The sequence below is a fragment of the Lactuca saligna genome, chromosome 1 (assembly GCF_052625555.1).
Source record: "Lactuca saligna cultivar CGN05327 chromosome 1, ASM5262555v1, whole genome shotgun sequence".
NCBI lineage: Eukaryota > Viridiplantae > Streptophyta > Magnoliopsida > Asterales > Asteraceae > Lactuca > Lactuca saligna.
Genome location: NC_136417.1, coordinates 39,882,384 through 39,954,472, shown reverse-complemented (window position 1 = coordinate 39,954,472; position 72,089 = coordinate 39,882,384). Strand labels below are relative to the sequence as shown.

Here is a 72,089-nt window from a genome sequence, read left to right as displayed (position 1 = left end):
GCTTAAGGTTCCGTTTCTGATTCATGGGATGAATATTTTCAAATGTCTTAGCGGGTAGCTAGGGACAGATTGGATGAGTTTTGTAGATGCGTTGTATCTATTTACGGTCTAATGTATTTGCATAAGCCCACTTTTACTGACATTCAATCATTATATGTTCATCATATTAGTGTTCATGGATTTCTTGGGATGTTTGGAAGTTTGTATTGTCTTCATTGGGCATAGGGTAGTTGCTCTAATGCATGGCAAGGACAATTTACACGAGGTGATAAGGGTCACCCCACAGTCATACTTGAAGCTGTTGCGTCACAAGATCTATGGATTTGACATGCATTTTTTGGTGCTCCCAACTCAAACAATTATATTAATGTTTTAGACATTTCACCCATATTCAATGAGCTTTGTGATGGGTCTGCACTTAACTATCCATTTAAGGAAAATAGAACAACGTACGATTATAGGTATTATCTTGTGATGGTATATACCTTAAATTTGTTGTGTTTGCGAAAACGCTAAAATGTCCTGGTTATCCAAAATGCATAAAGTAAAAACATTTCAAAAAAAATGCTAGAGAGGATGTTGAACGAGCATTTGGAGTCCTCAAGAAGCGTTGACGCATACTACAACATCCGATACGTCCTCGAATATTAGAAAAGCTCGAGCATATTATGTATGCGTGTATCATTTACATAATATTATTTTAGAAGACAGGTGCAGAATAATTTATCAGTATCAAGAAAATGCATCATCAAGTGCGATAATATTGGCTAGTTCCCACCTATGGCGTGCAAGAAGAAGGGTGATACGTGACAATCAAAAACATCACGAGCTTCGCAACGATTTGGCATAGAATATATATCGAGTTAATGAAATTGATTTAAATGAACCAATTGACAACGATATCGGCGAATATTCGGAGTGGAAGATTTTATGTTATTTGGATTAGTAGTTCTACGTAATTAAGTTGGTTAATTTAAATTCCGTTTTATGTTTATTAAATCAAATGTAATGTTTTTAAATTTTAATGATAATTATATTGTTTTAATTAATATTCATTTTTTAGGTGATTTTTATATTTTTGATTTTTTTTAAAGGAAAAAATTGATAGGTAATAATAGGGGTGTAAACGAGCCGATCCTGAGCTTGGACATGCTCGACTCGGGCTCGTTTAAGTTATGAGGGGATTCGAGCTTTATTGTATGAAGCTCAACATGATCTCATGAAGAATTATACATGCTAGACTCGGGCTTGAGATCAGCTTGTTTTTTTTTCTGCTGAGCCTAAATAAGTTTAATCTCGGTTCAAACTCGTCAAGAAGCTCATTTACTAATACCCTAAATCCTTAATCCCACAAAAATGTTTTTGTTTTAATATATACAAGTAATAATAATGTATATTGTACATACGCTCATTTAGGCTCGTTTAGGCTTGCGAGCTCACTAATTGAAGCTCGGCTCAAGCTTGTTTAATAAACGAGCGTCATGTTTAGGCTTTAGCTCGGCTCAGGTTCGTTTAATTCGATCTCGAGTCGAGCTGTTAACTAGTCAATCGCGAGTAGTTTGGGTCACTTACACCCTTAGGTAAAAACAACACCACACCCAACTCATAGGTAAATTGTTGCAAAATTTGTAACAACTTATGTGGTGCCTATGTTAAGTAAAAACTTTACTACACCTTTTATCCTTACACTAAAATAATACGGAAAATGACTCAGGAGGGTAACAAACTATAGTTTTTGTTCATGTTTGGTCACTTTTTTTGTATACTATTTACTATTGAACTTGCTTTAGGTCTTCAAAAAAATACCATTATGACCGACTATTATAGGTTTAGCCGGTAAAGTTGAATTTTCTGATGACTATATGAATTTTCAGTGACTATATGAATATTCTGGTGAATGTATGAATTTTCTGGTGAATCTGAAAAAGCAAGGTATGTGTCAAAAATCTTCCAAATCGTTATAGGTTGTTCATTGGTTTTAGCTTTCGATTTCTATGGTTTCGGAAATCATGTCAAGAAAACGAATAGGAATTTAGAACACATGCTTCAAACAAAAAATCTGGATCCAAACCCAAGGGTTGAAGATAAAAGGAACTCAAAACCAGAAAATAAAAACCCCTAAAATCTAGGGTTTGTTCATCCGTTCTTGAAGTTTCTACCCGGAAGATAATTTCAAATGTAATTTCTTGACTCAAGAACATAAAAAATAAAAAATAAAATAAAATAAAATAAAAACTCAAACCCTTCGATTTCAAGGGCTTCGTTTTTGGGTTTTCAAGAACAAGAAGAAATGCTCGATCTTTGTATAGGTTAAAGGGTTTTCGTTTATGGAACTTTGAGTTTTAGGTTCGTTCTTGAAAAACACGAAGTAGATGTCAAATTTTGCTTTGATTTCTGATGAAGACGATTGCAGTGTATGTGTGTGTTCTTGAACAAGAACCCAAAAACTGAGCACAAGTCAAGAACACAAACATTAAAATTGTTTTCAGTGACAAACGAGCAAGAAGAAGACGAACACAAAAATCGTTTTAGATCTAAAAAATGTTCATAAAATCGTTTATGTAATCGTTTTGGACAGATGAACACAAAAACCTAGTTCTTCATCTACATTTGGCCGAAGACTAGCTGGAAAAAACCATATTAGCCGGTGTACAAAAAAATGGCATTTTTTGAACACCTAAAACAAGTTCATTGGGAAATGGTGTACAAAAAAATGAACAAATATGAGTGTGTGTGAGAGAGAGAGAGAGAGAGAGAGAACAATAGTTCCTTACCCTCTAAGTCATTTTCCCAAAATAATATGATGAAAAGTGCCATCAATTTGTTTTAGTTGTACGGTATTAAAATTATTGCCTTATGGGGATCTCAACAAATAATAGATTGATATTCAAATTTTATGGGCCAAACCATAGTTGAACGAATTAATCTCAAAACTCAATTTAAATACTTCGAATTAGGATTTCTCAGGAAAATGCTACCGTAATACAAATAACTTTTGGGTTTGGTCCGATTTGACCAACTATGTTATTTTTTGCACAGTAAACCATTAATATTTTATTGTAGATGTCAATTACACCATTATGATTGATTTTAGAAGGTTTCCCAGTTTCACATCCTATCTATCATTTATTTTAAGTTGAAATTGTTAATAATGTGTATACTTGGTCCGTGTCATTGTAATGAAATATATTAACGCAGATCCTCACTTCACCCATCTCCTTCCCCTCGAGCTCATTTTACTCTACATGAAGGAAACAACAAGTCAACAGTTAGGGTTTTTATAGTTACGTAAGATCGAGGTATCGTTGCTGCTGATTGAGTTCTAAACAAAGCTATTGGTGTGTTGTGTGTTAGGTTCTGATGGAGGAAGAGCACAAGTCGAGGTTCTTTATCCATTTTGGAGCGAAAAAGATGTATAGAGATCTCCGTATTGATTATTGGTGGCCCTATATGAAGCGCGATGTAGCTTGGTATGTGGAAAGGTGTTTGTCTTGCAGAAAGGTCAAGTCCAAACATCAGCGGCCTCATGACAAGATGGAGCCGTTAGACATTCTCGTTTGGAAATGGGAAGAGATTACCATGGATTTCATTACAAAGTTGCCTCAGAAAATGCACATAGTGGATTCAATTTGGGTCATCGTGGATTGACTAACCAAGAGCGCTCATTTTATTCCGATTTAGGAGAATATCTCTGTGGAGAAGTTAGCCGATATATACATCAGGGAGGTTGTGGCATTGTAACGCCCGGGTTTTCAGGGCTAAGCATTTTTGTCAATGTAATAGTCTAGGTCAACTATTGTAACTCTTTTTGAAGTAATAAATATGAAATATTTGAGTATTATGTGAATTATGTGTGTTTATGTGTTTATTATTTAATTATAAATGTATAATTAATAAAGAATAAAAATGAGCGTCAAAATTAAAGTGTGAGATAATCCCGATATCTCTACACAAAGTTGTAGAATATGTCTCAAGGTTTCCGTGCATATAAAGAATGCCGAAATCCGAGCTATAAAGAAGAAGTTATGGCCCGCCGAAGTTTTACGACAAAACCGGCACGACACCGGGAAACGTAAATAGTGAATTTACGATAGAAGACTTTTTAGCCTTAGCAATCTAAACAAAAGTCGTAGAATATGTTAAACTAAGAACATCGATAAAAAGAACGCCCAAATCTGACTTCGTATGAAGAAGTTATGATTTTTCTAAGATTCGGCTTAGCAGTACACGGCCTGAAACTCGAATTTTAGTTCGAGCGGTTTTTGGCTTACGCAACATAAATGAGAGTTGAAGATCTCATTAATAGGAAATCAACGGTAAAAAGACAGACAAAAACAGAGTCCGTATGTAGAAGTTATTAATTTTACGCAGACGTTTAACAGTATAATCTCCTTGTACTGTTAAATTTAAGATCGGTCGAGAATTAGCTGACGGTGTCAAAATGAAAGTTGTAGATCTTATTATTACCTACGCGTGGATATAAAGAACGTCAAAAACGGAGGTCGTATGTGAAAGTTACGGATTTTAGAAGTCGGAAGTGTGCTGTGCGAAAATGGGTGATGTGGCACAATCTTGGCCATTGCTTTCTCCCCAAGGCTTGCCACCAGATGGTGACATGTGGCACCAAGTTCAGCCACATTTCACCCTATAAATACCACCTCTCCCACCCTCATTTTCTTCACACCTTTCCCATTCTTTCTTCTCTTTACTCTCTCTCTCTCTCTAGAACCTCTCTCTAGCCCCGAAATCCCCCGAAAAGCCTAGGGAACCTCCCTAGCACGAGGCGGAAGCCCCGGAGTGCTCGAAGGCTCCGAGAAGAAGAGCTTTTCGGCTCGGGAACGCTGCTCCAAGCAAAGCCCGGTTTTCTATAAAACCCGCTGTAAGTGAGCTACGCCTACGCTATTTTTAATATAACTTTTATTTAATTATAGTAACGTTATTAGGAGCTTATAATAAATACTTGGGCTATTATTATGGGTTATATAAGTATTTTTTTTGACGCTTATATAATAATAATAATAGCTAGACTATTAATTAGTCTCGACGAATAATAAACTAAACTCTAGTGGTAATAATACTAGGTTTCGTCGAAGAAAAATTCTTTTTAAGAAGCGAAGCGCTGTCTGAGTTCGGAATCACCACCTTTTCCGGTGAGTGCATAGTTACCTTCAACTTACACATAGATATGAAGTATTTTATATAAATTACGTGCTATGTGTGCATATTATCTGAATACTTGCTATCTATGCTAGATGAACGTTGTTATACATGTTTTCAATGATTTAAACTGTATATGTATTTTATATCTACGAAAATGTTGGGGTAAAACATGGGTAGATGTAATAGGTGATGTGTGATAAAATGATGAGAGGCCTCGATGTTGTTGTTGTTGATCCAGTCATCTAGCGGAGTATAGATGACGACCACGGACTCTTCTAGACAGTCCAGTGGAACACTAGCAGGTTCGCAACCTGTAGGTGTTGTGAACGATGTGTTCACCGGTGTACTCCATCCCCCACATGGTTGCCTATTAGGACATTTATTGCTGAGGAATCCCCTTAGCAGTAGTGTCCGTCCCGATGATAATCCTTAGGCTAGGTCCCTTATGATAGGTGTTTAGGGACGTAAAGTGAGGATAACGGGAACGGGTAATCGGGTTATTGTTGATTGATGAAATTAATAAACTTATTTATTGTGGGTTGAAAACCCTATGTGCTCACCAGGCTCCCAAGCCTGACCCACTCAGTTTTATGTATTACAGGTAGTGGCGCATGAGCATAGGTGTGATGTTTTGGACGAGGGATTACGGATATAGGCCTGTAGATATGAAATAATGTAGTAAGGCTTATATTGTACTGTTTATACTTTTGATCTGTACGAACATGACATCCCGAGTCTTTTAATGAATACATTTCTATGGAAATGCTTTTGATAAATCTTTATCATATTATTGTTTTGGGACAAATTCCGCAAACCATTTATTAAAAGATAACTCTGATTTTGAAATAAAGTATAAACAAAACCGGTCTTTTCTGGCCGTGATTTTGGGGATGTCACAGTTGGTATCAGAGCATTAGTTTAAGCGAACTAGGAATTTGTAGGATTTCTAGACTTAAACTTAGAATGCTAAGCGATGATTGTGAGGTGTGAGCACTAGCTTATTTTAGGAATTGTGCCTAAAATGCTTTTATGTGCTAAATGTTTTATGCATGATATGCTGTTATTTTGTTCGGGATCTATGGTCTGTTGCCGACCGGATCTGGAACCTTATGTGTTTAGGATTCTAAACGTACGACTACGATATTAGAACTAGCATGTAAACGTTTCGGAGTGATAAGGATGATTTAAAACGTCTCTCCTAAATAAAGATCTAAATCCACCTTATTCGGTATATAGATCAAGATGGTAAGGACCCGTAGCGGAAACGTAAACGCAAATGGGAACGGACACCAACCCCCCGTGATCGAGCAAATACCAGTTGTGGAAGCCGCCGCCGGACCAATAACGATGGCCGGAGTGCAAGCGATGATCCAGGCAATGTTGGATCGTCAAATGGAGGAAACCAGGCGTTTGCTCCAGCAAAATCGAGAGGAAGCGACTATTCAGCTCGAACAGCCCGAGTTGAACGAAGGGCAGACTGAAGAAGGAAACTACAGTGGGACTATTGGTCAAGCCAACCCACCGATAGTTAGGCAAAACCACCAGGATGGAGGAAATGATGGACGTGGATGCAAATACAAGGATTTCATGGCATCCAAGCCACCGAGTCTATCCGGAAGCCCGACGCCGGTGGAAGTCATGAACTGGATCTCTGAGATGGAGACAATGTTTGAGAGTTGCGAGTGTAGCAATAGGCAGAAGACTGCTCTTGCAGTTCCTCTATTGAAATCTGGAGTACTAAGCTGGTGGAAGCTACTAGCTGATTCAATGCCCAAAGGTGAAGCAAGCAAGATGTCGTGGGAGGATTTTCTGGTACAGTTAAAGATGCAATACTGCTCTGAGCAGGATCTTCTGGAGATCAACAACGAATTCCAGAGTCTGAAGAAGGGGAGGATGAGCGTTACTGAATACGCTGCAAGCTTTACTGAGAAAATGAAGCTTGTTCCTCACCTCGTCCCAACTGAACTCTCCAAGGTTAACAAATTTGCCCTCGGATTACCAGCGGACTTCGGTCCAATGGTCAAGCAAACTAGCACTCTGAAAGCTGCCATCTGGGCTGCTAAGAATGTGGAGACCCAGATACGAGAAAAGGGTCTGGAGAGAGCGGAAGTGGGAGAGAAACGGAAATTTGACGGATCCTCGAGGTCCGGTAAGAAAGGTAGATTCTCGAAGTCTAGTTCGAGAGGAGGAGGATCAGAAGCAAAGTGGTGTGACAAGTGCAAGAAGAAGCACTCTGGGAAGTGTGATGGAGGGGTCACTTGTTACAAATGCGGAAAGCCTGGGCACTATGCCAACGAATGCACTCTTAACCAGAAGGCCTGTTATGGGTGTAATGAAGAAGGGCACATTTTGAAGGACTGCCCGAAGAAGAAGGAGGCAGGAAGACCCAACATACCACCAAAGCCGAAGGCGAGAGCCTTCCAGATGACGCTCGAGGCTGCAAAGGAGGCAGCAGACGTCGCTTCAGGTACCTTTCTTGTAAATGGTTTACCTGCAAATATACTGTTTGATTCCGGAGCCAACTACTCCTTTGTGTCGCATAAATTTAGTGCGAAATTAGCATTACCTGTAGAAAAACTTGATAACGCCCTAATTGTAGAAGTTGCCAGTGGCAAATTCGTACCTGTTAGTAATCGTATTAGGAACATCGTCATTGACCTAAACGGAAACGAATTCCAGGAGGAACTATTACCCATAGAGTTAAACGGTTTCGACATCGTTTTGGGTATGGATTGGCTTAGCGCCAACGATGCCGAGATATTATGCCGAAAGAAGATAGTTAGGATAAACCCACCCGGAAAGGAATCATTTATGGTGTACGGGGACAAACGCAGAGTGAGTTCTGGAATCATATCCTTGATGAAAGCTAGGAAATGTTTGTCCAAGGGATGTGCATCGTACTTGGCATTCGTAATCGATGCTAAGAAAGAAAAGAAAGAGGTGCAGAATATACCGGTTGTGTGCGATTATCCGGAAGTCTTTCCCAAAGATCTTCCTGGATTACCACCTGATAGGCAAGTAGAATTTCGTATAGACTTATTACCAGGAACAACACCGATAGCAAAGGCACCTTACCGATTAGCACCGACGGAGATGAAGGAGCTCATGATGCAACTTCAGGAGCTGTTGGATAGCGGTTTCATTCGACCTAGTTCATCACCCTGGGGAGCTCCGGTGTTATTCGTGAAGAAGAAGGACGGAAGCATGAGGATGTGCATAGACTACCGAGAGTTGAATAAGGCAACGGTGAAGAACAAGTATCCATTACCGAGGATTGATGATCTATTTGATCAGCTGCAAGGTTCGAGCTACTTCTCAAAGATCGATCTTAGGTCAGGATATCATCAGCTGAAGGTGAGAGAGCAGGATATTGAGAAGACTGCATTCAGAACAAGATATGGACACTACGAGTTCTTGGTTATGTCGTTCGGACTAACCAATGCTCCCGCAGCATTCATGGATTTGATGAATAGGGTTTGTAAACCATTCCTCGATAAATCTGTGATAGTGTTCATCGACGACATTCTCATTTACTCGAAAAGCCAGGAGGAGCATGGCAAGCATCTACGAGAAGTGTTGGAGGTGTTAAAGAAGGAGAAGCTTTTTGCAAAGTTCTCCAAATGCGACTTTTGGATACGGGAAGTCCAATTCTTGGGTCATGTTGTTAACCAAGAAGGAATAATGGTTGACCCTGCCAAGATCGAAGCTGTAATGAAGTGGGAACGTCCGAAGAATCCCACGGAGATTCGAAGCTTTCTAGGATTAGCCGGATATTACCGACGATTTATCCAAGGCTTTTCTTTGATAGCTGCTCCATTAACAGCTTTGACCCATAAAGGAGCTACGTATACATGGAGTGAGAAACATGATGAGGCATTCGAGAAGCTAAAGAAGAAGTTATGTGAAGCGCCGATACTTTCTCTACCCGATGGAGTCGAAGATTTCGCAGTTTATAGTGATGCATCTGGAGTCGGGTTAGGTTGTGTTCTGACCCAAAGAGAAAAGGTGATAGCATACGCATCTCGACAATTGAAAGAGCACGAAAAGAACTACCCCACTCATGATCTGGAGTTGGCAGCGGTAGTATTCGCCTTAAAGATATGGAGGCATTACCTCTACGGCACGAAGTGCAAGCTCTTCACTGATCATAAGAGTCTCCAGTATCTCTTTAATCAGAAGGAGTTGAACATGAGGCAACGACGCTGGCTAGAACTTCTCAAGGACTACGACTGTGAGATACTTTACCACCCAGGTAAAGCAAATATTGTTGCTGATACTCTCAGTCGGAAAGTCAATCTTGAAAGAAAAAGGCCAAGAGCGTTAAGAATTGAAGTCGTCTCGACGATTGTGGAAAGTATCAGGAAAGCTCAAGAAGAAGCCTTAGAGAAGGATGACCGAAAGGAAGAACGTTTGGGAAAAACGTTAGTGTTCGGTACGAACAGTCGAGGACTGAAGGTATTCTAAGATCGAATTTGGGTACCTAAGACGGGAGGAATAAGAGATCTTCTAATGGAAGAAGCACACAAGACCATGTACTCGATTCATCCCGGTAGCACTAAAATGTATAGGGACCTAAAACCCTACTACTGGTGGCCGACGATGAAGCTCGATGTTGCGAAGTATGTGGCTGAGTGCGTAACATGTGCGAGGGTTAAGGCACAACATCAAAAACCGTATGGGAGTTTAGAACCCTTACCTGTACCCATGGGAAAATGGGAAGACATCACCATGGATTTTGTGACTAAACTGCCCAGAACGAAGAATGGTCACGACATGATTTGGGTAGTCGTGGATCGTTTCACCAAGAGTGCACACTTCATAGCAGCCAACGAGAAGTGGTCTATGGATAAGCTTGCAAATGCTTACGTGAAGGAAATTGTAAGACTTCACGGCGTCCCTCTTACTATTGTGTCAGATCGTGATAGTCGTTTCACATCGAGGTTTTGGAGGAGTCTACAAGAGGAGTTGGGTACAAAGTTGTGTTTGAGTACTGCTTACCATCCGCAAACTAATGGTCAGAGTGAAAGAACGATTCAGACAGTGGAAGATATGCTGAGAGCATGTACCCTCGAATTCCAAGGGAATTGGGACGAGCACTTACCTCTGGTAGAATTTTCCTACAACAATAGTTTTCACTCGAGCATCAAGATGGCTCCTTATCAAGCCTTGTATGGGCAGAAGTGTCGTACGCCGTCTTGTTGTCTTGAAGCCAGAGAGAAGCAGTTTATGGGCCCCGAGATAGTCCATGAGACTGCTGAGAAATTGAAGGTGATTAGGGAAAGAATGTTAGCAGCTCAGGATCGTCAGAAGAGCTATGCCGACAAGAAAAGACGACCGATAACCTTCGAAGTTGGGGATTCCGTTTTACTTAAAGTCTCACCGTGGAAGGGACTTATACGATTTGGGAAACGAGGAAAGTTGAGTCCAAGGTTTATTGGACCATTCAAAGTTCTTCAGAGGATTGGGAACCAAGCTTACAAGCTGGAATTGCCCGAAGAACTCAATGGTATTCATAACACCTTCCATGTGTGTTATTTGAGGAAATTCATGGGAGATGTTCCCGACATAATTCCAATCTCGGAATTAAGGATGGATGAGAATAAAAGGCTGATCGAAGAGCCTGAGGCAATTATTGACCGTAAGACTAAGAAGTTACGACGCAAGATGGTCGACTTGGTGCTAGTCCGATGGAAACATTCGAATGGGCCGAATCTCACTTGGGAAACAGAGGATGACATGATGAGTCGCTATCCACATCTGTTTGCTGATGCATGATTCCGGGACGGAATCATCCTAAGGGGGTGAGAATTGTAACGCCCGGGTTTTCAGGGCTAAGCATTTTTGTCAATGTAATAGTCTAGGTCAACTATTGTAACTCTTTTTGAAGTAATAAATATGAAATATTTGAGTATTATGTGAATTATGTGTGTTTATGTGTTTATTATTTAATTATAATGTATAATTAATAAAGAATAAAAATGAGCGTCAAAATTAAAGTGTGAGATAATCCCGATATCTCTACATAAAGTTGTAGAATATGTCTCAAGGTTTCCGTGCATATAAAGAATGCCGAAATCCGAGCTATAAAGAAGAAGTTATGGCCCGCCGAAGTTTTACGACAAAACCGGCACGACACCGGGAAACGTAAATAGTGAATTTACGATAGAAGACTTTTTAGCCTTAGCAATCTAAACAAAAGTCGTAGAATATGTTAAACTAAGAACATCGATAAAAAGAACGCCCAAATCTGACTTCGTATGAAGAAGTTATGATTTTTCTAAGATTCGGCTTAGCAGTGCACGGCCTGAAACTCGAATTTTAGTTCGAGCGGTTTTTGGCTTACGCAACATAAATGAGAGTTGAAGATCTCATTAATAGGAAATCAACGGTAAAAAGACAGACAAAAACAGAGTCCGTATGTAGAAGTTATTAATTTTACGCAGACGTTTAACAGTATAATCTCCTTGTACTGTTAAATTTAAGATCGGTCGAGAATTAGCTGACGGTGTCAAAATGAAAGTTGTAGATCTTATTATTACCTACGCGTGGATATAAAGAACGTCAAAAACGGAGGTCGTATGTGAAAGTTACGGATTTTAGAAGTCGGAAGTGTGCTGTGCGAAAATGGGTGATGTGGCACAATCTTGGCCATTGCTTTCTCCCCAAGGCTTGCCACCAGATGGTGACATGTGGCACCAAGTTCAGCCACATTTCACCCTATAAATACCACCTCTCCCACCCTCATTTTCTTCACACCTTTCCCATTCTTTCTTCTCTTTACTCTCTCTCTCTCTCTAGAACCTCTCTCTAGCCCCGAAATCCCCCGAAAAGCCTAGGGAACCTCCCTAGCACGAGGCGGAAGCCCCGGAGTGCTCGAAGGCTCCGAGAAGAAGAGCTTTTCGGCTCGGGAACGCTGCTCCAAGCAAAGCCCGGTTTTCTATAAAACCCGCTGTAAGTGAGCTACGCCTACGCTATTTTTAATATAACTTTTATTTAATTATAGTAACGTTATTAGGAGCTTATAATAAATACTTGGGCTATTATTATGGGTTATATAAGTATTTTTTTTGACGCTTATATAATAATAATAATAGCTAGACTATTAATTAGTCTCGACGAATAATAAACTAAACTCTAGTGGTAATAATACTAGGTTTCGTCGAAGAAAAATTCTTTTTAAGAAGCGAAGCGCTGTCTGAGTTCGGAATCACCACCTTTTCCGGTGAGTGCATAGTTACCTTCAACTTACACATAGATATGAAGTATTTTATATAAATTACGTGCTATGTGTGCATATTATCTGAATACTTGCTATCTATGCTAGATGAACGTTGTTATACATGTTTTCAATGATTTAAACTGTATATGTATTTTATATCTACGAAAATGTTAGGGTAAAACATGGGTAGATGTAATAGGTGATGTGTGATAAAATGATGAGAGGCCTCGATGTTGTTGTTGTTGATCCAGTCATCTAGCAGAGTATAGATGACGACCACGGACTCTTCTAGACAGTCCAGTGGAACACTAGCAGGTTCGCAACCTGTAGGTGTTGTGAACGATGTGTTCACCGGTGTACTCCATCCCCCACATGGTTGCCTATTAGGACATTTATTGCTGAGGAATCCCCTTAGCAGTAGTGTCCGTCCCGATGATAATCCTTAGGCTAGGTCCCTTATGATAGGTGTTTAGGGACGTAAAGTGAGGATAACGGGAACGGGTAATCGGGTTATTGTTGATTGATGAAATTAATAAACTTATTTATTGTGGGTTGAAAACCCTATGTGCTCACCAGGCTCCCAAGCCTGACCCACTCAGTTTTATGTATTACAGGTAGTGGCGCATGATCATAGGTGTGATGTTTTGGACGAGGGATTACGGATATAGGCCTGTAGATATGAAATAATGTAGTAAGGCTTATATTGTACTGTTTATACTTTTGATCTGTACGAACATGACATCCCGAGTCTTTTAATGAATACATTTCTATGGAAATGCTTTTGATAAATCTTTATCATATTATTGTTTTGGGACAAATTCCGCAAACCATTTATTAAAAGATAACTCTGATTTTGAAATAAAGTATAAACAAAACCGGTCTTTTCTGGCCGTGATTTTGGGGATGTCACAGGCATGTCATGGTGTATCAGTTTCAGTGGTTTCAGATAGGTATATCTAGTTTACTTCCGGGTTTTGGAAGAGGTTTAATGAGGATTTAGGTACCAGGGGTCGATGATCATCTAGTTGAGTGTTCTAAGGGTTATATGTAGTTATGTAGGATAACCTGGGAACTCTTGATGTAGGCTTTCTAGCATGTTCCTTGTTTGGTTATGGCTATATAGTGGGATCACCTATTCGACTGTATATATCACCTCTAATTACATATAGTTATGCATTCATTATTGATCTGCCAATAGTGACGTAAAGTATTTTATTAGGCTCGGTATGCTGTAGTGAGCTGTTAAATAGGTAGACTAGTGTAGAAAGTTGTTTGTGTTTATGTTCTTGCTTGATTGTTTTTTTGGTTTATATGTTGACATATATGGTTAGTTGGGTTGAGGTGGTCCTGCTTTGTGTTGTAAGCCAAGATACACAGGGTTGTGTGTTGTTGACCTGTTGCAAACCAACTATATGATATAGGCACAAAAGGGTGACCAGTCATCGACTGGAGGCCCAAGGGAGCAGTCCAACTATTATAGGCCTTGCGAGGTGGTCTAATAGACTGTATGCTTTGTAGAGCAATCGAGGTACCTTGTAGGCCTTACAAGGCGGTCCAGGCAGACTGAAGACTCATGTGTGCATCCATTGTATTTATATTGTGGTGTGTGGTATTTTGGAGGAACTCACTAAGCTTTGACTTACAGTTGTGGAATAAATGTTTTCGAGGTACTAATGATGATCATGGAAAGGCAAAAGCATGATTGTACATACTCATCAGCAACATTGGGGATTTCGTATTTTCTATATTACTCCGACTTTTAAACAAATGTATTTTGAAACATATGGGTTTTCGTAACTTGGGTTTTATGTAATGATGATTTTACCTTATTTAAAAATGAAAATTTTACTTGTGAAAATGGGACGTTACATTTAGCATTATATCTTATGTGGAAAAATTCATACCTAAACATATATTTAATAGGTGCAAAATATATTTATTTATCTCAAAGCTACATTTAAAATATACAAAAATTGAAAAGAAACGATATTTGCTTTCCATAGCATTAACTATATGTACAAACATTCTTCTTCGCAAACAAAACATTCTTTTTAAATCGCTTGGCTAGTAGACGTAATTTTCTGCAAAATAATCATGAACTAGACGTTTGTGTTATTCTTCGCGCTTTCTGTTTAACATCACATGTCTTATTAGTAGATGAGTTGGATATGAGTCTATTAGTACGTGCTTGCAATACGTGCACATCGTACTGATGCATCATCATCATTATTAAAGAATGTATCCAATTTTTGCGAACTATTTAAATTTTATAAAATATAAAGAAAGAAAAGAATTATGTGAATAAATTTGATATCGATGGTATATGTTTATAGGTAAATAAAATTTAATTAATTATTTTTTATTTTGAAAAAATGACCGTTAATACGGTCAAAGTGGGCAAAATCAATTTTCCATATGCGTTGCAAGTCGTTCTCATTAACAAGAGGATCACATAATGCCACCGGGGACGGTGTTCAAGCCGTGGTAACGATGTTAAGGCATGACCATGTCGGTCATAACGTCTGATAACAGGATTGTACAGTGACTAGTTTAGAATAAAAAACTATATCGTTCATTAACTAGTCTAGAATAAAAAATAAAATAAAATTAAAAAAAAAAAAAAAAAACACATTGTTTATTAAGTTTTCTATAGAAAGTTTTCTATACAAATTCAAATATTTTATGTGTAAGATAGGTTCTAAATTATTTTTAAGGTAGGTAAAAAAAAATATAGAAAATTTAAATATTAAAAAAATAATAAATAGGCTCTAGGACCCATCTTGCTTGTACCTTGCATCCTCCCACTGCGTAACCTATAATTTTAACGAGAATCGAAGGTAGTGTTTGTTGTGGAGTAGCCTCCTCCACTTAGTTTTCGACCCACATGGTTCCGTCTTAAATATACAAATATGAAGATTCCAAGTTCATGCTTTAAGTCAACACTTTGCATGTTAATTTAGAGTTTTGGTCGATCGTGAATTTGATGATTGGTGATGCTAATTATTTGTGATAGGTTCTCATGTGCTGCATGATAATGTTTGGTTGGTGAGGCAGGCTAGTTACTTTATTGGCTTCCTTAACTTTATCATGTGCATTGACGGAGCTCAAAGTTTTGACTTCATTGATATCATCAAAGTTGACCTAGTTATTTTTTATAAACTTATTGTATATTTAACTTTTAATTAAAAAATATATAATTATACGATTTTTCCAGTTTTTCAAAACAAACATAATAAGGTGGTGGGGTGTGGTTGTGATTCTTCAATGGAAGATTTTAATGCGTTCATTAGGGAGGCCAATCTTTTCGAGTACAAACTATAGGAGGTCGCAAATTCACATGGATGAGTGATGATGAAAGAAGCTTGAGTAAATTAGATAAATTTTTGGCTTGTGGGACATTTATGAACAAATAGGGTTTGGTGTCGGCTATTATCTTACCAAGGAATTTTTCTAGTCATTGTCCAATCATATTGCTAGACAGTCGATTTAATTTTTGGGCCGGTTCCATTTAGATATTTCAACTCTTGGTTCTTATTGGAGGGTCTTGAATCTTGATGACGTGGTGAAAAAAGCTTGGAACGAGTGTTGTCCATTGGGTACGTCTCATAGGAAATTGGCGAAAAAACTTGTGGATGTGAAAAATGGAATTAAAAGGTGGAGGTGTGATTTGAAAAAGAAAGATTCGGAAGAATATCAAAAGTTAATGATACAAATCGATGATTTGGAGGTCGATGCTGAAGATAGAGCTCTACCTTTCTGCGGAGAGAGCTTGTCGTTAAAATTGAAAGAAAAAAAAAATGGGATCGGAAGATGTTTGTAGAGTAGACTTGAAACAAAAATCATATATTAGATGGGATATTGAAGGGGACGAAAGTTTTAAATTCTTTCTTGGGGTGGTTAATAATAAGAGGAGGAAGAACCGGATTAATGGGCTCAATGTCAGGGCTGCTCTCAAGGATGCGTTTTCTGAAGTTGAAATTAAAGTTGTGTGGGGATAAGGCGTCGGATCCAGATGGATTTACTTTGAATTTTTTTGAAGCATTATTCGGATTTGATTAAATATGATGTGGTCAGGTATATAAAAAAGACTTTGAAGACTACGGTAGATTGGCGAATGGATATAACTCTTCCTTTATTTCCTTGATCCCAAAAGTGAAAGATCCTCTTATGTTGAAAAACTTTAGACTGGTTAATCTTGTGGGTTATCTTTACAAAATGTCATCTATAGTGCTCATCAATCGTTTAAAAAAAAGTTCTAGATAAAGTTATGAGCTCGGAGCAAACAACCTATGTGGGGGTAGAACCATAGAAGTATCTTAGATAGTCCACTATTGCTCAATGAAATATTTGCTTGAGTGAAGAAAACAAAGAAAAGAACATTGATTTTTAAGGTGGATTTTGATAAGGCATTTGACTATTTGAGTTGGAAATTTTTAGACTCAATTATGGATCGAATAGATTTTGGATGGAAGTGGAGGAGATTGACTAAGGGTTGTCTTTTATCTAGTAGAGCCTCTGTTTTTGTCGATGGCTCGCCAACTAAAGAATTTGACATCAGAAGAGGTGTAAGGCAAGGTGATCCTCTGTCCCTGTTTGTATTCGTAATTGTCATGGAAGGTATTCATGTTTCTATGGAGACGGCATGCGATCATCATTATTACAGGGATCTCTCTTTACCTCATAACGGTATTTCTATTTCTCATCTTATGTATACCGATGATGGGACTTTTATTGGTAGTGGTCGAAAATTAACATTATTAATCTCAACAGACGTCTTAGATGTTTTTTCTTTGCTTCGAGTTTGAAAGTAAATTTAGATAAGAGTAAGGTTTATGGTGTGGGAGTGGATAATTTTGTGGTTGAGAGACTTACAAGTATTCTCAAATGTGAACTACCCTTGTTTCCGTTTTCTTATCTCGGCTTCTTGTGGGTGCTAATATGAAACTTGTTAAAAATTGGAACCCGGTGGTGGAGAAATTCAAGAAAAAATTATCGATGTGGAAGGTGAGATCTTTGTCGTTTGGAGGTCGTCTTACCCTTCTGAACTCGATTCTTAATAACCTTAAGCTTTATTATTTTTCAATGTAAAGGTTATCAACATTCTCGAAGGAAGTAGAAGAAGATTATTGTGGGGGAGAAGATGAAGACAAAATAAATATAAATTGGGCAACTTGGGAGATGATTACCAAGTCGAAAGACAAAGAGGGTGGTAGGGTGGATCCCTTGATTCGGCTAATTTGGCTCTTCTCACAAAATGGTTGTGGCGGCTTAAAAATGAGTATAATTTGTAAAGCATGTGTTTATCATTAGACATTAATAAGATGATGTAGTTATAATGATCAACAATTGTAACCTATTATGAAGTAAATAAAGAGAATTATTTAAGTATTATGTTATTTATGTGTAATTATATGTAATATACGTGTTTAAAACGTTATAATAAAATATGAATAAAATACGCATCTAAAATAGAATAATAATTATATCGAATAACATTCATGAAAGTCAACGTAATCGTGATAAAGATTTTGGGGGTATAAGGAACACTCAAAGTGGGCTTAGAACGAAGAAGTTGTAATCGTTAAAGTTTCACATTCGACCCGATACGATAATGAGTATCGTAAAAAATGAATTTTAGATAGGTTACTGATTAGCCTAAGTAATCTAAACGGAAATCGTAGTAATCGTAAAGTCGAAAGCGTGCATATAAAGAACGCCTAAATCTGACTTCGTATGAGGAAGTTATGATTTTTCGAAGTTTCAGCGCAGCTGTGTGAACACTAAGTCAAATTTTAGATCGGTTGATTTTTAGCCGACAATCTAAACGAGAGTTGAAGGTCTCGTTAATAGGAGTTTGTGGATATAAATACATTCGAGAATGGATGTCTTATGAAAAAGATATGAATTTTAAACGGAAATTAGCAGTCTAAGTCTTCTAAAATAATAAATAAAAAAAATAAGGTGAGAATTAGTTAACATAGTCTAATGGAAATCTCTTTAAGTTAAATTACCTTCAACCTTATTTTAGTGTATTTTATATTTATATTCATAGTTGTCGTTATGAATCTATAAAGAAGATTTATCAGTAATTTTATGTCATTATACTGATTGATCTACTTACGAGAGAGGTGCCTAGAATGATCATGTTGGTTTGGTTGTTGGATTTCAGAAAGCTTATACGCCAAAATGGTCCTGCCTCCCAACTTTCCTGCCTGACCGATCCTTATTTGATAGAAATTTTAGTATACATTGGACCTGTTGAAGAATCTAGACTATCTTTAGTCATAAGAAATAATAAACTATGACTTAGCGATAATAGAACTTAGGTCACGTCAAAGGAAAGGCTAAGTGTTGAAGCGAAGCGATACTAAACTTTCCTGTCATCCACCTTAATAAGTGAATGCATAGCTACTTTCAGCTTACACATAGATATAAAGTATCTAGATAATTAAATGTAGTGTGTGCCTATTATATGTATTACTTGATATCTATGTTCGATGAATTATATAATTTTTACTCGATTTAATAATATATGTATTTTCATATATTATATAAAATATATTGGGTAGTTGTGACATCCCTATTTTCATGATCAGAAATGACCGATTTGTTTATGCTTTATTTTCAAATCGGAGTAACCTTTTAAAGAAAAGTGTTGCGAAATTTGTTCCCAGAAAAACATGATAAATATGTTATCAAAACATTTCTGAAGAAATATATTTTATGCATTTTAAAACTTTGGGATGTCATCTTCAATACAAAAACATAAGCATAAACAGAACTTACATTCATTTAAACTAGTAATCTACATCTCTTTAATCTCTCGGGGTAGTGTAGCTTTATATCGACACCTGTGATACAAATAAACTGAGTGAGTCAGGTTGGGGAACCTGGTGAGTACATAGGGATTTCAATCCCATAATGTTATATATATATATATATATATATATATATATATATATATATATATATATATATTAGAACTCACAAAGTATACAATTTCACCATATATAAGCAACTCTTACCCCCTCCCTGTCGATCCTCACAACGATAATATACATACTCTCGGACCTTAAAATTTATCTATTTACTTAATCCACACTCCTAGATCTAATCCATGCTCTCGGATCAATAACTATGTTCATTCCATACTCTCGAACTAGGAACAATTGTTTATGTCTAAATCCTACTCCCGGATTAATGACAAATAATTATGTCCTATTCATACTCTCGGACTAAGGACAACTGACTATATCTTAATCCATGCTCCCGGATTAATGACAAATGACTGTGCCCAATCTATACTCTCGAACTAGGGACAAATGACTATGTCTAATCCATGCTATAGGATCAATGACATCTTACTCGTACTCATAAGAAGATACTACCAAATATTCCTCATAATTAATTTAGGTTTATTCTTTATCCTAAATCATCATATATTATCATGTATGCTCTTTAACACGTATCCATGCTCTAGGATCAATGACATAATTTAATGTTCTATTCTCCGTATATATCTTAGTCGTACTCATAAGAAGATACTACCCAATATTATTCATAATTAATTTAGGTTTATTCTTTATCCTAAATCATCATATATTATCATGTATGCTCTTTAACACGTATTTCAGGCAAAATCAAATATTTCACACATAAACATACATTTAATATTTCAATCAATACTTGTATTAAAATCATGTTCATGAAAGGGACTATGCACTCACTTGTTAAGGTGGCGATTCCGAACTCAGATAGCGCTTCACTTCTTAAAATAATTTCCTTCGACGAAACCTAGTATTATTACCACTAGATTTTAGTCTAATATTTAATAGGGAGAATTTCATATATGTCCTTTTTAAACATCAAAATATCATATTTACCCAATTTACTTTCTAAATATCATATTTACCTTTTATAAAAATTCTAAATATTATATTTACCCTTCATAAAATTTCAAAATATCATATATGTTCTTTTTAAACATCAAAATATCATAAAGGGTAAATATGATATTGAGTAATTAAACTGGGCAAATATGATATTTTGAAATTTAAGAGGGGCATATATGAAATTCTCCTATATATATATATATATATATATATATATATATATATATATATATATATATATATATATATATATATATATATATATATATATATATATACAGAGAGAGAGAGAGATGTTCAAATGTTTTTAGCAAATATTGTGTGCCTAAATGCACCAATCACAAATTAGCAATTAATTTATTAATTTATTAAATAAGTAAGGGTATGATAGTAATCTTGACTAGAATTAATTATGGTAAAGATTTAAAACATTTAATATCCCTTAAACATTAGAGAAATCAGCTTAAAAACCCTATTAGTTGTCGACCTCCCTCATCACGTTCTTCATCATCACCTACGTCATATCACCATTGCCGCCTCTTCCTCCCCCTTCTCCACCATCGGATACTATTATTCATTGTCGGAATAGGTCCGCCGTTGTCGTCTTACACTAACACCATGTAACGCCTGTGTTTCCGGGCTTGCCATTTTTAGCAATGTAATGGTCTAGGTTAACCTTTGTAACCCGTTTTGAAATAATAAGATTGTATTATTTGAATATTATGTGATTTGTGCTTAATTGCTTAATTATATGGTTTGATTAATTAAGAATAAAAATAAGCGTCAAAATTTAAGTGTAAAATAAACTTGATATCTTTAGATAATGTTGTAGTAGTTGAAACAAGATTTCCGAAGATATAAAAAATGCCGAAATCCGAGTTATAACGAGGAAGTTATGACCAGTCGAAGTTTTGCGACCGAACCGGCAACGCTAAATAACGTAAAAAGTGAAATTTACGTTAAAGCGATATTTAGCCTTAGTGATCTAAACGAGAATCGAAGATCTCGTTGTTAGTATCAAAGCGATAAAAAGTTAAGCGAGAACGGACGTCAAACGAAGAAGTTATGAATTTATAACGAACTTTTCTGTCCCGGCCTATTAAAAATAAATAATAAAAATAAAGTCAAAATTAGCCGATGGAGTCTAAACGAAAGTTGTAGAGCGTAGTCTCACCTTTCCGTGGATATAAAGAACGTCGAAAACGGAGTTCGTATGAAAAAGATATGAATTTCCGAAGTTTATTAATTAATTTGTATTTATTTTTAAATCAAAATTCGGAAGCATTATCCGAAGGCGAGTCACAGGTCTGATCCGACTTACGCGCCGCGTAAGTGAGTACGCCCCACGTACAACCAAAGTGTCGACACTTCGGATGACGCATGCAGTGACGCATTTCGGAGCCTGTACGCCCCGCGTACAGGCGTACGCCCCGCGTACGAGAGACTTCCAGCCTCCTATAAATAGGATGCGAGGGTTCCGGGTTTATTTGCTAATTTCCTCTCGTTTTTGTGTCGAAGCTCTACGGTTTTACCCCCGAAGCCCCGGTAATATTCCCGAGTCCCGAAGCGAGTCCTGAGATCCCGAAGATCCCGAGAAGTGCGGTTTCCGAGCCGAAGTTCTGCCCACGAGAAGTTCGATTTTCGTAGAGATCTTCTAGATCTGCGGAGGATTATTACTTTTGCGAGTCGTAGTGCTGTCCGATCATCTTCTGATCAAGTGAGTGTATACTACCTTTCATAAACGCAATAATAATACAAGTATGGTTCGAGGGTATTAAGTTTATTGTCGTTTATACGTGTGAATGCGTTGTTACTTTCTCATAACGTATAACTATGAAGTATTTTATACGAGATACGTGTTATGTGTATATTTTGTTGTTATGTGTGTGAATGTATATTCACTTTCTTCTATCTTACAGATATGATTATTTCTATATGAAATACGTGTTATGTGCGTGTGCCTCATCTGTTATATGGAAAATGTTTTGATCAAGCATGCTATACAGGTTTTGAAAATATGTATAAAATGTATGTTTTTATCTACTAATATGTTGGGTAGAACATGGGTAGATAGTTGGTGTGTAATAAACAGATGAGAGGCCTCGTTGTTGTTTGATCCAGTCATCTAGCGGAATTTAGATGACGACCACGGACTTTTCTAGATAGTCATGTGGAACGCTAGCAGGCTCATAACCTGTAGGTGTTAATGAACTTGGGTGTTCATTCGTTGTATTCCATCCCCCTCATGGTTGCCTTATTTGACGTATATTGCTGAGGAAACCCGGCAGCATGTGTTGTCACCCCGATGAAAATATTCTTAGATTAGGTCCCTTGTGTTAGTTATTTTAGGGACGTAAAGTGAGAATAACGGGAATGGGTAACTGGGTTATTGTTGGTTGATAATAATTAATTTAATTATTTATTGTGGGTTGAAAACCCTATATGCTCACCAGGCTCCCAAGCCTGACCCACTCAGTTTTATTTGTATTACAGGAAGTGGTGCAAGGGCGTAAGATGGATGAACCATCAAGTGGTTTTGTTTACAAGTCTACATATTTTATATTTGTTATATGACTTGTAATATATTCGTTTATGCTTATTGGTCTGTATCGGAACATGACACCCCGAGTTTTGATTATAATGAAAATACATTTCTTTTATGAAATGCTTTGGTAAACATTGTTTTATCATGTTTTGTTTTTGGGAACAAATTCCGCAACTCTTTCAAATCAAAAGGATTTACTATGAATTTATTTTAAAAGCATAAATGAAAATCGGTTTTTTCTGGCCGAGATTTTGGGGATGTCACAGTTGGTATTAGAGCATTAGTTTAAGCGAACTAGGAATTTTTAGGATTTCTAGACTTAAACTTAGAATGCTAAGTGGAATTTTGAGATGTGTGTCTGTTATGTTTTAGACACGAGCACTAGTTTATTTTAGGAAAGTTGCCTAAAATGCTTTATGTGCTAAATGTTGTATGTTGCCATATATGATATTATTTGTTCGGATCTATGGTCTGTTGCCGACCGGATCTAGAAACTTTATGTGTGTAGGATTCTAAGCGTACGTCTACGATATTAGAACTAGCATGTAAACGTTTCGGAGTGATAAGGATGATTTGAATATCTATCGTGAATAAGGATCTAATTTCACCTTATTCGGTGTGTAGATCAAAATGGTGAGAACAAGAAGTGGAGTTGGAAATGCTGATGAAAACAGGAATCAACCACCAGTGATTGAACAAAGACCTGTTGTAGCAGCAGCACCTGAGCCAATAACCATGGATGGTGTGCAATTGATGATTCAGACGATGTTGGATCGTCAGATGGAGGAAACTAGACGGTTGCTTCAACAAAATTGTGAAGAACTTTCGATTCGTGTGGAAGAGCCTGAATTAAATGAAGGGCACTCGGAAGGTGGAAACTTCAGTGGATCAGTTGGTCAAGCCAACCCACCGATAGTTAGACAAGACAACCGTGATGGAAGGAATGATGGAATGGGATGCAAGTACAAGGACTTTCTAACTTGCAAACCATCGACCTTCAATGGAAAGGAGGATCCGATTGGGGTTATGGATTGGATCTCCGAAATGGAGCTAGCCTTCATGACGTGTGGCTGCAGAGGTAAGTTGCAAACTATCTATGTCGTGCGTCAATTCCGAGGTGGAGCCGTTCGTTGGTGGAACACTCTAGGGAAAACTTTGAGCCCAAATGAGCCACTGCAATTGTCATGGGCAGAGTTCTTGGTGCAGTTTAAGCGCAAGTTCTGCTCGGCTCAAAATCTGTTGGAGTTGGAGAACAAGTTCCTGACATTGACTAAAGGCAGTATGTCAGTTGATGAATACACCAATAACTTCACTGATAAGATGGAGTTTGCCTTGCGTATCGTTCCAGACGAGCTGACGAAGGTGGATCGGTATGCGAAGGGACTTCCATGGGAGTACGAGGTGCCAGTACGTCAGGCACATACTTTAGAGGCAGCTATCTGGGCTGCCAAGTCTGTTGAGAACATGATCAAGGGGAGAACCACCAACAAGGTTGAGGTTGGTGAGAAGAGGAAGTTTGAGGGAACATCTGGTTCCGGTAAGAAAAGTAAATTTTCGAAATCTGATTCGAAAAGGTTTGGTGGGGGAAAAGGAGGAGAAGCGAAGTGGTGTGATAAGTGTAAGAAAAAGCACTTCGGGAAATGTAGTGAGGATGTAACTTGCTACAAGTGTGGAAAGGTTGGACATTTTGCCAATGAATGTCCGAACAACAAAAGGACGTGTTTTGGGTGTAATGAAGAGGGGCACATTTTGAAAGACTGTCCGAAGAAGAAAGAGGCAGCTAAGCCCAACATTCCACCAAAGCCGAAGGCGAGAGCATTCCAGATGACACTGGAAGCTGCTAAGGATGAAGCTGATATCGCTTCAGGTACCTTTCTCGTTAACAATTTGCCTGCCCAAATTTTATTTGATTCTGGAGCCAACTACTCCTTTATATCGCATGAATTTGGTAGAAAACTAGCTTTGCCTGTTGATAGACTAGATAATGCTTTATTAGTCGAAGTTGCTAGTGGCAAGTTTGTACCTGTTAGCCATCGTATGAAAAACATCTTAATCGACTTGAATGGGAATAAGTTCCGCGAGGAATTATTGCCTATCGAACTTAATGGTTTCGACATCGTGTTGGGAATGGATTGGCTCAGCGCCAATGATGCCGAAATATTATGCAAGAAGAAGATAGTTAAAGTAAACCCGCCTGGAAAAGATTCATTTATGGTGTATGGGGACAAACGCCGAGTGAATTCTGGAATCATTTCCCTAATGAAATCCAGAAAGTGTTTGACCAAGGGATGTACATCATACTTAGCATTCGTGATTGATGCTAAGAAGGAAAAGAAGGTGATGCAGAGTATTCCTGTGGTGTGTGATTATCCGGAAGTATTTCCCGAAGATCTTCCTGGATTACCACCTGATAGACAAGTAGAGTTCAGAATAGACTTGTTACCAGGAACCACGCCAATAGCAAAAGCACCTTATCGATTAGCACCGACGGAGATGAAGGAGCTAATGATGCAACTTCAGGAATTGTTGGACAAAGGTTTCATTAGACCTAGTTCATCGCCCTGGGGAGCTCCGGTATTATTCGTGAAGAAGAAAGATGGAAGTATGAGAATGTGCATTGATTACAGAGAGCTGAACAAGGCAACAATAAAGAATAGATATCCGTTGCCAAGGATTGATGACCTATTTGATCAATTGCAAGGTTCGAGCTATTTATCGAAGATCGATCTAAGGTCAGGATATCATCAGCTGAAAGTAAGAGAGTAGGATATAGAGAAGACTGCGTTTAGAACTAGATATGGACACTATGAGTTCTTGGTTATGTCGTTTGGACTAACCAATGCTCCGGCAACATTCATGGATTTAATTAATAGGGTTTGTAATCCGTTCCTTGATAAATTTGTGATAGTGTTCATCGACGACATTCTGATTTACTCAAAAAGCCAGGAGGAGCATGGCAGACACTTGCGAGAAGTGTTAGAAGTCTTGAAGAAGGAGAAGCTGTATGCTAAGTTCTCCAAATGTGATTTTTGGATTCGTGAAGTCCAATTCTTGGGTCACGTGGTCAACCAAGAAGGGATAATGGTTGATCCAGCAAAGATTGAAGCTGTAATGAAGTGGGAACAACCGAAAAGTCCCACGGAGATTCGAAGCTTTTTAGGATTAGCCGGATATTACCGAAGGTTTATCCGAGGCTTTTCTTCGATTGCTACTCCATTGACAGCTTTGACCCACAAAGGAGCTGCTTATGCTTGGAGTGAGAAGCATAAAGAAGCATTCGAGAAGCTAAAGAAGAAGCTATGCGAGGCACCGATACTTTCTCTACCCGATGGAGTCGAAGACTTCGCCGTTTATAGCGATGCGTCTGGGGTTGGATTGGGTTGTGTTTTGACCCAAAGAGAAAAGGTGATAGCATATGCGTCTCGACAGCTGAAGGAGCATGAAAAGAATTACCCGACTCATGATTTGGAGTTGGCAGCGGTAGTTTTCGCTCTGAAGATATGTAGGCATTACCTCTATGGCACTAAGTGCAAACTTTTCACTGATCATAAGAGTCTCCAATATCTCTTTAATCAGAAGGAATTGAATATGAGGCAACGACGCTGGCTAGAATTACTCAAGGACTACGACTGTGAGATACTTTACCATCCCGGTAAAGCTAATGTTGTTGCTGATGCTCTCAGTCGGAAAGTCAATCTTGAAAGGAAAAGGCCAAGAGCGTTGAGAATTGAAGTTGTCTCGACCATTGTGGAAAGTATAAAGAAAGCTCAAGAGGAAGCTTCTGAAAAGAATGACCGAAAGGAGGAACGTTTGGGCAAAATGTTGGTGTTCGGTGTAAATAGTCATGGACTGAAGGTGTTCCAAGATCGTATTTGGGTACCTAAGTCAGGAGGAATTAGAGATCTTCTGATGGAAGAAGCTCACAAGACCATGTATTCGATTCATCCCGGTAGCACTAAAATGTATAGGGACCTGAAACCCTACTACTGGTGGCCGACAATGAAGCTTGATGTTGCAAAGTATGTGGCCGAGTGTGTGACTTGTGCGAGAGTCAAGACACAACATCAAAAACCGTATGGGAGTTTAGAACCTTTACATGTGCCTATGGGTAAGTGGGAAGACATTTCTATGGATTTTGTCACTAAACTACCCAGAACAAAGAATGGTCACGACATGATTTGGGTGGTCGTTGATCGATTCACTAAGAGTGCGCATTTCATAGCAGCCAGGGAGAAATGGTCTATGGAAAAGCTTGCGAATTCTTATGTGAAGGAAATTGTGAGACTTCACGGTGTTCCGCTAACAATTGTGTCGGATCGTGATAGTCATTTCACCTCAAGGTTTTGGAAAAGTCTACAAGAGGAAATGGGTACCAAGTTATGTTTAAGTACAGCTTACCATCCGCAGACTGATGGTTAGAGTGAAAGAACGATACAAACACTTGAAGATATGCTGAGAGCATGTACCTTGGAATTCCTAGGTAATTGGGATGAACATTTACCGTTGGTAGAATTTTCCTATAACAATAGTTTTCACTCGAGCATTAAGATGGCACCTTACCAAGCTTTGTATGGACAAAAGTGTCGTACGCCGTCTTGTTGGCTTGAGGCTGGGGAAAAGCAGTTTATGAGACCGGAGATGGTTCATCAAACTACTGAAAAGTTGAAAATAATTAGGGAAAGAATGTTAGCGGCTCAAGATCGTCAAAAGAGCTATGCCGACAAAAGGCGAAGACCGATGACTTTTGAAGTTGGGGATTCAGTTTTGCTTAAAGTCTCGCCGTGGAAGGGACTTATAAGATTTGGTAAAAGGGGAAAGTTGATTCCAAGGTTTATTGGATCGTTTAAAGTTCTTCAGAGGATTGGGAACCAAGCTTACAAGCTCGAATTACCCGAAGAACTGAATGGAATTCACAACACTTTTCATGTGTGTTATTTGAGGAAGTTCACGGGAGAAGTTCCCGATATAATTCCAATTTCCGAATTGAGAATTGATGAGAACAAAAGGTTGATTGAAGAACCAGAGGCAATCGTTGACCGAAAGACTAAGAAGTTGTGACACAAGATGTTCGAGTTAGTGCTTGTCCGATGGAAACACACGAATGGGCCGAATCTCACCTGGGAGACGGAGAGTGACATGAGGAGTCGCTATCCGCATTTGTTTGTTGATGTGTGATTCCGGGGACGGAATCATTCTAAGGTGGAGAGAATTGTAACGCCTGTGTTTCCGGGCTTGCCATTTTTAGCAATGTAATGGTCTAGGTTAACCTTTGTAACTTGTTTTGAAATAATAAGATTGTATTATTTGAGTATTATGTGATTTGTGCTTAATTGCTTAATTATGTGGTTTGATTAATTAAGAATAAAAATAAGCGTCAAAATTTAAGTGTAAAATAAACTTGATATCTTTAGATAATGTTGTAGTAGTTGAAACAAGGTTTCCGAAGATATAAAGAATGCTGAAATCCGAGTTATAACGAGGAAGTTATGACCTGTCGAAGTTTTGCGACAGAACTGGCAACGCTGAATAACGTAAAAAGTGAAATTTACATTAAAGCGATATTTAGCCTTAGTGATCTAAACGAGAATCGAAGATCTCGTTGTTAGTATCAAAGCGATAAAAAGTTAGGCGAGAACGGACGTCAAACAAAGAAGTTATGAATTTATAACGAACTTTTCTGTCCCGGCCTATTAAAAATAAATAATAAAAATAAAATCAAAATTAGCCGACGGAGTCTAAACGAAAGTTGTAGAGCGTAGTCTCACCTTTCCGTGGATATAAAGAACGTCAAAAACGGAGTTCGTATGAAGAAGATATGAATTTCCGAAGTTTATTAATTAATTTGTATTTATTTTTAAATCAAAATTCGGAAGCATTATCCGAAGGCGAGTCACAGGTCTGATCCGACTTACGTGCCGCGTAAGTGAGTACGCCCCGCATACAGCCAAAGTGTCGACACTTCGGATGACGCATGCAGTGACGCATTTCGGAGCCTGTACGCCCCGCGTACGAGAGGCTTCCAGCCTCCTATAAATAGGATGCGAGGGTTCCGGGTTTATTTGCTAATTTTCTCTCGTTTTTGTGCCGAAGCTCTGCGGTTTTACCCCCGAAGCCATCCCGAAGCCCCGGTAATATTCCCGAGTCCCGAAGTGAGTCCCGAGATCCCGAAGATCCCGAGAAGTGCGGTTTCCGAGCCGAAGCTCTGCCCGCGAGAAGTTCGATTTTCGTAGAGATCTTCCAGATCTGCCGAGGATTATTACTTTTGCGAGTCGTAGTGTTGTCCGATCATCTTCTGATCAAGTGAGTGTATACTACCTTTCATAAACGCAATAATAATACAAGTATGGTTCAAGGGTATTAAGTTTATTGTCGTTTATACGTGTGAATGCGTTGTTACTTTCTCATAACGTATAACTATGAAGTATTTTATACGAGATACGTGTTATGTGTATATTTTGTTGTTATGTGTGTGAATGTATATTCACTTTCTTCTATCTTACAGATATGATTATTTCTATATGAAATACGTGTTATGTGCGTGTGCCTCATCTGTTATATGGAAAATGTTTTGATCAAGCATGCTATACAGGTTTTGAAAATATGTATAAAATGTATGTTTTTATCTACTAATATGTTGGGTAGAACATGGGTAGATAGTTGGTGTGTAATAAACAGATGAGAGGTCTCGTTGTTGTTTGATCCAGTCATCTAGCGAAATTTAGATGACGACCACGGACTTTTCTAGATAGTCATGTGGAACGCTAGCAGGCTCATAACCTGTAGGTGTTAATAAACTTGGGTGTTCATTCGTTGTATTCCATCCCCCTCATGGTTGCCTTATTTGACTTATATTGCTGAGGAGACCCCGCAGCATGTGTTGTCACCCCGATGAAAATATTCTTAGATTAGGTCCCTTGTGTTAGTTATTTTAGAGACGTAAAGTGAGAATAATGGGAATGGATAACTGGGTTATTGTTGGTTGATAATAATTAATTTAATTATTTATTGTGGGTTGAAAACCCTATATGCTCACCAGGCTCCCAAGCATGATCCACTCAGTTTTATTTGTATTACAGGAAGTGGCGCAAGGGCGTAAGATGGATGAACCATCAAGTGGTTTTGTTTACAAGTCTACATATGTTTATATTTGTTATATGACTTGTAATGTATTCGTTTATGCTTATTGGTCTGTATCGGAACATGACACCCCGAGTTTTGATTATAATGAAAATACATTTCTTTTATGAAATGCTTTGGTAAACATTGTTTTATCATGTTTTGTTTTTGGGAACAAATTCCACAACTCTTTCAAATCAAAAGGATTTACTCTGAATTTATTTTAAAAGCATAAATGAAAATCGGTCTTTTCTGGCCGAGATTTTAGGGATGTCACACACCACAACTGTTGGATAATAGAGAGGGAGTTTCATTTCAAATCGTAGCCCTTGTATGTGTTTTTTACTCAATTTATGATTTCATTATATTTGCTAATGTGAAACGCATGAAATCAAGATTATAAATCAATTTTGTGTTTTCTTAGTATTGTCGACAAATAAAATATTGGTATCATTCCTTCATCATAATGTGGCATAAAAAGAAGCTTTTAATTTATGCTTATTTATCTCTCGCATGTTCCATATCTAATTATATGAAGTATCGGCTGCTATCTAGTTTTTTATTTGTTGAGTTTTATGTGCCAATGTACAGCCCATTTGATGTACCTTTTTGATATATTATTATCATTTGGGATTCTTAGGGTTTAGACTGTTGTCATCCCTGATTTCATATACGTTTCTATGCTTTAATGGGTCTGCTATATATATTTTTTTTCTTTCGGTTATGGAATACAATTCTAGGTTGTTTGTGCCTTTTTATTTTTCATCAACACAAATTAATTTACTCTTTGAACCTTGTGGTATGCATTCTAAATCATGTTGCTAGAAATTATGTTTATAGGTAAACTATTGCAAGTAAATCAAATATGGTTTTTGGCTTATTTGATGATAATGTCTAACAAGTGTTTGTTGAAATGTCTGAAAGATAATTTAAAGAATTTAACCTTGTGGTATGCATTCTATCAGAATTACTAGCAGTAAATACAATACTTTTGAATGTATTCTATATATTATATTAGAATGTATGCTACTGGATTAAAATCAATGTATTCTGCCAGAATGTATTATTTATATCCTATCATATTCTATGTATTCTACCAGAATATATTAAGTGATAGTTAATTGCAAGTAACATGTTTTTAACAATTATTAGTTTTTGTTATATTTGTGATAGGAATGGCTGGAAGAAGGCGTTGAAGACCTTAATATTCTTTTAGAATATGTATAATTATATTAAAATGTATAAATATTTTAGTCTATAAGAATATGTATGAATTTGTATTTAAGTTCGGATGTATAAGAATATACTAGAATGTTTGTGATTTTTACATTTGTTTCAAAAATTTTGTTATTATTCAATAATATTCTATTAGAATAAAATTCTGAAAGAGCATCATTCTAACAAAATAATATTCTATTAGAATAAAATTCTGAAAGGACATCATTCTAACAAAAAATATTCTGACAGAATAAAATCAGTAAAAATTTGAAATTGAATTAATTAAAAAATTCAGATTTTTTTAAATTAGGATAATTAATCATCCCTAAAAATCCGAAAATTTCCTTTTATAAATGTAGTTAATTGTCCAAAATACCCTTTTGCTTAAAATTGTGTGATTATATGCTACATGTTACCCCATTGTAATATCATACACTCTCAAATCATGTCCATTGATTAATTTTATCCATTGGTCCAGATCTGTGTATTCTGGCACACAATACTTAGTAAAAACAAAATAACCTAAGCATATATATATATATATATATATATATATATATATATATATATATATATATATATATATATATTCGTTGTGGTGTGGTTTTTGCAAAACTAAAAACCGCACCGTTAGTTTTTCGGTTTCGGTTAATACGGTTTTTCCGGTTTGCGTTCGGTTTTTGCTCATACTAAAAGCCGATGTCGCATAGAAAAAAGTGATTGGTAGAGTGTGAGTACGCCCTCTGGTCTTAGAGTTTAGATCTATGATTGATCAACGCTTTTTTTTTCTTGGCAGATACTCTATTCTAGTGTTTGGTATTGGCCGATAGAACAACATGCACACACAGCGGGAGGGATTAAATAGTAGTGGACCTGCTATAGTGCACGGGATAACATGAGTTACTCTACAAATGTTTTTTTTATAATTTCTTTTTAAATATAAATGCAATCCTTAAAAAAACATTGTGCAACATCTAGGGTATTTTCCACATCTTGTGCAAGATCAAAAGCAAGACCTTAATCCTTACCTCATCTTATTCCATCGTTCTTGGTTCCGTATTTAACATTAATCTCAGTCCAATCCGGTTCATTCCAATGAACGCTTAACACAACACAATATCATCATGAAGGAAAATGAGAACCAAACATTTCAACATCATTGAAAAATAGTTGTTTAGAAAATTAATTGATAAGATGATTAAAAATTCAGAAATCTTAGTAGTAATAAACACAAAACAACATCCTTTACGGTGTCATCAACACGGTTTTAATGTAATTAAGAACCTTTTCCACGTTCACTGTCCACGCAACTGAAACCGGTGAATAGCCCGTCCACGGGTTATCCGAATTCCACCTGCATCACTCACACATTAACCAAAAAAAAAACATGTGGGACTGGTCAACTTGGTCAAATGCGTGTTAAGAATTTACCTTTTTAGCCCTTGGTCCATAAGGGTATGTCCTACACAAAGCCCTTGTGTCTCAACCCTAACAATCCCCTTTTTGAACATGAAAAGATCAGGCCGAATTAACGCCACAAAACAGACAGGGTCATGAAGGAAAATTCCTGGAGATAGATATGAAACAAAAAATATTATTAAAAAAAAAAAAACAAATTTTCATTTATATTATATGAAAGAATTAATACATTTATACCATAAACACCATCAGATTTCACATGCCAATCTCTGTAGAATTTACTACTGTTGCACAAAAACTGAGCATGCTTCCCTTTAGACTTTCTCAATTCATCAAGATCATCATCTGAAAATCCATAAAAAATTTAGTTGTTCCATTTTATAAAAAAGTGGCAATTCCATTTTATAAAAAGTTTATATCATATCCTGGTCAAACCTGACATTTTGACTTGTGTTGTGATGTTTATGCCAATAACATCTATATTTGCTCCAGAAGTGAAAACAATATCTGCTGCTTCAGGGTCCCCGTATATCTGTAATTACATATAACATCATGACTTTGGTAGAAGTTTTAAATTTTTTAAAAGAAAAAATTTAAATTTTTTTTTATTTTATACATTTGCTTCTGCAGCTGGATTTATATTCCCAAGTGCAAAAAAAGCTCCACCGAGTATCACCACTCTTTTCACCTTATTTACAAATGAGGAGTCCCTTTTGATGGCCTATATTCAAATAACAACCAATTTGGATCACAATTTTTTTTTTTTATTGATTATGTGATTATAACAAGATTTGCAATTTGAAACTTACCAAAGCCAAATTTGTAAGTGGACCAAGTGCAAGTATAGATACTTCACCAGGGTATTCAGAAACTTTATCTACTAAAAATTCTGATGCTGATTTTTCTATTTTTTTAAATTTGGGGGGAGGTAGATGTAAGTTTCCTAATCCATCTGATCCATGGATGAAATCTTGAATCTCTGGCTCTCCTCCCTGTGTCACAAAATTAAAGTTTAACTCAAACATAAATACATAATACAAGTTTTTTTTTTTTTTTTAAATTAAAAATGGGAAACTAAATTGTACCTTTAGTGGTTCAGAACTACCCTCAGCAACAGGAACATCCAACCGTCCTGCAATTTCACACTATCCTTTTGCACATGAAAACAGGTGATTGATCATGTACAAGTTTAAATCTAAAATATTTGAAACTTGGGATTTTCAAGAAATGAATTTAGAGAGAGAGAGAGAGAGAGAGAGAGAGAGAGAGAGAGAGAAAGGAGTACCAAAAGTAATGCATTACGAGTGGCATCTTTTGTGGAGACATTGCCAAATGTTGTTGTTAATCCTAAGATATCTAAGTTTGGTGTCTGAAATGCCATCATGATTGCATGCTGTCATCTGATTCAATATCAATTCAGGAATATTGTTATGTTTAGGATCAGTTCGACTGTTTAATCTATCAAGATCTGAATTTGTATATGAAGTATATCTGATATAATGTCTACAAGAGGGGTATCTTTGCCATTTTGATGTATAATTCAGATTTCAGTGTCTTTATTTGAATGTAACTATGTCCATGTTTGACTTGATGAACTCAACTCAACTCAAAGATTACAAATCATACTGGAAAGCAATATCTACAAAATGAAAATCTGAAGAGTATCTGCAATGTAATGATTTGCTGATTACATAAGACACAATAAACTGATTTCAATTTCTTATCATCCCCGAGCTCTTACCCAATAACACATGGTTCCGATGTGATCCAATTGCACAATCGGAGCAAGGATAATGAATGTGATTGTTGCGATTTGTAGTCACAATAACCAGTTTAGTATGATTGACAAAAACTAATTATGATTCTAATTCTGGGATTATTTAGGTCAACATAATCAGCTGTAAGCGAGGATAATGGGCAAAAAATCTGATTATCGAGTTGCTTTAATCATTTGATTATCTGATCACGAAAGTTGCAGTAATCACTTACCTTGGACATAACAAACGGACACGATTAGAAGAACCATACAAACAAATTTCACAATCCGATAAAGTCTAACTTAGTCTCAATTAAATACAATCAAAAGAGCTTCAAGTTTAGTACTTAACTTCATCAAGCATAGAAATTAGCTCGATCAAACAGATATTGAATAAAGCAGCGAATTCAGAGAATATACCAATGCCAGGATCGGTATCGATGATAATCTTTTGAGAGAGTCCACCATTGCAGTACGACACCAACGGAGGGGAATCCATGGATTAGGTCCCTAACTTCTGTCCCACAAAATACAGATGATCAGAAGTGTCAAAATCTGGAATAAAAAGAGGTCAATCGCCCTTCTCTTTACTTTACGGTTTGGTGTGGGGCCGATACACTGAAACTACGATCACAAGAAAGCTAAAGAAGCGGAATCTCTCTCTCTCTCCAAATAAAATTAAGATTTTTTTCAGGGCAAATTACACGAATGGTCCCTATGGTTTAGGGTAATTTGCATGTTTGGTTCCTAACTTATTTTTCTAACTCGGAAGGTCCCTACTGTTTGTTTTTGTTACACGTTTGGTCCCTGTCTTACATAAAAAGTCTATTTTTCTCTTGATTTTTTAATTTATTTAAATAAACACACCCCCAACCGCATCCCCTCACCTTACCTTACCCACCCTACAATTTTTTTCCTATTTAAATAGCTGTCTTTTTACGTAAGATAGGGATCAAACACGTAACAAAAACAAAAAAATAGGGATCAATCGTGTAACAATAACAAACAATAGGGACCTTCCGAGTTAAAAAAATAAGTTAGGGACCAAACTTGCAAATTACCCCAAACCATAGGGACCATTCATGTAATTTATTCTTTTTTTTTAAATCAGCTTTTCAGTGAAAAAAAAATCAAGATTAAACATTTGATTAAAAAGGATAGTTAGAAAATAACATTAGGTTATATTTGGTGAACTAGTTGAAACAAATAGTATATATAGCTAAAAAACTAATTAATAAAAAATATTGTTTAATAAAACTAGCTGAAAAAAATAAAATGATTTAAAATAATATTTAAAAAAATACGTTTTTATAATTAATTAAGGGGTATATTCGAATTTTTTTTAAAAACTCATAAAAAGCTAGTCTAAATACTTTTTAAAAAGCTAAATTATAAGCTACTTTTTGGTCTGCTAAATATTACAAATTAAAAAACCTCAAAAAATAAACTAGTTTATCAGCTAGTTGTGGGGCGCCAAACATCATAACTTTAAAGTTTGTATATATATATATATATATATATATATATATATATATATATATATATATATATATAGTCATGCCTTAACCAACATTGTGGCTCACCACGACCCATAAACACTTGAGGTTTGATACTGTCTATACGCTACGGGTTGACATTATTTAGAACCTTGGAAAAGACCAAATAAAATTATAAAAATGGTATATGAAAACATAATTTTTAACTATAATAAACAAAATAATAATAATAACTAGAAAAGATTCTTCGGCGTTGCCGGGGTCGGAAGATATTGTTTCGTAAAGTAAAGTAATATGTTGAATTGCATTGAGATAATCTAATAAAAGAAAATAAACAATGTCATCTAATTACATAAGTAAAGAAATCTAAATCATTATTTCTTGCAATAAATGAGGAAAATAAAGAAATTGTCTCACAAATTGAACTTTATTGTCATGTATGACAACGGTCAGAAAACCAATACGGAAAATATAAACCGTTGTTTTTTGTCCGTTAATGTGAAGGTAATTTGGTATTTTAAGGTAGTAGGGACTGAATTTGTGACGACGGGTAAACCATATGGACAATTTATGTAATTTTGACGGTTGTGGTGGTGGTTGTGATAGCAGCTGGTAGGTGGTTTTATGGTTTTGGGTGGGTATTTTAATAAAACATTAATTTAAAACCAAAAAGAGAAATATAAATTAATAAAAAAAAATCGGATTAAGAGTAAAAGAGTGATTTCGGTTCATCGTTGTCCTCAATGTGTTAAATCTAGTAAACCACAGGGACCAACGTGTAATTTTGTCTAACAATAATAATAATAATAATAATAATAATAATAATAATAATAATGATAATAATAATAATAATAATAATAATAATAATAATAATAATAATAATAATAATAATAATAATAATAAGGGATAATTTCTGCCAAAAGACTAAATACTAATAATATATAATAAAAGTCAAAGGTAATGAAAAATTCAAACGAAAGTGAAAAAGAGTTGTTTGTGAACAAAAATATAAAGGTGAAGGGTCAATGTTGTAGTAGTTTTTTAAAACCAACATAAGTTGGATTACCAAAAGTGACAAAAAAATTAACAAAAAAGAGGAGCAAACATACATAAAATTAGGAACCAATCTTGCCAAACACTTAGGATCCTAACTTTCATATCTTTAATATATATATATATATATATATATATATATATATATATATATATATATATATATATATATATATATATATATATATATATATATATATATGTTGCACATGCTCCGCATGGGCCATGTGCGTTTGATTTGAATGTTGTTTTTGTTAAAAGATGCATGTAGGATAATTCGACCACTAATTTTCACAGACAGAGACGGATAGATAGAGGCAGGAAAAAAACAAAAAAATAAATATGCGGGCCAATATATAAAAAATATACCAACAGAAGAAAATGAGAGCCGACAGAAAGTGCAACAGACAGGAAAACACAAAAAAAAAGTTAAATATGAGGACAAACCCGGACTTTGCCCCAGGCCGTTTTTTGTTTTTTTTATGAAAAAATATAAAAGTTTAGACTGTAACGGCCAAAAATGTCAAAATGACTAAAGAATTAAAAGGTTGAAATTAGAAAGTTTTTAGAAAAGTAGTCAAAGCTGTCAATTCCTTAAAGTTTTGTGGTCAAACTTTGAATGTTAAAAGTTTCTAAAAAATATAAAAATTTTGATTGCAATGACAAAAGATATCAAAATGACTAAAGAACAGGATGCAAAATTGACAAAAAAACATGTATATACAAAGGATGAACCATTTTTACCAAATCCTTAGTAAAAGTAAAATGAGATACAATTGAACATGTATATATAAAAGAATGACTATTTTTCCTAATTCCTTAGCAAAGTTATTGTAACTAAAAGAATGACTATTTTTCCTAATTCCTTAGCAAAGTTATTGTAACTAAGGTAGGAGAATTTTATATATATATATATATATATATATATATATATATATATATATATATATATATATATATATATATATATATATAATAACAACAACATTTACATTTAATTTAACTATAATCATTGTATAGCCAAGTGGTTATTTTGCCTTGAAGTAAAAGTGGTAGCGATTACATTTACAAACTTATTCCATATTTACCGCACTACATCAAAAATTTGTCAGTTTCATGGTATGAGTTGTCACACTTATCATGCTACTTAAAAAAATTAATTAATATTAAAAATAATTAATTTAACCAACTTAATTTAAAACTAAAATTCCGTTAAACTTCAACACAAATTACAACAAACATACCAAAAAACTTAGAATTTAAAAATAAAAACATGTAAATTAAACTTACCAAACCTAGATAGACCTAAATGACATCTTCATTGGAATATTGACTGTCCAAATCATCGACCAATTCTGTATTAAGATTGATGTGGTTGACGGTCCAAATATGTTCTGTCAAGTCCCTACGAAAAACATGATGCATCTCAACATCATGAACTATTGTCCTACTTATCAAGTACTCCACGCTTCCAACTTTAAAAGTTTCTGTCGGTGGAACGATCTTATTTTCGTTATACTTACATATTGCATTTCATACGTCTTCGAGAATCATATTATGCAATATGATACAAGTATACATCACATCATTTATTTTCTTTTCCTCCAAATAATGTGTGAGATATTTAAGAATATGTCAACGTTTTTGCACAACACCAAACGCTCGTTCAACATCATTTCTCGCCTTCTTTTAAACTCTCTTAAACTTCAACCTTCTGCGATTATTTGGACAAGACAATGACTTCACAAAACAAGCACGCTCTGGATAGACCTCGTCCACAAGATAATACTCTTTCCTATACGATGTTCCAGATACTTACAAGAAAGAATCTGATACAATCTCGTTATACATGTCTACAAATAATGGAGACATGTTAAGAACCAGTGTGGGTGACGATACACAAAAAGAGAGCTATGTGCATATGGAACCGGCGACGAAAATAATTTCCTTGAAACACGGCTTTTTCGGTAGAATAATCATGCATGAGTCGGTCATTAGCCATCTCACGATGTCTTTGTATGTATCTTCTCTTCCTCTGACATGCATTCTCCGCATTTTGTTATCGTAGTTTTTCAATCTTTTGTTCTGCCTCTTGAATGACTTCTATGTTCATTTCAAGCAACACATCAATGATGAAGATGACATTTTGATAGAGAATATTTGAGATATAGAAGATGGTTTCAATATGGTAAATGAATAAGTTCGATTGTATTTATAGGAGTTTTAAAAAAATGGAAAAAGAGTCGTCCCCTCCCATTGGTCATTTCCAATTGGTCAAACTCGACATTTTCTCACCGAATTGCCAAGCGGAGCTCGGCATGCCAAGGCCCCGTGTTCACCCAGCTAGCCAAACCACATGCCGAAGCTACTCCAAGTAGCCCAAACAAGCGAACAAAATAAGAAAGAAAGGTGATGTAAAGATGTTCCAAGTGTGTGTGTTATTAATTATCGACAATTCGATAGTTTCGGTTCACGGAAGAAACAGATGACAATAAGGAGTTCGAATCTTATACTCATCGCGACATTCAAAGTTTTAGGAAATAATATTTAATGTGTTTATTTTTTTTTTATGATTAGCTTTTTATATATAATATAACTAAACCATGTAAAATAAGATAGGTTTGTAAAACAGAAAATAATTTTTTTATTGCATATGGTACTATAATGTGCAGTGTGCACATGGATGTCCCGCAATATGTGGATGGACGTATAGAAGGTGTTTTATACGTAGATGGATGTATAGAAGGTATTTTATTTTTTATGTATGTTTAAAATTAACCAATTCAATTTAAATTGACGAATCTAATTAAAAGCCAATTGTAATTCAATTAGATCAGTTCCAAATTTTGATTATGTAAACTGAATCAGTTTCACGGCCCATTTCCAATAAAATCCGGACCGGTCCAACCCGATTACTATCAACTATTACCCAAAAATCCTATTAATATATACTAACATATACGTGTATCGGTGTATGTGTTGGAAAATTCAAAATCCAACTACTAATTTGATTGGATCATTTAGTAAATGTGTAAACTACTTCACCATAGGAGATTTGTTTTCGACTTATCAGGCTTACATATATGTGTAATTTTTCATGGATTTTATATCCTATTTCCAAGATTTACTATAAATGAAATTCTTCACTTAACTAAATTACAATAAACAAAGTTGTTATGAACTGGAATGAGTTCACGGACTCACACTTGGGATTTCGGTACCTTGTTCATGAACCAGTTGGTAACGTGGATTCCGATTCCGGTTTTCAGATTCCAACGACAGATTCGGAATTGGATTCTTCTCACTGAGATATCAAATAACGATTCCGATTCATACTTCAATAAATCTTTTCCAATCTTTATGCAAATAAATGAAAATGAGACCCACTTACCTTTTGGAATATATGAAAAGACCAACACCAACAATTAAGAACGATACATAGTATAACCAGTCTACCTGTATTAAAAAAAGATATATATCATGTACTTAACAAAAGAAAAAATATATATATATATATTTATATAATTTATCTTATACCTTTTGTTCGTAGAAAAAAATGCGAATGATCACAGCCCACATATCAGCTGTGAGTAGGGACAAATTGAACAATGTGGACCCACTTGTCTGCATACATTTCATTCGTATCAAATTATCAATAACCCAAATATTAATAAGATTGTATAGGAGAAAAAGGGAAAATTATAAACCTTTAGTATAAAAGAGGTTAAAGAGTAGAATATAAAGAATCCCACCGTGTAACCAATAAGTGTTAGTATCTGCAGAAAACTAAATCATAAAGCTCTGAAAAAACAAAAGTTTTTAAAATTTTAATATTTGGCTTACAAGTTCAGTAGACCATGTCACTGCTTCAAGATTCTTCCTCTCCAATATGGTGCTAAAAATTGTGATGGAAAAATGGAGAAATATGTATTTTTGTTGTTTAAAGTTTAAACAAGAAACTATGTGGAAGAAAAGGATACATCTCAATTAAACTAAAAAACATTCCAAATACACCAAGCATTGCTAATACTTCAAGTTGACAGTTCTTTTTAACACAAAACTCCTGCATAGCAGATAAATGTATATATATAATATGTCTATATGCTATATGAGGGTATAAATGGAAGAAATAATATCTATATGTTGTATGAGGGTATAAATGGAAGAAATATTATGTGAATGCCTGACCTCACCAACATTGCTCAGTGCAAAGAAAAGTGTCCCCCCAATGACAAGCATATCACCCAAAAGTGGATTTGAACCACCTGAAATGTAGACACTAATTAGGGTTTAGGGTTTTTTGATTTTATAAACATTTATGATTTGAATGTTTAAAGAAAATGATGACCTCCACCACCAACCCCAGCATCAGAAAGAAGAACCAAACAAAGGCCTACACCACAAACAGCTGCACCAAGGAACTGCAATAGAGAATACTTTGTGCCCAAAAAGATCCAAGTAAAAAGAATCACCCAACCAACTGTACAGCTATCTAATAATGCTACACTTGTAATGGATGAGAAGTAATATGTTGAATTAACTACACTCAAAAAGTCAAAAAGTCAATATCATCATATAGTAATTTCACCTAAGAGGTTACATGAACAGAGAAAAGAGTAAGCAAACCTACAAAGATAATTGCCTTGGACATCAAAGAATGATAACAGAGCATACCAATACCAAGGAATCTGCAAAAAAAAATCCCAAATTATATTATGTTGTTTATACTTAATTATCAACTGCAAAGATATAACCAAGAATTAACTCAAGTTTCAAACTAAGAGTAAAGGAAGGTGACACTACAATGAGTTCATGGCGCTTATATAGCAAGATGCTTCCATAGATCAAGGTTAAAGCCAGATAGCCTAAAAGTCCTAGAGTTACAGGCGAATTAGCACCTATTGCAAAACAAACAAAACAAAGAAAGGAGGTCAATCACTCAATCAAGTTTAAAAATTATTGCAATTTCATAAGTGCTTGTTGTGTAATTATTTAATTTCTAACTAGATGAAACTTGGCAAATGTTCTAGGATTAGCAACGAGATTCAATCAGATTCTCATTGTAATATAAGTTGACTTAAATAAAACCAGATTCAATAATAATTCCCCCCCCAACACACACACACCAAACCCCAAATTGCTCCAGTTTATCTCTCATTCTGAATTTAACAAAATTGACTATGCGAGATAGAATTATCTTACCAAGATTGGCGGTGAGAGATGAAGTGAAGTTCAGAAGAGCCAATATAAAAGAGACGGCCTGGCCGAGTAGCAGAACGGAGGCCACTTCCCAAAGGTCCGATTTCCGCCACCACCTGCGGCTGGTGTCGGAGCCCATTACCGTTTCTCTAAATTACCTGTCAGATCCCAGATGAATTATTGAATATTACTTTGTGAAGTGATGGCGGGAGATACACGATATGACGAAATACATATAGCTTGCGGTAGAGTGTAGACTTATCAATTGGCCAAAGGTTGAATTTACAATCTAGGGTCCAGAGTTCGAGTAACGTTTCCGTTTACACCTTAACTTTTGATGAGCTTTTATACAGCTCTCTCCTTTAAAGGGGTGTTATTAGGTAAACTTTTCGGTTTTCGAAAAATTCGAGTTTTTCATGTTAAAAGAATAACTGTTATCTGGCCCAAATAAAATTCAGGTAACTTGGGTATGGTAATTTGGGTAGTGGGTCGGGTTTAGATAATTCGGCTATTATCCGAAAATATATAATCTTTTTAATGACACTTAAAAATAAATTTAATTAAATAAATATGTCGTTTTCTATTAGTTTTATTTGTATAAACCAACGAGATATAAACAAAGTTACTCAAACTTTGAACAATGAGATTTTTTAGAGAATAGTACTTGAGATATCAAGTAGTCTTAAAACCATAAGGCTGGAGTGGTGAAGTTTCCTATATTTTCTGTTATACGAATAGTTGTAGTCTTAAAACCCTAAGGCGGGAGTGGTGAAGTTAGTGTACAAAATAGATGAAGCGTAGTTTGTATCTTTTATGAAAACAAGTAGAGTGTATATTATTCGTAAATTCAAAATAATATTGTTATTCCCTATGCTAGTCGTTACAATCATACTTGATGTGACTGAATGCCTATCATGACGTTCTTCAGGTGTTGGTTTCGTTAAGATATTTGTCACCTTAGAATTGTCCGTCTAGCTGTAGCGAACAACTCAGGTGTAGGAGTGTCAACCTCGTATAGATCTATACACAATTACTCCGTTCTCCCTGCAGGAGACTCTGGTTATAACTACAGGACTTACGGTGTATGCTAGGTAGGTACGGTGAAGGAGAGTTTTACAAGAGTCTTAACAAAATTTACACGGATTTATCGAATAATGCACATGACGTTTCTAGTGTAAATTTATGACTGTAGTTTTATGACACACATTTTACAGCTTTGTGACATACAACTTAATACTTGTATTTTTAAAAGTTTTATGGTGGACAGATTATGACACACAGATCTTTCTGTCGTAAAACTCTGTTTTGCATACCGGTTTTATTAAATTATCTATAACGATATTTATAAATAATTACTAATGGGCTTGTCAACTTGTAATATTTGTTTTAAAAATAACATAATACTCTAGGTTTTAAACCCTTGAAATGGTAACAACATATTACAATTATTTTACTAATAAAAAATATTTTTAATAAAATATTCAAGTTTTATGGTGGGTTTTTAACATACCAATTTTTTTTTAGTGTTTAGTAACACAGAAATATTCTATTTTTGTTGTGACTAGAACATGTCACAATTTCCACAAGATTTCATAAAATCCTTGAAATTTATAATATTTCAACATTTGCACAAGTATTAGTGGTAAAAATATATATATCCAAAAATTAACCATTTGGAGTGTAACTCTCATATTTTCGCCATCTCTCAAGTGTTTACAACCAAATATGCTATAACATTTTCTTTGATATTATTTTCTTTCTTTTTAAACACACATTAAAACCCATTTTTCACCTAGTAACATATTTCATCTTCAACATATAACCATGATATATGAAGTTATACAAAACAACTTTATTCTAACCATATGAGATTTGTAAAATCTCGAGTTTCATGGGATGTTAGCATGAAGTAATCAACATTTCAACACACATAGACATATAAACATACAAGTGCATGCATTTATCCAAAGATTTAAACAAAACTTGACTTGTATCCCCCCCCCAAAAAAAAAAAAGGATGAAAACTCAAAAATAGTGGGGTATGAAGCTCACCTTGAGGATTTTCGAGATGTAGAAGAAGAAGAAGAAGAAATTTTGAGCCTAGCTTGTGTTCTTGGTGAGATTCTCGAAATGTGGGTGTTCTAAGGGCCATATACATGAAAATGAGGGTGTAAGAGGAATGATCTTAGTATAAATATGAAACAAAACACTTGAGTTTAACCTAGAACTTACCAAGTTTATGAACCTTTGAAGAAGACTCCTTGAAGCTAACATACACACACACACCCCTACGAAATTTTGGAGGAAAGAAGATGAGAGAAATTTAAGTGTTTGAGATGAAGAAGGGAGGGTGTTATTGTAACTTAGAGAGAAAAATGAAAATGTGAGGGGTGTTGGAGGGGGTCGGCCGATCCTAACAGGGGTAAAGGGAGGAGAAGTTGACTTTTTTCTAGGTGATGGGAGATGCTTGAAAGTTTGGTGGTCAATGCCTTGTTATTTGTTAGATAAACATGAGGTGTCATGCATATTATCCCCTCCTTTTTCCTTTTTTTTTTGTTTGTTTGTTTGTTTTAGTTAAGCCAACCGACCCAAAGAGGGTCCTCAGCCCAAAAGGGTGGCCTAAAAATGGTGGGCTTCGATTTTGGCTTGAACCAATAAGGATTTCCGGCCCATTGATGCTTAATAAGGTATTTTCGGTTCAAAGACCCCAAAGATAGGAGTTCTAGGCTTAAATAAGGCCCAAGTATGGGTTTTCGGCCCCACGGATGGCCAACTAAAAGTTTTCGGCCCAATTTAGAGCCCAATAGAAGTTTTCGGCCTACTAATGCTCAATACAAGGTTTTCGGCCCAATCTAGAGCCCAATAGAAGTTTTCAGCCCATGAGACTAAGTGAAGAAGTTATCGGCCCACTAGGGCCCAATGAAGAGGTCTTGGTCCAATAAGGGTTTCTAGCCGAGAATCCTTGGGCTAAGGCCCAAAATTGATTGGACTTGGCTTATTGGATCGAGTTTTGGACTTGCATGAGGTTGTTTCGGCTTGAATCACATCGTAGGAACGTAGGAATTTAATAACATTGAAGTTTAAATTTTACTAAATCTAATGTTGCAAGGTTATACAAAGGAAATTATCTTGTATAAGGATCAACATCTTAACCCTAATTTTCTAGTTGTGACAATTGTGAACTAGACGTTGGTGTCATTCTTCGTGATTTCTGTTTAACATCGCATGTGTTGTTGGTAGAGAAGTTGGATCTGTTGTAGTAGCACGTTCATGCAATAATCGTACATCATAGAGACGAATATATCATCATCAGCAACATCATTGTTAGACAGTTCGAACATATCCGTTTTTTTTCTAGAAGTATTGAAATTTTATAATATAAAGAAAAACAAGAATGGTGTGAATAAGTTTGAGGTATGAGGTATGTATTTATGGTTAATATTTTTATTTTGAAAATATGACTGCTAATAATGTCAAAGGAGGACGAAATCAAATTTAGTATGAGTTGCAAGTTGTTGTCGTTACAACGAGAGATCACATAATGTGTGGGAGTGTTCCTCCCGTTACCACATCGTTAAGGCTACTCCACGTAGGCAATATGAATTTTGAAAACTTGTTTCTCGTTTGTCAGTTGCTGCCTCCACTAGCCTCAGTTTTGTAATTTGAAAACTCGAAACATAGGATTCTCACACATGTAAATTAATATGAATTAAAAAAAAACACATATAAATAGTAAAGTGAAAGTAACTAAGTGGGAAAGAATAGAAAATTTAAAGTTAGCACTTTAACACTTCACCAAACTTAATACTTCATTTGTCCCATATTAATGACTCATGTTTCCTTTTTGGTTTGTCCCAAAATAATAGTCTACTTTTAATAGTAAATATTTTTTTTACTAAAATGTCTCGCATTATTAGTTAAACTACCATTGAATTAAATGCAACTATCATGAAATTAAATGCAACAAAATGGTACAATTATCATTTCATTTAATAAATTTGGTGGTAATTAATTTTTTACTTAATCTGTATGCTTTTTTATGTACAATAATTCTTCCTTCTTCTCCTCTCTCCTCTTTAGCTTCCAAATGCTAGGGTTTGTGTGTGAATCATTAGAGACACGAGACTTCTGGTACTTGCTTTCCAAAGACCAATCAAGGAGGAATATTTGTTTATTTGCTATAATAAACAAAAGGTATGTTTTCCCATAACCCTTTCCTAATTTCGAAACTAGCAATGTACTTTACGGTTCCTGATATTCAATTGTTTGTTGCAAATCATAGTGAGAAAATAGATCCTTTAGGTTGCATGTGAACTAAGGTTTAAGTTTTTCTGCAAAAATAGGATTTTTGTAACCTATAAAATCGATCAATGTCACCCCTAATGTTATAAAACTAATCGAGTGATCAGTCAAATGAAACACGAAACATCAAACAATAAGTCTTTGAAAGGCACCAAATTGGTCATGAAACATTTTTTAAAGTAGATCTATGATACATATATGAAACACAAAACACCAAACAATAAGTCTTTGAACTATGTGTCATTTTGGACATCATTTCTCCTCACGAACACTACAGTAAGGACCTCTACCTTGACATAACAATCCTCTTATAAATACGTCGACAATCTCTCGTAGGTCCTATCATTGTATAATACAAACCCGATTCTTACGTTTTTCTCTCAATTACCATGTCTCTTTCACTTGATATATCACTAACTCAACCATCAAATATAAACGATTCTTGAGAACCTATCAAAGCTTCTATTAATTGTTCGATGTCTTGTTAGTATGTATTGTCGGAGTTTGTTTATAGACTAGCCAAACTCCTAGAATCCACTAAAATTTGTTTTTCATATAAGTTGTGTTAAAGTTTTATATGTATGAGTTTTACTTGCATTGAAGTATATGTTTTAGATTATTTCTCAATCGATAAAAACTAAAAAGATGTATCATATTAAAACGCATATGTTACTGAAATAGAGTGTGTTCGACAGCAAGATTTTAAGAGCTTTTAAGAGTATCTAATTGTTACATTTTAAGAAAAAACTCAAATATAAGAAAAAAATTTGTTGGAGAGTGTGGGATGAAAGTTTTTGTTTTAAACAAAAATCTTTTAATACAAGGGCTACTTAAAGCAAAGTTTAAGAAAAAGTTCTCGCATGATATAATAAATTCATTATGTTACCGTTAAAATTATAAGTTATATATTTATTTTTTTAAACAAATATCATTTTATGTAATTTTATGTATTTCAAAAGTTTCAAACTACTTTTGTCAAAAATTTATATACAAATAGAAGTTATAACTTTCAACTATCAATTATCAATTATCATTTATCATTTATCAGTTTATGGCTTCTAACTATCAACTAAGTATTATTAAACACGTTATAATCTATTATAAATAACTATAAAAAAAAATTGAATTTGAAACGAGGAAAAAACTTAGAGAAACAACCATAACAACTTCAATCAGTCGATCAATCGTTCTATTATTATCAATGCTTTGCCATTTAATCATTAAGAAATATTAGTTTTTAAATTCTTTTTCATTCCACAAAACTTATTCCAAACTTAAGTTTTTTAAGAAACTTGTTAATTAATAATTTATGAACTATTTTAAGTAATTTTGTAGATCTAAACCTTAAAGAAATGATGTCACACTTTCTTATTTTGACACATTGTTACATAGATGTAACATCATTTTTTACCATAAAAATATGGTTTCTTAGCACACTTAAAAAGTGGTGTATTACTTGTTTTTTTAATAATAAAAACTTTAATTTTAATTAAATACGTAATCTTTTAGTAATTAAAAATAAAAAAACCATTATATTGAATTATTTGAAAAGGAAAACATAATATCAAAAGAACTTTAAGATGGGTGTTTTTTGGTTTGATAGAAAGAAGTATAAGAGTTGAATAAGATGATGACCTGGATTAAATAGGAGTTGAATGAAGTGTGAGTGATGATATAAAATAGAATTGAATGATTGATTTGATAGAAAGAATAAAATGGTGGTTAGGATTGAGTAAGTATTTAATGGGTTATGAATGATCTTGTATAAATATTTAATATAGGTTGTAATAATCCTATGTAGAGTTTAATACAATGTGGATGTTTAATAGTAGGTGGATGCGAACATGTAGTATATCCCTATTCTAATAAAAAAATAGTTTTATTCTCATTTTGACATGTATAATCCTATTAGATCTCTTAATTAATGCATATTTTATTCTTATTTTGCTATGTGTCACCTTATTATGTATCCTAATTAATGTATGTCATTTGTCAACTCAATTTCAAATTTTAAATTTTAAAAATTTCATTTTAATTACATTAAATTAATAACATTAGAATAAAAATTAAAATAAAAATGATACAAACGATATAATTTCACATATTTATTAAATCAATGACTAAAATTTGTATAACTAAAAAACTCTTAATTAATAATTTATTTAAAATAATTAATTAATAATTTGAGTTTTTTACTATAAAATTTTAATTAATTTTGTTTTCGGGATTCTAAAGTAGTATAGTATATACTAACATGTAGCATATATAGCGTTAGGTTTCACAAACAAAACAACCACCAAAACTGCCTCATAGGTCATAGCTCATAAGATTATGAGATTATCCATCGTTCCCGTTACACCTCATTCCATCAACAGCTGTCGTCAACGACATACACTGATTCAAACGAAAAAAACAAAATCGAACTCAGCAAGCGAATGTTTCACTGTGTGAGAGAGAAACAAAAGATTGGCAGAAGTGTTTTGGTCAAAACTTTCGTCTTTGATTGATCAATTCAATCATATATCTCTTTAGATTATGAAGTTTTCGTCAAAACTTGATTTTGGTTTGTAGCTCTAATTTCTAAATAATACCTATCGACATTCAACAACTACGATTTAAAGGTCCATTGCTCATCTATCGTCAACTTTCCCTCTCTCTCTTCTCGTTCCGATATGAGTTTCCCGGAGTTCAGGTTGCTGGCGATGGTGGCCATCGTCTTCGCCGGAGCCATGGAAATTTCTCACGCATATGACCGGCCTCCGCCGCGGGAGGATCTCTTTGTATCACTCGCCGAAGATGCTGATTCGACCACTCCACAACAAGTACTAAATTACTACTTCTATCATTTCCCTAATTTCATCATCGAAAGAGAATATATATTAAATAAACGCGGTAATAACAGATTCATGTGTCGTTGGTTGGTGAAGACAGAATGAGAATTTCATGGATTACCGATGAACATACTCCGGCCATGGTAAACTACGGTACATCTCCGGGAAAATACGAACGTTCTGCTAACGGGACCATTTCGTCCTACGAGTATATAACTTACACCTCCGGTGAAATACACGACGTCGTAATAGGTCCATTGGATCCAAACACCATGTATTATTACTCTTTTACCCCCGGTTCAACCCCTGAATACTCTCTCAAGACTCCTCCGGCTCAATTTCCGATCAAATTTGCTATTTCAGGTTACACAATTCTTACATCTTCTTTCCTCCTTCAGTAACATGTGTTGTTAGTGCATATGAAGAAGTGGGAATTAATTTAAAGTTTAAACGCCTGCAGGTGATCTTGGACAAACTGAATGGACGAAAACGACGCTTGAACACATCTCACAAGCAAACTACGACGTGTTTCTGCTACCCGGAGATTTATGTTACGCCGATATGGTGCAACCCATCTGGGACTCATTCGGCCGGTTGGTGGAGCCGCTAGCGAGCAAACGGCCATGGATGGTGACACAAGGCAACCACGAGATGGAGATAATTCCGGCCACTCACCCAACTCCGTTCACTTCCTACAACGCCAGGTGGCATATGCCGTTTGAGGAGAGCGGGTCCACGTCGAATTTGTATTACTCGTTTGAGGTCTCCGGTGTCCACGTCATCATGTTGGGTTCCTACACCGATTTTGGACCTGGGTCGAACCAATATCGATGGTTAGAGTCTGATTTAAAGAAGGTTGACCGGAGCAAAACACCATGGCTCATCGTGATTATTCATGCTCCATGGTATAACTCAAATGTTGATCATCAAGGGGAGAAACAGTCGGTCGATATGAAGAAATCTATGGAGGGATTGCTTTATGAAGCTCGTGTTGATGTCGTTTTTGCAGGACATGTCCATGCTTATGAACGCTTCGTAAGCCAACTAGATCTAAACCCTGAAATTATCGTTTTTTGTCGATAAACAAACTGATCATGTATGTCACTTGTTATATATACTTGCAGATTAGGGTTTACAATCAAAATAGTGATGATTGTGCCCCGGTTCATATCACAATCGGGGACGGAGGCAACCGTGGACACTCTGCTGGGAAGTGAGTTGACTCAAGTAAAAATGTCGTCTTTTTTTCAACAACGTGTTTGAATATTTACAATTTTTGAAACATGTTTTGTAGGTACAAAGAACCACAACCAACGATATCGGTATTTAGGGAAGTCAGTTTTGGGCATGGACGACTTGAGATAGTGAATTCAAGTTATGCCAAGTGGTCGTGGCATAGAAATGACGACGATATATCAGTTCAATCCGATTCAATCTGGTTAAAAAACCTTGCTTCTGATCAAGCTTGTAATAAGTTGGAAACATAATCTCTTTATGTTTTCATACCCAAAATGGATACTAAATAAAATAAACTATATTCTAATAGAAGAATATGATCATATATCCTTTTATTTGACATTCGTCCTAAGCATTTTGGTTTCAATACATTCTAAAATGGATAAAACTATAAATTAGATACTAACATAAAAACTTCTATGAAATAAAAATGATAATAAAATTCATACGTAATTCATTGGATAATAAGTTCATCATAAAGCGACTCCACTTCTAGGTCATTGTTAGACCAGACTTTGATCCTTAATCATCTTTCCCAATAAGTTGCTTCATGTTGACTTGTAGTTTAGCCTATAATAGATGATCCTGATCGATAAAATATATTAATAAAGTGTTTAATAATAATAATAATAATAATAATAATAATAATTGATACAAGCATATATCTTAATTAACATGTAATATGATTTGAGTTCACTTTTCAAACTAACAAATTTTAAGCTTTGACTATTTGATTAATATGTGAAGATAACAATGTTTTAGGTGTAGAATATTATATTATAAACTAAAAACACTTCTCCATAAAATGTGTTGTTTGGGGGAATTTTCAATCTACATCGGAACCCATCGAAATGGTTGTACACTACAACTAATACAGTCATTAGTGGCGACACCAATAACGGTAACATATACCTTTAGCAGCGATAAAGGTTCATGTCGCTGCTACTGGTATCGCCGTTAAAAGACAATAAAGAACATTTAGAACTATTAATTGATCGTGTTTCTAATCTAACGGCTGGGGTACTCGTGAAACGCACAAATGCAATACCGCCGATACAAGTCACTGCTAAATGTCGAATAAATGAAAATGCAATAATTTCCTCTGAAGTGTCGCCGTTATTGATAGAAGTCGCCACTAAAACCTCAATCGTCGTCGATAAAGGTGTCGCCGCTAAAGGTTGACGAAGTTAACTCAAATAAATCGAAACATTTTCCTTTTCTCTTATGTTCGCTTCCATCGTTGTTACTGCATTTTTTCTTTGCATCTTCTTCGTCGATTCGTCGAATCGCAAGCATCATTGTTAGCCAAAACCGAGATTACGGAATTCCGGCCACATAGAAAAAGATACCGACGGGAAAAGCAGAGATAGACCGGTGATGACAAATTTCCGGCGACAATAAGTATTTCCAGCTTAGTTTCATTTTCCTTTTCTCTTGTAACATCGATTTTTAGCTTATTTTAGTAATTAATTGCCAAAAATTGTCAATTTTAGTTTTTGATTAAGTTTCTCGGCCACCACCGGCGACTATCGCCACCACTGCACCATTTCTTTGATTTCTTCCACCACATGTTCTATTTACTTCTATTTATTGTGAAATTTGAGTTTAATTGCAAAATATGTGTAGTTGTATAAATTATGTGAAAAATTGACATATGTTTGTATATTTGATATATGTAAGTGAATCTATGTAAGTTTGGTGTATATATGTCAATGTATGTGTGTTTGGTGTATATGTGGTATATGAATGTGAAATATGTTTATTTAGTATAAGTAGGATTTGTTATTATTTATATATGTGAAAGTATGTATATTTGGTATAAGTAGGATGTTATTATGTATGTATGTGAATTTATGTGTGTTTGGTGTATATGTGGTATATGAATGTGAAATTTGTGTATTTTGGTATAAGTAGCATGTTATTATCTATATATGTGAAAGTATGTGTATTTGGCATAAGTAGGATGGTATTATGTGTGTATGTGAATGTATGTGTATGTGGTATATATGTGATATATGTATGTTAAAGTATGTGTATTTGATGCTCTTATGTATTATGTAAAAGTATGTGGTTTTGGTATAAATAGGATGCTATAATTGAAAAAAAAAAACAAAAAAAAAAAAAACAAAAAACAAAAAACAAAAAAAAATATTGTTATAATTGAAAAAAAAAACAAAAAAAATGATATAAAATTGTTTAGAATACAATGCTATAATTGGAAAAAAAAAAAAAAAAAAACAAAACAAAACAAAAATGAAATGTTATAAAATTGTTTTTTCTGAAAAATGTTTTATTTTTCAATGTTTACCAATTTGATTTAGATTTTAGGTCATTTGTTTTCGATATAATAATAAATTATTCTATGAAGCAACGAATAAGTAACCAGGGCCTTGCCCACTGCATCGGATCGAAGTCCGGAACTAACCAGGGCCTTGCCCTCTGCATCGGACCGAAGTCCGGAAACTGCATCGGACCAAAGTCCGGAACTGACTAGGACCTCGTCCCCTGCATCAGACCAAAGTCCGTAACTAACTACATCGGACCGAAATCTGGAACTGACTGGGACCTTATCCCCTGCATCGGACCGAAGTCCGGAAACTAACTGAGCATAACATAGCATAGCATAAACATATCAACTAGCATAAACACATATACTGCATATTGCATCGGACTGAAGTCCGGAACACATAACACAAAGACATCAAGCACACTGAACTACTGCATCGAAGCAAATTCCGGAACTACTGCTAACTAGATGGGCCGGCATTGTGGTCGTAGACCCGTTCCTACTGGAAGGAAAACTCACCTCGTAGTGCTAGCTGTTGAGATGCTAACTCTAAAAGTGGTTGATTGCTGCTCCGGAACTAACCGGTTACACATCCCAAAACACTAGATCAGTTACTTGTAAATGCCCTCAGGGTAAAATGACTATTTTACCCATGGTCAAAGTCAACTCCCTGGTCAAAGTCAACTTCTAGTTGACCGGGCTCGCCGAGTCAGGCCGCAAACTCGCCGAGTCCCTCCTTTACTAATTCTAACTTTAATTCACCAAGTCCCTTTCCCACTCACTGATTTATTCTGAACTCACAACTCGAAGGGAAAACGGGAACTCGTGACTCGACTCGTCGAGTCCGAAGAACAACTCGCCGAGTCCTATCGCAGATTCCATACAATCGAACTCTAATCCAATCCAGGGCCTCTAACTCGTAGATCTGAGCCCTTGGGACCATCTGAACACGTAAAATTGCTAACTTTACGTGTAACTACTAAGGAATGAAGCCATTTCACTCAAACATTACTTTTCTCGGGAAAAACTCATCCGATTCGCCGAGTTGTAGAACAACTCATCGAGTTTAAGGCAATCTTCATCGGACTTGCCGAGTTTCTCATCCAACTCGTCGAGTCCACGGCTATCTTCATATGACTCGCCGAGTCAAGGTTGTGACTAGCCGAGTCCATTCAGTCCCTTTTCCATACAGACCTGATTTGAGCCATGCAGTGGCTCCAAGTCACAGATCCAAGCTTCTAGGGCATGCTTATCACGTAAAGTTGCAAACTTTACGTGCATGCATGGCTTTAAAGGCTTCAAATGCCAAATCTAAGCTCTTAATGGTTTTCTAAGCTCATGTAACGACCCAATTTTTACGTCCGAAAATTTCATTTTAAAATATTACTTTAGAAAACATTAATAAATAAAAACATTGTTGATCACACCATAACACATCGCAACCATGTTTTAAAAGGTCAAACCATACATCCCATCAAAATATCAGAGTACAATCCCAGTGACTCTCGTAAATGCGGAAGACAGAGTGTGTGCATGACGTGCTGCTACCGTGCCGGCTCCTTCCCCTTCGGTGCAGAGGTACCTGAAAACAAAACTGTAAACGTAAGCACAAAGCTTAGTGAGTTCCCCCAACGTACCACATACCATGCAAACACATAACATAAATACTGCCAGGCTATTCTGGGGTGCCTGACTACCCGGTACGGCCATTCTGGGGTGCCGACCTACCCATACGGCCATTCTGGGGTGCCGTCCTACCCGTGTCAAGCCATTCTGGGGTGCTGACTACCCATGTCAAGCCATTCTGGGGTGCTGACTACCCATCGGTCCTAACAACCGATCCTCGGGGACTGGTCCCCTCCCCGCTACCTCTATCGCATAACATAACAGGCCAACATACAAGCATACCATCACATACGGTCAGATGTTTCTGGGGTGTCTGACTACCCTGCGGTCCTAACAACCGAACTCTACTACTATTGCATATAACGTATCATGAGAGCATATAACATAACAGGTAATAGCAAACCTAGATGATATCACAAAGACAATCATCTATCATACGTCCCCTACTGGTGGGCCGGCATTGTGGCCTTAGGCCCACCACTACTGGAAGGTAACTCACCTCAAAGTAGCTGCTGAACTGATCGGGAACTAACTGACTGCTGCTGCTCCGGGAGTCCTCCGGCTGCAATTCCCACAACATACTCAATCAAACACTGCTAACTGTCCTTTAGGTAAAATGACCATTTTACCCCCGGTCTAGCTCTAAGTCAATGTTAGAGTCAACTTTCAGTTGACCCGACTCGCCGAGTTGGCTCTCCAACTCGTCGAGTCCCTATCAGACGATTGTCCGGAGTCCCTGTTTCTACTCGTCGAGTTAGGCTATGACTCGACGAGTTCATCTTCTAGACTGACGTTCAACCTCTTCATCCTACTCGCCGAGTTGTATGAACAACTCGTCGAGTTCATCTTCATCCGAAGAACACTTTATGCTAAGACTCGCCGAGTTGTATGAACAACTCGCCGAGTCTGTTCTTGATCTATGAAGATTGCCTTGGACTCGCCGAGTCAGGGCATTGACTCGCCGAGTCCTAACATGGGTGAGTTCAGCTCCCAACTCACCGAGTCACCCCCTGTGACTCACGGCTCAACTCGATACATCATGAAGGGACCAATTCGGTGACTCGCGACCAGACTCGCCGAGTCACCTATACGACTCGCCGAGTCGTCGCCATGCATCCACCAAATACACCGATTTACTCGATTTCAGTTCATGCCATTCATAGATCTGGACTTCTAGGACACCAATCACACGTAAAGTTTCCAACTTTACGTGTGGATACTCACTAACATGGATTTTAGGGTTCAAAATGCCTCAAAAGGGTAGATCTAGGATGAACAAGCCACATGGGGCCATAAAGCTAACAGATCTGAGCTCCTGGAGCTCAATCTTGCCTAGATCTAAAGGCCCCACCACTTATTACGAAACATTAAGCACCAACAAGCTTGAGGAATTGCTCAAGAGTGTCTTAAATGAAATCTTAAGCATAGAAACAGGGGGAAAACGAGATATACCTCAATGAAACAGCTGAAAAACACAATGATGCTTGGATGGCTCTCCTTCCTCTTGATCTCCTTCCCCTTCTTGCCTCAAAACCTTCAAGAATGCACACAAGAGCCTCAAATTCACAAGAACAAGCTTAGGACGAGTTAGGACGAGGGTTGGGAGCTCTGGGGGTGAATGGGGGCTGGCAAGGGGCAGATATGGGGTTTAAATAGGGTGCAAACCCCTGAAACTTAGGGTTTCATCCAACAGCGGTGACTCGCCGAGTCCAGGATATGGACTCGCCGAGTCGCCAACTTAAACGTGTCCTGCGTCTCGTCCCTACTCGGCGAGTCGGACCTAGTGACTCGCCGAGTCCAAGGCTAAAATAGGGCAATACTCAAATAAAATTCACATACCGGAAACCAGGTGCTACAAATCTCCCCCACTTATTTTAGACTTCGTCCTCGAAGTCTGCTGCCCGGTCCTGAAACAGCTCGGGGTAATGCTCCATCATCTCGTCCATCGGTTCCCAAGTCCATTCCGAACCCTTGCGGTGCTGCCATTGCACCTTTACTAGTTCTACCCTCTTGTTTCTCAACGTCGTTGTCTTTCTGTCAAGTATTGCGACTGGGCGCTCAATGTAATTCAAGCTGTCGTCAACCTGAATATCCTCCAATGGTACTACTGCTGAATCGTCCACTAGGCACTTCCGCAGCTGCGAAACATGAAAGGTGCTACAAATCTCCCCCACTTATAAAGGGGTGTGGATACCTTCCTTGTCACAACGCGTTTTAAAGCCGTGAGGGCAGCAGATCCCATAAGAACTCTGCAGTTAAGCGTGCTTGGGCGGGAGTAGTACCGGGATGGGTGACCCCCTGGGAAGTCCTCGTGCCGAGTGGCCCAAAGCGGACAATATTGTGATACGTGCCAGAGGGGGGTGTTACAAATGGTATCAGAGCCAGGGCACGGGTCGATGTGTTCGACGGGGACATCGAACCCTATAATGGGGGGTGAAAGTGGGTTAGATCTGATCCCACATCGGCTGGGAAGGAGAACTAAGCATTCCTTATAAAGGGGTGTGGATACCTTCCTTGTCACAACGCGTTTTAAAGCCGTGAGGGCAGCAGATCCCATAAGAACTCTGCAGTTAAGCGTGCTCGGGCGGGAGTAGTACCGGGATGGGTGACCCCCTGGGAAGTCCTCGTGCCGAGTGGCCCAAAGCGGACAATATTGTGATACGTGCCAGAGGGGGGTGTTACAGATAGTGATGGAGGCAAGGTTGGGGGCGTATAAGTGTGTTTAAATAGGGTGTAAACCCTTAAACTAGGGCTTCACACAGACAGGCAGACTCGCCGAGTCCAGCGTATGGACTCGCCGAGTTGCCAGCTTAACTCGCGTGATCAACCCGTCTTCTACTCGACGAGTCGGGCTACAGAATCGTCGAGTACCTCTCAAGAAAAGAAAAACTTTAGTTAAATCACATACCAGAAATGGAGCGTTAAATTGATAGTAATGGTAAAATCAGATGTGCGTGTCAAAAATGTGATAACCGTTACTTCAAGAACCCGGCAGCAGTGGAACGTCATATATTTATAAATAGTTTCAATAAGTCATACACAACTTGGATCTATAATGGTGAATCTTTAATTCCTCCGGTTGTCTTGCCAAATAACGAAATTGTCGATTTAATCGACAATGTGATGTGGGATTCGAGAGAAAATGATACCAACCTCAACGAAGGAACCTCGAATACAAAGGGTAGCGGTGTGGATAATGATTTTGCACAATAGTTAGAAGAAGTGGAAACTAAATTGTATCCTGGATCCACGTTTTCTTCCCTTGAGTTTCTAGCAAAGTTAATGCATATCAAGGTGAACAACAAATGGACTGATAGTTCATTTGATCAATTCCTTGAGTTGTTGCAACCAGTATTTCCCAAAATCAAAAAGGTTGCCCTTTCACATTATCTAGCCAAAAAGAAACTGAAGTCTATTGGTCTGGGGTATGAGTCGATACATGTGTGCAAAAACGATTGTTTTCTCTTTTGGAAAAAACACGATTCATTGCAAAATTTTCCCATTTTTAAAGAGAGTCGATGGATCGATAAAAATACCAAGGGTAAGAAAGTAGCTCATAAGGTGTTACGGTACTTTCCAGTGACCCCTAGACTATGTTGTTTATATTGTTCAAGGCACACTGCCAAAAATATGATTTAGCATAGTATCAAATGATTAGAAGATGGTGTGATGCGTTATCTTGTTGATGGGGAACATTAGTAAGATTTTGATAAAAAAAAATACCCCGACTTCTATGCCTAGGTCTTTCAGTTGACGATTTTAATCCATGTAAGGACCCAATTTTTCACAGAAAATTTTCATTTTCGAATCATCAAACATATTCCATACATTAAGAAATCTAGTTATAATTGTTTTCAAAATATAAGTCAAATACAAGTTTTATTCCATCATCAGAGTGTCCCGTGAAAACGCCTGAGAGAGAATGCATGTCACATCATCACTCCTCTCCCTTGCCCTTGGAACCTGAAGTACCTGAAACAAATTCACAACTTGTAAGCTAATTATTAGTGAGTTCCCCAGAGCATACCCCACACAATCCACATATCATATTAGCTATAAAAGCTACCTCTACCACATAACACATATCAATTAGCTATAAAATCTACCTCTACCACATAGTGCATATCAATTAGCTATAAAGCTATCTCTAACATTAGCCACAAAGGCTATCTCTACCCTTAGCCATAAAGGCTATCTCTACCATTAGCCATAAAGCTATCTCTACCGCGTATCAAAGCATAAGTACGCCACACACCTCTACACAGCAAGTCTACCAACTATCACAAAATGGGCCGACCTTGGTGCCTTAGACCCATTGGTATGGTGAGAAAACTCACCTCGAATGCAGAAGCTTCCTAAAAGAAATCCCTAGTTGCTGCCTTGTCCTCTTCCTGAACTATCAATACCGATCAATATACCCAATTAGAAAGTGGGCCCCAATACCATAATCCTTAATCCATGCATGGGGGTAAAATGACCATTCTACCCCTGGCCTAGTAGCATCTGAACTAAGGCCCAATCCCTAAAAGTTATGCCCAACACTAGGTATGCTTTCCAAGCCTACTAGTGGTACACTAATGGCCCAATTTGCTAAATTAGGCCCAATTCCCTCTAATGGGCCTTACATTAAGCCCAAACGTATTCCTGGACCACAACATCTAACTTCTGATGGTCCACAAAGGCCCAAAGTCCACTACCTGGCCCAACCCGAGGCCCAAAACACTCCAAGCCTATAACTGATGAGTACACAGGGCGTACTCCCTTGTATGCTAAGCGTACTGGCTGAAGATGGTGTACACTGCGCGTACTAGCATGTACGCCCAACGTACTCCTCTGTTAAGCTATTTTTACATTAAGTTCTTAATACTCCATTCCAGCGGCTACAATTACAGATCCAATTCTACAATTATAGATCCAATTCCTCTTCGACATCTTAATCCATAAAGTTTATTACTTGGTGGCTTGCAATCCACCAAATAAGCCCAAACTTGAAATGTGACAACAACTTCCATGAAAAGGGGCTAAATGTCATGCATGGCCATAAATGAGCCCTAAAGTTTGAAACTTTACTGCTTATGGGACTCATATGATACTAAGGGTGGCAACCCTAGACTTAGAAACGTGCTTGAGTCATAAAGATCCATTCTTGGGACCAAAAGAGTCCATAAACCCATCCTAAGAGAGATCTAAGAGATTAATCATCAAGATCATGACTTTATACCTTGAAAAGGTCTGAAGTGAAGCAGAAATCCCAGATCCGAAACTTCTCTTTTGCAACAACACCTTGCCTTGACCTTTGATTCCTTAAAGGATGAATCCAAGACACCAAAATGCTCTCACAAAGCCTTCCAAGCTCCAAGAACACTCAAAGAAGATTAGGGTTTCATGAAAACTGTTTAAGGGTGAGAAGGAGGCTGACCCTTGAGGGTATAATGTTCTTTATATAGTGGCACACCCTTAAAATTAAGGTGTAGAGACCCTGAGTGCACGATAGGCGTACGTCTCCAACACCCGCAACCCCTTATCCCCTCTACGCTGGGTGTACCCCAGCTTACGCTGGGCGTACTCTTGAGTCGGCCACCTTGCATGCATGGGCCATCCTTGCCACTTTTCTCTAATAAGGACCAATAATGCCAATACCTTCAAAGTACTATAACTTCTTCATTCTAAGTTCATTTCCTACGAACTTCATATTCACGAAAAGGTGGTGAGAAACCCTACGATCACAGCTCCACACCCGACCCCTACAACCCTCCTAATAAGACCCAAGACCCATAAAAGGCCGAATCGGCAGATTATTCTTATACCCTTGGCCTCTGAAGTCGCAACCGAGCACCTTTTAAACCAAGTGTTACAATCCATTTGGAAACATGTGTAATCAACATAGTACATGGCCGGTCATACTCACTGCATACAATCTGCCACCCTGGATTTGTATGAAAGAGTCATCATTCATGTTGACTTTGTTGATTCCCGACCCGAAAGCTCCTGGTAAGGATATGGATGTTTTCCTTAGGCTGTTGGTGGAAGAGCTTAAACATTTGTGGAACTCAGGCGTATGTATTAAAGATGTGGCAACAAAAACATTCTTCACAATGAGAGCTATGTTGTTGGACAATAAACAACTGGCTAGCTCGTAGTAGTGTATCATGTTGGAGTGGGAAGGGTATAGAGTATATGTTACTTGCAATGAAGACACTCCTTCGTACCGTGAAAAAAATAAGTCATATATATATATATATATATATATATATATATATATATATATATATACACACCAGTCATCGTGGTTTCCTAGATGCTAATGATCCGTTAACAGGATGGAAGAGACAATACCCATTCTGAGACACTTTAGTAATGATGACATACAAGAGAAACTAGGTCGTCTACTAACTCGTAAACCGGGTAAACATCCTGAGCATGGAGGTGGGGAGCCAAAGCGAGAAGATGACGAGTTGAACTGGTCGAAACGAAGCATTTTTTTCAAACTCGAGTATTGGTCTTCTCTACAGCTGAAACACAACATAGATTTCATGCATGTCGAGAAAAACATGGACAAGAGTTTGTTAGGTTTAACATCCCAAAAATCATAGGGTAAAAATTTCATTTTTATTATAATCAAAACACTCATGTAACTTTTATTCAAACACCTAAAAGCATTTCAAAATAAAACAATTATCAGAGTTCATTCCCAGAATCACGTATTGCGGAAAACACAGGTGTATGCGCTGAGATGAAGCCTGGCCCTTCCCTTTCGAACCAGAAGTACCTGAAACCATAAACCACAAACTTTAAGCACAAAGATTAGTGAGTTCCCCAAATACCAAATACCATACATATCAAACTACTCATACATATCTGTGACATCCCCAAAATCACGGCCAGAAAAGACCGATTTTGTTTATGCTTTATAAAAATCAGAGTACTTCATTTTATAAAAAGGTTGCGGAATTTGTTCCCAGAAAAACACGATAAATACGTTATTAAAACATTTTCGAAGAAACGTATTTTTATTCATCTTAAAACGTTTGGGATGTCATCGTTAATACAGAAACATAAGCATAAACAGAACTTACATTTATTTACACTAGTGATCTACATCTCTTTAAATCTCTCAGTGTAAAGTGACTTCATATCAACACCTGTGATATACATAAACTGAGTGGGTCAGGTTGGGAAACCTGGTGAGTACATAGGGCTTTCAACCCACAATAATATAATTGTTATGTTTAATCATCAAACAATTAACCCCATTACCCATCCCCGTTATCTTCTTTACTCTTAAGGATTTAACCTAAGAGTCGTCTATCCTGCATTTGTTTATTCCGAAGTCCCTTACTTCCAGGGTTATAGGACTGGCACTAAATCCATAGCTGCCGATGTTAGTTCGTAAAGCACTAATTCCATAGCTGCTATATCCTACTCATCGGGTACTAAATCCATAGCTACCAGCGTTCAACAGGTACTAAGTCCATAGCTACCAATTCCTACAGGTACTAAATCCATAGCTACCAGCGTCTAACTAATAGGTACTAAGTCCATAGCTACCAATTTCTAACAGGTACTAAATCCATAGCTACCAACGTCTGACATGTACTAAGTCCATAGCTACCGGTGTTTGTCCCATAGGCACTAAGTCTATAGCTGCCAATGTATACTCACGTCATCTTCTATCTCTCATCATCTTTCTACCCATTATCATACCCCACATATTCGTATATATAAAATACGTATACAGTTTAAATCCTTTAAAACATGTATAAAACGTTCATCCAACATAGACAGCAAGTATTCAGATAATATGCACACATAGCACGTAGTTTATATTAAATACTTCATATCTATGTGTAACATGAAAGGGACTATGCACTCACCTGATTAGGTGGTGATTCCGAACTCAGACAGCACTTCGTTATCTCAAAACAATTTTCCTCGACAAAACCTAGTATCAATACCACTAGGGTTTAGTTTTTAACGTTAACCACAACTAATTAATAGTCTAGCTATTATTACTATTATATAAGCGTTAAATAACACTCAATATAACTCATAATAATAGCCCAAATAATTATTTTAAGGTCCTAATAATGTTACTATAATTAAATAAAATCTATATTAAATATAGTATAGGCGTAGCTCACTTACAGCGAGTTTTTATTAAAAACCGGGCTTCGCTGGAGCAGCGTTTCCAAGCCGAAAGCTTTTCTTCTCGGAGCCGTCGGGCGCTCCGGGGATTTCTTCTCATTCTAGGGAGGTTCCGTAGACTTGGTAGGAGTTTAGGGAGGCTAGAGAGAAGTTAGAGAGAGAAAGAGAGGCTTATGGTGTGAAGAAAATATGAGGAGTTCACCCTTGTATTTATAGGAGTTTTATAGTAAAGTAGTCTCTAAGCTTCGTCCGTAACTTTTGCATACGAGCTCCGTTTTTGTATGTCTTTTTACCGTTGAGTTCCTATTAATGAGATCTTCAACTTTCATTTAGACCTCGTTGGCTAATTCTCATTCTATCTCGGATTTACAAAACTGTATCGAATTCGCCGCGCTCGAAAAGTAGGGACTAAGCTTCGTCCATAACTTTCGCATACAAGCTCCATTTTTTTCTATCTTTTTACCGTTGAGTTCCTATTAGTGAGATCCTCAACTCTCATTTAGACCTTGTTGGCTAATTCTCATTCTATCTCGGATTTACAAAACTGTATTGAATTCGCCGCGCTCGAAAAGTAGCGACTAAGCTTCGTCTATATCTATCTCATACTATCTCCGTTTTCGACGTTCTTTATATCCATGCGTAGGTAAAAATAATATCTACAACTTTCATTTTGGCTCCGTCGGCTAATTCTCGACCGATCATAAATTTAACAGTAGCAGGCGTTTAGACTGTTAAATGACTGTGAAGAATTCGTAACTCTTTCATACGAACTCCGTTTTCGTCCATCTTTTTACTGTTGAGTTCCTATTATTGAGAGCTTTAACTCTCATTTAGGTCGCGTAAGCCAAAAACCGCTCGAACTAAAATTCGAGTTTCGGGCTGTACACTACTAAGCTGAAACTTTGAAAAATCATAACTTCCTCATACGAAGCCAGATTTGGTTGTTCTTTTTACGGATTTTCTCATTTTAACATACTCTACGACTTTGGTTTAGATAACTAAGGCTAAAAAGTCTTCTATCATAAATTCACTTTTTACGCTTCCCGGTGCCGTGCCGGTTTTGCCATAAAACTTCGACGAGCCATAACTTCTTCGTTATAACTCAGATTTTGGCGTTCTTTATATGTACGGAAACCTTGTGACATATACTATAACTTGGTTAAAATTATTTATTCTAAATAATCTTTTGCCGAAAAGTCGTTTTCGACCCATATTGCCTCTAAATTGACTTGCCCGGATCTACAGGCGTTACAATATCATACATATCCAACAATCAATAAAAGTGTTATGTGCCAACCATAGTCTTGCCATTATGCCATGATCCGTATCATGGTCTTCCTTGCCAGGCCGCGGGCCAAAACCCTGGGTCTTACAGACAAGTGGTAGGAGCCACCTCCTGGTCTTCCATGCAAGCATCACAAAGACAACTATCATACACTCTACACCACTTAACAAATTAACTGCCAGAGTTCAGACTCTGGTCTTGCATACAATTTTCCAGGAGCCACCTCCTAGTCTTCCATACAAAATGCCAAGGTTCACCCCTGGGTCTTCCTATAATACATAAACCAAATGGACCGGCATTGGTGCCTTTGACCCATAGAACAGTGAGGAGACTCACCTCGAATGTTGAAGCTCACTGAAAGAAATCCCTAGCTACTGCCCTGACGACTCCCGAGCTTAAATGAGTTGGAAATGAAGCCAAGACTTTGGATCTATAAGTCTTACTTTGAACCACAAGCTAGAACTAATCACCCTTTCCTTGAAAATGAAAAAAATCACACCAAAATGCACACTTAGATCTCTCAAACATTCAATGAGAGGTTAGGGTTTCCGAAATGAGGCTAGAAATCAATGGATGATGAGAAGTGAAAGAGACTTGAGCTCATAAGGATGCTTAAATAGTGCCCAAACCCTAAAAATTAGGGTTTGGCACTCTGATCATTACAATGGGGGTACTCACTCAGGAATGCGCCAACTTACCATGCACACATGGGACCGATTTACCATTCTTTTCCATTAGGGGTTATTTCTGCCAATAACTTCAAATTGCCATAACTTCCTCATCTTAGGTCCGTTTTCAACGAACCTTTTATCCACGGAAAGGTGGAGAGAAGCCCTACGCTTCTAGAAACACACCATAGCCTTAAAACTTCCCGAATAAAACCCAAAATTCATAAAGGACCGAGTTATCAAATTACAATTATACTCTTGGCCTTTGAAAACACCATCTAACACTTGGATCACTTAAACCAGAATGCCCTCATCCTATAAGGTTCAAATCCTTTCTTCCCCAAGGCCCTAAGCCTCATGACATCTGAAGATTAGGTCGCGGGCCCCTAAGAATGAAGTAAATCCAAAACCGAGTGTTACATTAGGTACTCTTCTAATGAATGATAAAAGTAAAGATGCATCAAATGCATGAGAGGACTTGAGAATTCTAAACATTCGGAGAAATGAATGGTTGCAAAAAAGGGTGACAAGTTTCATAGACCCCATGCAAGATACTCTTTCACGAAATCTAGTCGACAACTCTTTTGTCAATTTATAAAGGATGTTAAAGTGTTGGATGGGTTTGGTTCTAACATCAGTAAGAAAGTGAACGATACCAATACTAACATTATTGGGTTGAAAGCACATGACCATCACATTCTTATGCAATGTTTGATATCGATTAGAGTTAGAGGGTTGTTAGACAAAGACACTTATACACCTATTTTAGACATTTGTACATTTTCCAAGCAACTTTGTTCCAGAACATCGAAGGTGCAGGATATGAGGAAAGCAAAAGTAGATATTATTGCAATCTTGTGCAAGTTAGAATTAATTTAACCTCAAATGTTTTTTTGACATTATGGTTCATTTAATTTTTCATTTACCTGATGAAGAGATTGTCGGAGGCCCCATATATATGAGATGGATGTATCCATTTGAAAGGTATATGAAAAAACTAAAAAAACTAGGTTAGAAACAAGGCGATGCCGGAAGGTTCTATAGTTGAGGGTTATGTTGCTGAAGAAGCTTTATCATTTTGTTCGATGTACCTTCGAGATGTACGGATTCAATTCAATCGTCCTAAAAGAAATGAAGATGTTGTCATTGAAATAACAAAGTTTTGGATGTTTGAGTCTAAATGTCGACTGGTCAAAACAACTCAAATCAAAACTCTTAATTTAACAAAAATGTGCAACATGGAATGGTTTGTATTGAATAGTTGTGAAGAAGTCAGATAGTATATCAAGTAACTATTCTTATCTCTAACTTTCATCCTTAAATTTCTTTTATCTTTTTGCCATCAACGTAGTAAATTGAAATCTGAACATCCCCAAGGTGATGAAAAGAGAGAATTTCCTAATTGGTTTCGTGAAAAGGCAACACAAACTAAGAAACAAATTTGTTTCATTAATCTAAAGAATATATAATACATATTACTTTATATTTTCTAGGTTCATCAAATGAAAACAGAGAACTCTCCATAATTCCACAAAGAGTTGTCGGCTCTTGCAGTGGGTCCACAAATGAATGCTTATACTTACACCGCATGCATAGTCAACGGTGATAGGTTTATAGTACTTAGTCATGAAGCACAATGCATAACACTCTGGGTTTTTAGCGGTGGGTGGGAAATGCGAGAAATATTATGTCCATTTAGAAGAGATTATAGAGTTGCGGTATATACATGATTATTCAATTGTACTATTTCCTTGCAAGTGGTTTGATACTCGAACATGAGTTATTTCTAGTGATAATTTCACCATTATCGACACACGACGCGAAGCATACAAAGATGATCAACTCATATATGCTACACAAGCCAAACAAATGTTCCACATCAGAGAGCCTTCTCGAACAAACCAAAACGATAACCATCAGTGTATTGTCAAGCATGTTAATCATCAAAGTATTTGAGATCTACCATCGAATGATGATCGTGTCCAACTTGTTTACAATGACTCTATCCAAAATGTTGACAATGAATCATAAAAAAATGTTGACAACGTTAACATAGTTCAAAATATCTCTTCATCCGATGCTCCACTTTTTATCGATTCCAGCATGTACATTCAAAACATTCCCAGAGTCGTTGATGTAGAAAGTGCAACTGAAGTTCCTCCGCCAACAGGTAGAGTCAATGATGTTTCTGATTGCTAGATTGATTACGACGAGATTGAATCTGATTATGATACCGAAGAAGACACTGGAGGATATGAGGAAGATTCTAATTAGAATAGTTCTTATGTAATGCGTATTTGTAATATGAACTTTATTTGGATTCCTATTTTAAATAGAAATATGTATTCCTATGTAAATGTTTATTTGTAATAAAAATTGTATCTGTATAACTTATAATTTTTCAGGAAATGATGTTGATATGGCTTTTGTTTGTGTACACCATGACTGTTGTTATGGGCCGTGGACACGAGGTGATGGAGCTGAGGACCCACCTTTCCTAGTTGGTAGAGGTGTTGGTCATCATGAGCAGGACCGTAAGTTTTATTATGATTTTTTATTCACTATTTTTATTCGATTATTATAAATTAAATACCGTTTCTAATAATTTTAATTATTTTTGTAGTTGAGCAACGTAGGAAAGTCTAAGGCAAAGCCAAAAATATTAAGCTCGAAAGAGTGCTCTTACAAAATAAGGGAAAACAGATTAATGTGGATTATGATAGGGATATGACATACGATCCCGTAGGAGAACCGAAATACATGTTCGCACGAGAAGTTGGAAAAATAATGTGGCGGATGGTCCCTTTTGATAAATGGACTTGGAAAAAAGTTTCCCCTTCAATAAAGGATATAGTAATACAACATTTAGGGGTAAATTATTTATATAAAAATATTTTATATGGTTAATTATCATTGGTTTTTACTTGGTTAACTTTTTTTTGTAGACATAGTTTTATTTGGATAAGATGTACCGAGATCCAGACGCTCGTATGTTGACATAGAGTTTTCAAGCAGCTTTATTAAAAGGTTACCGAGAGTGTAAAGCTGATGCAAAAGAATATTTTTTTTAAAAGTCGGAGGGTATGAGGATATCCTGTGAGCATTAGCCAACCATCCATATGATATGGATGTTGATAATTGGAAGAAACGATTGATTATTTCCAAACAGACGAACACAAAATTGCTTCATAAAGGAATAAAAAAGTCCGTCAAATGCAAACGGCCGTGAATCATGGGTGGTCGAGCTCGTAGAGCAGTACTTGCTATAAGAAGGTAACGTATGATACATATAATTATTTATTTAAAATATAATCTAATTTTAATGTTAAACATAACATTAAGAGAGTGGAAACGTTTCGCAATGCTCATACCGATAGGGATTGTGTATTTTTTATTGTCGAGGCGGAACAACAATACGTAAGTATTTAATTATAACTTTATCATACAATTAAGTGTTTATTTATACTTAATTGTTACTCACTTTTGGGAAATACATAATCAGTTAGTTGAAGAGCTCTTAGAACAAACACAAGGGTCAAAAGGTGAAAGAGAGTTAACACCAGCTCAAGAAAGAGTTGCTTTCGAGAAAGTATTATGAGAACGACGTGGCCATATTAGAGGCATCAGCCGGAAACCTTCTACTCTCCCGCCGATTTCACAACCATCGCAACCACCACCACAACCATCACAAACATCACAGGTAAAACAAGATTATTTAATTTCAATAAATGCATGTTGATTTGGTAATTTTTGTTTGTGGTGATTATTTTCTAAAAGCTTTGGTAATTGGTTTTTTGTTCCAAGTGCAACAAATTGCAATGTACTTTAATTTTTTTTGTCTTAGTTTAAAAATACCGATACACTTTGGTATCACTAAATGCATGTTGATTTGGGAATTGTGCTTTTTGTTGGATTTGGTATATAAACCCATAACTATAATTGGTATGTACTCGACCCGAGAGTAGCATGGTCCATTTCGGTTGCCTTTACCAGAACAAGATGATAGGATGGATATTTGAGAAAGAGGTTATTTATTATTTATTAATATATTACAAGTATAATCTATTAATATGAGATCATATTATTTAATTAGTATTGATCAAAAATTAAGTTGGAATTAATTTAATGATCAAAAGAGACTAATTAAATTAACGGGGACTGATTATGTAAATCAATGATATATAGTGTTTGGGTGATTGATCCATGTTGGGCTAAGTTTATGAAAGTATCCATAAGAGTTAACCAACATGAGATATGGATCACAACCCAAGTGTATGGATTAGGGTTTGTCCATGACTTTTGGATCCTACACTATATAAATGTTGCCTATTTGCCAAAATGGTGTGCCTAATGCATTCTAATAGAATCATAATCGATTTTGGTGGTGTCTAACCTCTCTCTCAAAGTCCTCCTTTTTTCATGGTGTTTGTGAACCATTTGAGACATCACACTTAAGGTGCTAAGCTCTTGAAAGGCCAAAACTACAACCTACAATAAAGAAGTATTATTCTAAATAGTTTTATGATTCATGTACCAAGTTGTATGTAGATGTAGGCTTCATGCTTTGGAAATTTTATTGCATTTATAATTAGAGAAAACATAGATCCAAAGCACTTAGGGTTGCATGTGCATCATAGGAGTGTTATAGTGCTTAAAACCCAACAGTGGTGTCAGAGCCATGGGTTGTTTCCTTTTATATTGATGCAAATGTTTGATTTTCAAAGTTGAACGAAAAAAGATGAAGTTTGTCAAATTTTAAGATAAGCACTTGATTTTATGAAAAACTAATTATTTGTAAAATTTGAGTCATTTTAGTACAAGAGTTAAATTAGGTTAATTTATTAAAAGATAGAATTACATTATTATTTTATTTGTTTTAAAAGTTTGATCTAAATGTTTTTAAGAAGTTACCAATTTTGTCATAAAATTTTGGAACTCAAAAGTCTTTTTTAAAAGTTATGATCTTAAGAGTTTTGAAACTTCCATAAGTTATGGATGTGAAAAGTCTCATTCATTAACTCTTTAAGTTATGATTTCCTAGAGTCTTCAAAGGTTACAAAATTTGTTATAAATAGTTTGAAGAGTTTCATAACTTGCCCTCAAGTTATGGAACTTGGAAAGTGTCTTTTATGGAATTCTAAAAGTTTTCAAGACTTACAAAACTTGCCCTCAAGTTTTGGAATTTGAAAAGTTTTTTATCAGACATTGAATTTTAAAACTAAGGTTATTTGAAAAGTTTTCAAAAGTGTAACTCATGGGTTCATAACTCAATAATAAATTAAATAGTTTTAATTTTGTTTTAGCATCCTGATGTTTTGAATAATTCATATTACATATTTATGGACTTTATTAATAGTTAATTAAAGTGTTGAATTAAAAGTGAATTAATAATTCCACAATGACATGGTTTAAGTTTAATTAAATTATGAGTATAGTTTGATTAATAGATTAAACCACTTAGTATTTTAAAAGTTTAAAATACACCCTTATACTATTATAATATTAAAAGTTTAATATATTATATGTATAAGTAAAAATTCAGTCTTACCGTTAGTATGCCTCATTCACAAAGCTGGTCTGTAAGGGGGTATAAGGTTACTACCTATAAAATGGCGGTTTAATGAGTGTCCACTGTCATCCACCACTTCCTTGACTGGTGAAGGGTCATTAGCCGAACATGTAGGATAGGACATTAATTCTCATTAAAAGTATAATGAAAATACCAAGTAACTAAACACTTATAAATTCCCAATCTTAGTTACTTAGGAAAAATGTGAATTTGGTGCTAACCCATGAAATTGCACTTTGCACCTTGTTAAGTCGTTAGTGGAGCGCGTGTGGTTAACCGACACACTAATCTGGGACTGACAGTGTGTAGCAAATGGTAGCTGGATGTTAATAGATCAATGGAGCGTTTGTGGTTAACCGACACATTGATTAGGTGATTTGTAACATTAAGTGTACCAAGCTAATTTGCATGGTTATTCACACCTTGTTTGTGATCCTCGGCATCCCCATCACAAACTTGAAGGGCACAATCAAGATTTAAATATGCCATTGAAAAGTTCTAAGATCTAGGAATTTCAATTCATTTAAAACTTAATAATCAATTTCGTTTTCCATGGTGGAAATTGGTAAATCGTCATTTACCTACCTTCAAATATTTTGCAATTGGATTACGGCATCCCTCTTCCGAATTGTAAAATATTGTGTTGGGTCCTAGCCTTATTATTTCATTTTGGTTGTTATATTAAGGAATTAAATCAACTAAACTTGAATTTCTCCCTGTAGATGTCAAGTTTTGACAATTGTGGTCTTCCCTAATCTTTTAGAAAAAGCTTTCCTCGTGAAGATGATGTTCCCCAAAATCATACTTCACTTCCTCCACCTCCTACAAAAATTCCCCCTGACCCACATGTTCGAATACTTGAAAAGTTCAAGGTCACTCAAGCCCTATTGGCAAGCAAACATGAAGATGGAAAGTTTGTATGTGCTCTTGTCTTGGACATGAAGCTGCATATTGATCGGCTGGGAATGTTGGGTGTCGTGTTCCCAAGGAATTTGGTTGTTGACTTGGTTCTTCATTCACTTCTCAAGTTATATAGTGAGTTTGTTAAATACCACTATGTGACAGATCACGACATGACCCTTATCGATCTTACCTATTTGCTAATTATTGTTGAATTAGAAATGATTTGGGGTACTGGTAAAGCAAATTTGAATGGAAGATCAATTTCACAAGCTTCCATGGACATTAACAGTGGAAACATTGGAAGTTCAGAAAATATTACTCTTTCCAAGGGTCATATGCTCACCAAGGTGCCACTGCAAATACAACTTTGGCTCAAGCTTCTCAAGCCTAGTGTCATGTCACTAATGAATCACCTGAATGCTATGTTGATTCAGGTGCAACAACCCACATGACTTCATCTCCAAATATTTGGACTTAACCATATCTTATGTTGGACATGATTAGGTTGTGTTTTGAAATGGTAATTCTTCTCCTATTTCACATATTGTTAATAAATCATTTTCTCAAGACCTTAAACTATCATATGTTCTTGTTGTCCCTAATATCATCAAGAATCTTATATCCATTAGCAAATTAACTAATGATTCTCCAGTTGATGTTTTGTTTTCTAAATCATTATTTTCCATTTATAATCGGGCAACAAAGGAAATCACAGCAAGGGGAAATTTTGAGAACGAAATGTACGTGCTCAAGCAAGGACATCAAGTTTTTATTTCTAATTTAAAGTCTCCTACATTATGTGCCTCTAATGAGTTATGGCATAATAGATTAGGACATGTTGCATTTGATACTAATCAATTATTAATTAAATTAGGTGCTTTAACTGTTACATCATTATTACCAAAACCACAAGTTTTCTCTTCATGTCAGATATCCAAAAACAATCAATTACCTTTTCAACTTAATACTAAAAGATCCTTACATGTAATTGATTTAATTCATTGTGATCTTTGGGGACCAACACATGTTCCTTCTAAAGAAGGATACCGATATTATTGCATATTTGTTGATTATTTTTCATGTTTTATGTGGTTTTATCCATTAAAGTTGAATCATCACTGTTCTTATTGCTTTTCTAACATTTGTTTAAACACAATTTTCTTT

At 36.2% G+C, this 72,089-nt stretch overlaps 2 protein-coding genes and 1 pseudogene across 3 annotated transcripts; 1 reads left to right on the top strand and 2 right to left on the bottom strand.

Moving 5' to 3' along the window:
* Positions 1–32,287: 32,287 nt before the first annotated feature.
* LOC145033697 (uridine nucleosidase 1-like) lies at positions 32,288–34,951 on the bottom strand (annotated as a pseudogene). Its single transcript, XR_013677661.1, has 9 exons — positions 34,746–34,951; positions 33,855–33,969; positions 33,655–33,714; positions 33,379–33,561; positions 33,186–33,290; positions 33,005–33,101; positions 32,807–32,914; positions 32,582–32,717; positions 32,288–32,504 (listed from the first exon to the last, which is right to left on the bottom strand). The product of XR_013677661.1 is annotated as a uridine nucleosidase 1-like (transcript).
* A 4,894-nt stretch (positions 34,952–39,845) lies between these two features.
* Positions 39,846–42,380, bottom strand: LOC144997439 (uncharacterized). Its single transcript, XM_078957351.1, has 11 exons — positions 42,077–42,380; positions 41,678–41,772; positions 41,505–41,562; positions 41,223–41,414; positions 41,063–41,139; positions 40,855–40,937; positions 40,718–40,769; positions 40,582–40,650; positions 40,412–40,498; positions 40,266–40,330; positions 39,846–40,178 (listed from the first exon to the last, which is right to left on the bottom strand). Exons 1-11 carry the CDS (start codon positions 42,210–42,212, stop codon positions 40,067–40,069), a joined length of 1,026 nt encoding a protein of 341 aa, XP_078813477.1. The 5' UTR covers positions 42,213–42,380; the 3' UTR covers positions 39,846–40,066.
* Positions 42,381–48,966: 6,586 nt separating this feature from the next.
* On the top strand, positions 48,967–50,782 carry LOC144997429 (putative purple acid phosphatase 20). The gene is made up of 5 exons (XM_078957342.1): positions 48,967–49,197; positions 49,278–49,569; positions 49,667–50,241; positions 50,331–50,419; positions 50,501–50,782. The coding sequence occupies exons 1-5, from the start codon at positions 49,048–49,050 to the stop codon at positions 50,691–50,693; spliced, it is 1,299 nt and encodes a 432-aa protein (XP_078813468.1). The 5' UTR covers positions 48,967–49,047; the 3' UTR covers positions 50,694–50,782.
* Positions 50,783–72,089: the final 21,307 nt, after the last annotated feature.

Bases quoted from the DNA above. Each gene is read 5' to 3' on its own strand.
- LOC144997439 (XM_078957351.1), bottom strand. From the start codon at position 42,212: ATGGGCTCCGACACCAGCCGCAGGTGGTGGCGGAAATCGGACCTTTGG. The intron at 41,140-41,222 runs GTCATCATTTTC...TCTACATTTCAG, and splicing joins TGCTGGGGTTGGTGGTGGAG to GTGGTTCAAATCCACTTTTG. The intron at 40,179-40,265 runs GTAAGTGGGTCT...TTGATATCTCAG, and splicing joins CTTTTCATATATTCCAAAAG to TGAGAAGAATCCAATTCCGA.
- LOC144997429 (XM_078957342.1), top strand. From the start codon at position 49,048: ATGAGTTTCCCGGAGTTCAGGTTGCTGGCGATGGTGGCCATCGTCTTC. The intron at 49,198-49,277 runs GTACTAAATTAC...CGGTAATAACAG, and splicing joins ATTCGACCACTCCACAACAA to ATTCATGTGTCGTTGGTTGG. The intron at 50,420-50,500 runs GTGAGTTGACTC...CATGTTTTGTAG, and splicing joins CGTGGACACTCTGCTGGGAA to GTACAAAGAACCACAACCAA.